Source organism: Gastrolobium bilobum, unplaced genomic scaffold, assembly GCF_033153095.1.
Source record: "Gastrolobium bilobum isolate Gb01-03AN ecotype WA unplaced genomic scaffold, APGP_CSIRO_Gbil_v1 utg15399, whole genome shotgun sequence".
In the NCBI taxonomy this organism is placed as follows: domain Eukaryota; kingdom Viridiplantae; phylum Streptophyta; class Magnoliopsida; order Fabales; family Fabaceae; genus Gastrolobium; species Gastrolobium bilobum.
In genome coordinates, this window is record NW_026897422.1 from 184100 (window position 1) to 250501 (window position 66402).

At 34.8% G+C, this 66402-nt stretch overlaps 4 protein-coding genes across 7 annotated transcripts in view; 2 read left to right on the forward strand and 2 right to left on the reverse strand.

Annotated features, from left to right (window-relative positions):
- LOC133306821 (mitogen-activated protein kinase 3-like) overlaps window positions 1-3079 on the forward strand; it is a 3228-nt gene extending 149 nt beyond the window's left edge. Inside the window, exons 1-6 of the mRNA XM_061507206.1 lie at window positions 1-221; window positions 483-612; window positions 1348-1485; window positions 1606-1938; window positions 2125-2308; window positions 2506-3079. The exon at window positions 1-221 is cut by the window's left edge and continues 149 nt beyond it. Of these exons, the coding sequence (XP_061363190.1) occupies window positions 61-221; window positions 483-612; window positions 1348-1485; window positions 1606-1938; window positions 2125-2308; window positions 2506-2675 (1116 nt within the window). The 5' untranslated portion in view covers window positions 1-60 and the 3' untranslated portion in view covers window positions 2676-3079. The remainder of the gene's footprint in view (window positions 222-482; window positions 613-1347; window positions 1486-1605; window positions 1939-2124; window positions 2309-2505) is intronic.
- An 8689-nt stretch (window positions 3080-11768) lies between these two features.
- LOC133306814 (V-type proton ATPase subunit a1-like) lies at window positions 11769-24390 on the reverse strand. 2 transcript variants are annotated; one of them, XM_061507197.1, is made up of 18 exons: window positions 24149-24390; window positions 22419-22463; window positions 21805-21924; window positions 21501-21608; window positions 21111-21208; window positions 20794-20974; window positions 20487-20624; window positions 19897-20004; window positions 19639-19746; window positions 19365-19513; window positions 18968-19121; window positions 18387-18547; window positions 17594-17800; window positions 17321-17504; window positions 17143-17226; window positions 13399-13592; window positions 13251-13310; window positions 11769-12372 (listed from the first exon to the last, which is right to left on the reverse strand). In XM_061507197.1, the coding sequence occupies exons 1-18, from the start codon at window positions 24290-24292 to the stop codon at window positions 12168-12170; spliced, it is 2448 nt and encodes an 815-aa protein (XP_061363181.1). In that variant the 5' UTR covers window positions 24293-24390; the 3' UTR covers window positions 11769-12167. The 2 variants fall into 2 exon arrangements, with proteins under 2 accessions (XP_061363181.1, XP_061363180.1); XM_061507196.1 differs by having other exon boundaries at window positions 20794-20967; window positions 21095-21208.
- A 14295-nt stretch (window positions 24391-38685) lies between these two features.
- Window positions 38686-40789, forward strand: LOC133306820 (NEDD8-specific protease 1). 2 transcript variants are annotated; one of them, XM_061507205.1, is made up of 2 exons: window positions 38686-38757; window positions 39684-40789. In XM_061507205.1, the coding sequence occupies exon 2, from the start codon at window positions 39715-39717 to the stop codon at window positions 40456-40458; it is 744 nt and encodes a 247-aa protein (XP_061363189.1). In that variant the 5' UTR covers window positions 38686-38757; window positions 39684-39714; the 3' UTR covers window positions 40459-40789. The 2 variants fall into 2 exon arrangements, with proteins under 2 accessions (XP_061363189.1, XP_061363188.1); XM_061507204.1 differs by having other exon boundaries at window positions 38691-38757; window positions 39681-40789.
- Window positions 40790-41023: 234 nt separating this feature from the next.
- LOC133306806 (arogenate dehydratase/prephenate dehydratase 2, chloroplastic-like) lies at window positions 41024-45096 on the reverse strand. Of its 2 annotated transcripts, none has more exons than XM_061507183.1 (12): window positions 44811-45096; window positions 44659-44726; window positions 44439-44531; window positions 43540-43740; window positions 43390-43470; window positions 42932-43027; window positions 42768-42845; window positions 42575-42664; window positions 42409-42467; window positions 42176-42257; window positions 42021-42096; window positions 41024-41397 (listed from the first exon to the last, which is right to left on the reverse strand). In XM_061507183.1, the coding sequence occupies exons 1-11, from the start codon at window positions 45052-45054 to the stop codon at window positions 42037-42039; spliced, it is 1152 nt and encodes a 383-aa protein (XP_061363167.1). In that variant the 5' UTR covers window positions 45055-45096; the 3' UTR covers window positions 41024-41397; window positions 42021-42036. The 2 variants fall into 2 exon arrangements, with proteins under 2 accessions (XP_061363167.1, XP_061363166.1); XM_061507182.1 differs by having other exon boundaries at window positions 42400-42467.
- Between the last annotated feature and the right edge of the window lie 21306 nt (window positions 45097-66402).

Genomic DNA, 66402 nt, shown 5'->3' on the forward strand with positions numbered 1-66402 from the left:
GAGAAAGTCTTCTTGAGAGAGAAAGTCCTGTTCAGTTCGCGAAGTGAGAGAGGAAAACTAATGGCCGGTGTTAATCCGAACGGCGTTGCTGATTTTCCGGCGGTTCAGACTCACGGTGGACAGTTCATTCAGTACAACGTGTTCGGTAACCTCTTCGAGGTTACGGCCAAGTATCACCCTCCGATCATGCCTATTGGTCGTGGCGCCTATGGAATCGTTTGGTACTTTTTCGCAATCTTGTTTTCTCTGTGGATTTGGATATATATATATTTTTTTTAACTTGATATTTTTTTCTACGCGATATTTAGTTAAAGATTTATGTATTTCTGATTCTGTTTTCGTTTTCGATAAATCGTGGTTAAATTGTTGGCGAGAGAGCGAGCTAGTGCTTAATTTTAACTGTATTTTTTTTTTTTTTTTTTTTTTTTTGGTTTTGAAAATTAAGAAATCTGAAAAGTTCGTTGTTGATGTGATTTTTGAAGTTCGGTGTTGAATACGGAGACGAATGAGATGGTGGCTGTTAAGAAGATAGCGAACGCTTTCGACAATCATATGGACGCTAAGCGTACGCTCCGTGAGATTAAGCTGCTTAGGCATTTGGATCATGAAAATGTGAGGATCTCTTTACCTAATTTAGATAAAATATCTTATCATATACTACAAATTTAATTCATGTTTGGTGTTGCTTGGTGCCAGGTTTTTCACAAATTGTTTTAATGATGTTATATAGTGTAACAAAATTTTACATGTGATAGTCAATTAAAATTAAATCCAAAATTGTTTGAGATTTCAAGTTTCTTTTTTGGTCCCTTTTTTCTGTGGTCATTGCAGGTGAGATTTTTTTTGCATGGGACACAGAAAAAATAGGATCCACTGATTTTTTTTTTTTTTAAAAAATAAAAAAAATCAGATCCATCTTTCTATGTGTTGCCGCAAATTTTTTTTTTTTTTTTTTTGCAACATCATAGCTATATTTCCCTTCTTTTTTATCTGAATGGTTGTAGCAACATAAAATGCCCGTGAAATACATGTGGTGTTTGGTGACATGTTTGTTGGGATTTAATAGAGTCAAGTCATCTACCAAGGTTGACAATGGTTGACCATGACTTCCTTATTTGCGGAACACATGAAGACATGTACTAGATTTAGTTATAAAATTTTGCTAATAGTAACATTTTACTTGCCTAAGAAGAGAAACTTGATTTATGCTATGCCTAAGTTGGTCGAGTTGGTGGTACTGTTTTAAAGTTTACAATATAGTTGAAGGTATTGAAGTCCCGATTAATATAAGAAGAGTTGATACAATAGTCTATTTCGTTATGGTTAAAATGTGTGTTTGTTAAACAGGTGATTGGTTTAAGAGATGTTATTCCCCCACCCTTGCGTAGAGAGTTTAATGATGTCTACATAGCCATGGAACTCATGGATACTGATCTTCACCATATCATTCGCTCCAATCAAAATCTTTCAGAGGAACACTGCCAGGTGAGTGCTGTCAAATTATTGTTTTTTAGTATCATAATATTGCTTTCTTTACAATCTTCTCCGTTTTAACTCTTGAACTTTTTTTCTCCCGATGTTGATTGGATGTTCTTGTACTTGCAGTACTTCTTGTATCAGATTCTTCGTGGACTAAAGTACATACATTCTGCAAACATAATCCATAGAGATTTGAAACCAAGCAACTTGTTACTGAATTCAAATTGCGACTTGAAGATTATTGATTTTGGTCTTGCACGGCCAACTTTAGAAAATGACTTCATGACAGAGTATGTAGTCACAAGATGGTATAGGGCTCCCGAATTGTTATTGAACTCCTCAGATTACACCTCTGCGATAGATGTGTGGTCTGTTGGTTGCATCTTTATGGAGCTTATGAATAAAAAGCCTCTGTTTCCGGGCAAAGACCATGTGCATCAGATGCGCCTATTGACAGAGGTGAGATAAAAAATAAGCAGATTGATGTAAACCATTGCATTAAATGTTTTCCGTGGTTGTTGATATAATTTGATAATCATATAATATTTCAAGTTATTTAATGTCATGAATATAATCGATACTTTAATTGTAAAAAGCAATAATTCTGGATTTATGCTTACGCTTGTTGCCTTGCTTTATATGCAGCTTCTTGGCACTCCAACTGAGGCTGACCTCGGGTTAGTGAAAAATGAAGATGCGAGAAGATATATCCGACAACTTCCTCAATATCCTCGCCAACCTTTAGCTAGGATCTTTCCCCATGTTCATCCCTTGGCCATTGATCTGATTGATAAAATGTTGACAATTGATCCCACCAGAAGAATTACAGGTATTTTTCTAATTCGTTTCATTCATTTATGTTCCTGTAACTAGATGTAGCAACATGTAGGCTCTCATTTTGAGCATGGTAGCTGCATTATCATCGGAATAAAGCTGGAGTAGACTCACTGAAGAGTAGCAACAGCAAAGCTACATATTGAATAAAGTTGTGCTAAATTTCATTTCTATTAATTTAAATATTGGCAGTTGAAGAAGCATTAGCCCACCCATACCTTGAAAAACTGCATGATGTAGCGGATGAACCAGTCTGCATGGAGCCATTCTCATTTGACTTTGAGCAACAGCAATTGGACGAAGAGCAAATAAAAGAGATGATCTATAGGGAGGCATTAGCACTCAATCCTGAGTTTGCTTAAAGCAAAGGACGCAAGGAACTTGAAGTTTAGAAGGAAAAGAAAAAAAAGAATTCATTTTCAATTTTTTCATTACTAAGTTCCCTGCAGCGCAAATTTACAAGCGGGAAAGGATCAAGCTGAATGCGAATTCAATCTTGTGGCCAACCAAACTCGCTGGGTAATCCTGTTCAATCTGTGTTCCTAGTTAGGTGCAACTACGGATTTTGAGCTAACGAGTACCCTTCTGTTGTAAAGTGCCATGTAATGATATTTATTCCACATATTTTTTTAACCCTGTTTTGTTGGTTTTTTTTTTTTTCCTTTTCTTTTGGCCCATGCCCTGTTTTATTTGTATTTTGCTTAGGCTATTTCCATTTTAACTTCTTGCTACCATGATTACTGCTTTTTTCTGCTATATTATCATTATAGTGGATTTGAATTCTGTGAGCAAACTTTTCAGAGAAGTACTTCTTCCTGTACGGTTCTGAAAATTGGATGCATAGACCTTCGTCGTACTTGTTACTGAATCTTATACCATATATTTGAAAATTAAAAAAAGCAAAACATATAGAAAGTAAAATATATTCAACATTATGATATCTTTTAAATTGTGATGAAAGAGCTATATTTTGTTTATCACGCCGAAGTGTAGATTAGTCGCACGCCTTAAAAAAATAAAAGAAAAACTTCAAAAAAAGTCCCGTAACTTTTTTCATAATTATTTATTCCATCTCCAAAATTTTGAATTATTGATTCCCCTGATTTAAATTTTTTTTATCATTTATCCCCCTAGATGAGAGGATAAGTGATAAAGAAATTTTAAATCAAGGGATAAATGATAAAAAAATTTAAATAAGAATGTGAATGATTCAGAAATTTTGTAAGGAGATAAATAATAATTGAGAAAACTCATTAGGAAAGAAAAAAAGTACACATATTTCATATACAATTTGAGAACAATCTGTTTAATGTTTATTTATTTCTTAAGCATCTTCAGAGTCTGGCATAATTGTGGTTGCCAATTGGGAACTCTATTTGCTTCGCGCTTTGCTCCATACAACGTGCTCTAACTTCTAAAACTGTTGAAGTATTGGTTCAAACAAAGGGAAAAAAATGGTTAGTGATCAATGATATAAGGATCAAATTCCGGTTTTGTCATTCTGAACTGGAATGCGGGATATTGGTGTGTTTGGTACAATCAAATGGTCCAATCTCTTGATTTTTCCGTCTCACCTGCCAACCAAAAAAAACAGAAATTAAAGTAATACTCACAATAATATATCATCAAAATACAAAGAGATTAAATTTTAAGAAGTGACCACGAACGAATTGAGGAAAGTTGCAGTAATAATATGCAAACTTTCTGATTAAGGTGTTCAACTAAAAAAAGATTATATTCAGCAAGAAAGAGGAATCAAATGAAACTGAGTTGGTTATCATGACATCGAAGGTATGCTATTGGGGAGATTTTGATGATCTGACAACAGATGGTGTAGAGCTAATGAAAAGGCATTTGTAAAGGATGTGAAATTCCACAAATTTTCTTGTCACCCTAGTTCTAATGGGTTACAGAATCACAAGAACACAAATAACAGATGCCTAGTTCTAATGCAAGTTACATGTTTTGATGTTAAGAAGTTCAAAGAAATGATACACGAACAGATAGAGATTGCAAAAATTCCCATTTTAATAGAGCAGATTCTGTCCACTGTCCCCATCCAAAAAGAAGAATCAAATGGAATATAGAGCAGATTCCTTCAGGTCCAGCGAACATTTGCAAGAAACGAATATTGTCCCCTGCTTCTTTTTCAAATTGTTTGAAACTACAAAGACCTGATCCTCTACCACTCGAAAATCACCAGCACCGTAGTAGCAGTAGAAGCGGATAGTTGTGTTATGCTGGGGGTTCGTATTATTTTTTTTTTTAAGTTCTTTTTTTGCTTGTTTGTAGTGCATGCAGGTAAGGTGTTATCTTTTGTACCCAATTAAAAAAAGCGCCAATGATTCACGCTAGAGCTTTACGCTTCGAACTTGAATAAAATTTAGATACTGAAGAATGAACCTACCGGGGACCATGGACCTGGTTCCTGCTGAGGCTTGTCAGGGGGAGAATTTTGTACAGCACCGCTTTTTATCGTCAAAATCTCCTGCAAAGATGAAGGGTAAGATGAATCAAACTAGAAAAAATTTACGGCATTTCAAAGAACTAATCGTCTAAATAATGTCGTGAGGCTTAACCTAAAACGAAAATTTGGTGGTTAAGAATTGAAAACGGAAAAAGAACACTAAGTAGCATGAAATCTGAGTCACCTCTCCAGCGGCTTCAATTGCAGCTAACCATTCATCAGAAAACGGAGCAACATTTGGTGGAGGCTTCAATTTAGGATTTGCCTGCTCGCTTTTGGTCGCAGATTCATTGCTACCATTCAAAAAATTGAGATTATATCACTCAATTTGCCAAGCATCAAAACTGAATCTTAGATGTAAAAATGGAAGGGTTGCCAAAGCATAGATGACCAAATTTTATCACAGAGATACTCACAGATGAATTATTTTACTGCTGTCTTCTGCAAAATAAATGCCGCCTTTTGTATGATGCTGCATGTCGGTATAAGAAAACTCATCTTTCTCAAATATGTTAGTTTCAGCTTCATATGAAGAACTTTTACTATTCAATGAACTAACTTCACTGCCCTCCCGTGAGATTCTCGCAGGCAATGTTAGCTTATCTGAAGCATGTAATTTTGAGTTTTCGCTTACAGAACAATGCTCGTCAGGTTTCCAAGCAACTACCTCTGTAAAGGGATCTTCACTCTCTTTTATAGAAGAATCAATTTCAGCAGAAATAACATTATCATTGAGTTGAACTTCAACTAATTGCAATATGTCAGAAGAACCTTCTATTGCATCATCCATCTGCAAAAGCTCTGCCCTTTCATCCACATCAAGATTTCCATCTTTGTTTTCAGGCATAGCATGAATATGATGATTGGAAGCATTGTGCTCACCTGAACAGATATTGCATCCGTCTAATGCACCCTCAAATAATATTTTTTTCTTGCTTTCTTCAGAACAAGCAATATTTGTGGGCAGCCAGTCACCATCCAAGTGCAGTATATTATTAACATGCTGGGAATGTATGCCGACAACAGCACTAGGCCTTTGAAACTCAGAAAGATGAAAATCTTCATTTATATTATTATCACCTACTACCAATGAAAATTGATCATTGGTAACAGAGAGGCAGTTTTCATTGTTGCAGTTATGTACAACTGGATTCTCATTAAAGGACTGCGCTTGTGCATCTTCTACGTGTGATTCCTCAATCCCTTTGTTAGTGTGATCAAATCGGACTGATTGTGCCAGCAGTGTGTGCTGTATATGGCCAGAGGAATTTTCAGCTCCAATTCCAATGAAATCTTTGATGTTTGAAATAAAATCTGCCGACGCTTCAGAAAACTCACTCTGATCAAGCAAGTGGTCATGATTCGGTACTAAACTCTCATCTTCACAAAGCATTTCATTAGAGTCAGAATATGTAAACATACTAGCTTGTTGCTCAAAGTTTCCAGGGACATCGCGCTGAGCATCACAGTGCATTGAAGTATCCCTAGAGGAAGCACCATCATTAAGCTGCGATTCAGAAATGTTACAGCGGTTATTAATCAACATATCTTTTCCCCTGAAACCACAATCAGCTTTCTCCATTGGACATGGTTGGGATGTAAAGTGGAGATTTTCTATATTATTCTCATTAAAAGGTCTGCTTTCAGGAGAAACATTGTTTACCTTAGTGAAGCAAGCAGTTGCAGAAACAGTTATGCAATCTTCACAAATCCTATCCAATTCAAATGCTTGACTTTTAGCATGCATTGCTTTTGAGTCAATAACCTGGTCATATCCTTCATCCACTGGTTTTCTCCAAATTAAACCTGATTGACCATCTACCGGAAGCTGGCAGTCTTCAATTTCAGCCTTTTTTGGTTCCCTTTCAGAAGCACGGTTGATTTCTAGAATAGACTTATCAGAAGAACCTTCGGAAGTTAAGGTTGTCACATGAACTAGCGGACAACTATTTACATGAGATTCATTTTCTTTTTTTGAACTAGTTTCTCCTACACTAATAGGATTTGGAGTCTTGTGTTGTTCCCCCTGTAACTGCTGATTAACTGCCTCTAAATTACTTTGGGCGGTGTCATTGCAATTGACCGAGAGATTCCCATTCAACAAATGCACTTGTGCATCTCCTCCACATTTACCAAAATCACCAGCTCCATCATTTACATGTTCAGTATTCTTACATGGAATTTCTTGTATAGATCCTCCCAAAGCAGTTTCACTAAAATCGCTAAGACTAGAATTTACAAACGAAGTCTTGACACTATTGTATTCCTTGAACTCTCCAGAATGTGTACTATCCTTCAAAGAAGTGCCATGCTTTTCCTGCAGCACCAAACTCTCATTACAAGTCAGACCATCACAAGCGAGCAGCTTGATTTGCTCATCTTGATCTTGTCCCCTGGAATTGTGCACAGACATTGATTCCGGAAATACAGACTGATTCCCATTTGACAAAACATCATATAATTTGTCATCCAAAGAGTGGTTAGCCTCTTTCTCCAACTGCTCATGGGTATGACTCTTTGAAAGAAGCTTCTTTTCATGTCTAGGGAATACCATGTCCTCCATGTTAGAAACATTCTTACTTTTATTTAGCTCTCCTTCTTCCTTAGTCTTTACTTTGACATGCTCGAGAATGTTTTCAACCTTTTCTTGATTACTTATTTTTTCAAAACCAAAAGAATCACATTCCACTTCTATGCTAGCCATCTGATTATTATCTACCATTTCTTGCTTACTTATTTTTTCAAAACCCGAAGAATCACATTCCAGTTCTACACCAGCTATGTGCTTATTATCGCCTTGCATGCTTTTTTCTGACTTAACATCTGAAACGCTTAATTTCATAGTGCAATTCTCTGCTGCTCCTTCCACAATTTCAGACCTTTTCTGAGGTACATGCGGGAGTCTTGCCTCATTAACCGAACTTGTTTCCAACCTCCTCAATTTAGGAATGTTACTCTCTGTAGGTTTGCAAGAAGTAGAGCTTTTCTGTAATTGGCTATGTGAATTGGAAGCTTTTGCCTGCAGAACAGTTTCAGGCACGAACATGAGATCATACAGATGATATGAACATTATGTTACTGATGCATGCACCTGAATGTGAAATAAGGAACCAAATAGAACAATCATACCTGAGAAAAGAATCCCAATGAGGGAGATGGCATCCTTAGGCCTGATGATTTTGTTGTTTGAAACTGTGTCTGTTGCTTTTTCTCACCAGCGTCAGAAAGACCTTGTGGGAGACAAGCCTCTGACACCCTTTTTGCTCCAGTTCCTGGTTGATACATTCTGGACGGTGGATGTGTTTCTGAAACTGAGTTATCCTGTGCAGGTCAAAAACGTTATAAGAGAAGGATCATGTGCTTAGTCGTTAAATAAAAGCAATTAAACAAGATGGAGCAAATGATGATAGTTTGAAAACTACAGCAGGTAGAAGATTAAGTTCTCACCAAATACTTTCCAGTCTGCTTGGTAAGATTTTTAGTAACTAGACATTTATCTGCCAAATCAAATTTTGGGTTACGTGGCACAGTTCTAGGATTTTTTGACAAGCCTTTTACTCCATACTTCTGAACACTAGTGGCTGTAGAAGAGACACAAAATTAACAAAACATCAGTAAGTTCATCTCATCTTAGGTTAGAATTTGATGTTTGGTAACACAAGAAATCTGTATTTGTGAAGTTCATTGAGATTACAAACCTCAATCAAAATTAAATTTGTTAGGAGATCCAGTTTCACATTATATTATACAATAACACCATAATGGTGCTTGAATATATCTCTCATATTCAGGGTTGTCAAAATTTCTTGGATAAAAAAGAAGAAACAAATGCAAATTGCAGAACTTACCAGGATGAGCATTCTGATTTTTCTTTGAGGAACCTGTGCTCAACGTTGCACTCCTAGCAGTTGATGTACTCACAGAAACATTGGTTTTCGGACCTGGTATCCTAGTGACTTTTGATTCTTTACTTGGTGCTTTTACCGTGTCAAGTTTTTTTAGATTTCAAAGGAGTTAAGGCAAACAATTCCATGATTACCATATATAGAAACAGAGACAACTCAATACTATCATACAGCCACAATATAAGACACCCCACTAAATATTTATTCTAAACAAGCAATGGCAAGGATATGAGGAAGAAGCTACCGGCCGAGGACAAGCACTGCGTTTAGCTCTGTTTCCAACCACATCATTGACTGCAAGCACCTTCCGCTTTGCCTAACAAGCATGTGTACAAAGTAATATATGAGAGAAATCAGAAAGAGTTTAACTATGTATTCAAAAAAAAAAAAAAGAGTTTAACTATGATGAACTTTCACTCACAGTTTAACTATGGCAAGGATAAAGAGCATAGCATTGAAATTATAAGTATTTAGGCAGGGAAGGAAGCAAAGAGAAAATAAAGACTGAAACAATATGAAATTGGTGATAATTTGATGTGTTATGATGTGATACAAGTTACAAAGCACCACTCTAAAATTTAAATCCTAATTAAATAAGGAAATAAATCATGAAAATATAAAGAAATAAAAAAACTATTCTTAATAGATCATATAAGATACTCTAAACTTATTACTGAGATATTTTTCATACACTCTAACATATAAACTAACCAAGGAAGCATGGATAGCTAGAGTATCTTTGGCTAATGCACCAGGCTTTGGAGATAAGCCAACTCTAGCACCAATCTTTCTGTCTTTAATGGGAACACCACCTGATGATTGCTTAAACAAATTTTCTTCAATTTCCTGCAACGCTAACGAAGTGCCATCGGGATCTTCCTCATGGATAACATCCAACTCTGCTTTAGTCCTACTAGGAGTGGCAGTGCCACTAATCATAGAAAGTTCCGTAGGGTTCAAAACACCTGAAAAGTAGGGTTCAGCATTAATTAATCAATTAAATAACTAATTAACGAATTAATTATGGATAACGAAGGAGGAAAAGAAGGAGAGAATGCCTTGTTCAGTAAAGAAAGCTCGATCCCATGCTAAGCTCTTGCGCAAATTGTAGCCACCCCCTTTCTTCTTCCTCTTCATCTGCTGAGGCTCCAGGCTAAGCTTCAGCGGTTCCTGTTTGCTCCGATTCAAGTTCTCTTTGTTCGCACCGTCTTTGGACGAGGAACTCGGATTTTCAGAATCCACAGCACCACCTACACTTCCATCTGTAGGTAGCGTAAATGAAATCACTATTTAATTAAGTGTTCATTACAAATCAAACAGAAATTCAAAAATAAAAGAAAACGAAAAAATAAAACCCTAACCGGTTTGAGGAGGGAGCGATCTGAAGGATTGGAGGGGAGAGCAGGGGAAAACGTTGGTGGATGCGGGAACGTCGAACAGCAGAGAATCGTCTTCGCCTGCGATGTCAAAGAGAGAGAGGTTGGAAGCGGAATCCATGATCTCTCTTCTCTTCTAGTTCAAAGTCTTCTATTCTCCGTCACTGTGAAATGGATTGGATTTGGCGTCGGTTACAGTGACTGTTTCTGCAAATGGATCTTAATTTGAAAAATGGCGAGCGGGAACAACCACCGTCGTTTTATTATGTTATTGGTTACGGATTTACCGATTTACAAAGACGAGGCATCTTATTCGTTACGAATCTCAAATGTGACTTCTTTTTTTTTTTTTTTTTTTTTGTAATAAACTTCTTTTTTTTTAGGATAAATGTCAAATGTGACTTTGGTTGTTAGTTAGTTATTCCCTTTTTTCTTAATGGGCCCATGATCCCTAGCCCAGAAAGGGGCCCGTTAGACTCTTTCTTCGTACCTTCTTCTCTGTTCGTTTTAATGTTGGTCTTTTTATTAGGGGAGGGTCAACTTTTATAATTCAACTCGTAACATAAAGATTTTAATTTATTATTTATGAAATATATTTTTTATTTAATCAAAATATTTAATTTTTTTAGTGTAAAATAAATTAATTTAAACAAATTTATAATCTTATAGACTATAAGAGAGATATTTATATTTAAAATTATTTACTATTAAGAGTAATTATTCATTTCTTTATTACAATCTGATTATTAAAAATTATTATGTAAGTATGTTTAAGTAAGATAGAAGCAAATTTTATTGCGTTAGAATTCAACTTGATAAATTATAAAATCCAATATGTATATAATTTTATGTCTGCGTGATAAGATGTAATGAATAAATAGTCAAATTAATCCTTAATATATATATATATATATATATATATATATATATAGGGTTTTATAATTCTCATTCAACATAAGAATTCAAATTTTTCTACACACCTTTCGATTTTCGTGCTGACATGGATCCTAAATATACTTTTTTCTAACACATGGGTCTCACATGCTTTTTATCTCTATAACATGAAAATTGAATTCTCATTCAACATGAGAAAATCAAACTATATATATATATATATATATATATATATATATATATATATATATATCGTATTAACCGGTGAATGATTGAAAGTTGAAACCGTGAGGTCCTTAAATATGTATAATTAAATTAAGGGATTAATGTTTGTTCTTTAAAAAATATAAAATTATATCATTTTAATCAAAATTATAATATTTTATAGTGAGAGAAATTGAAACTATAGTGGAAGAAAGTGAGAGATTTATTTTAATTTAAATATTAAATAAAAATAATATTTTTAATTAAAATAATTTTATTTTAAAAGGATAAATATTTTTCTCTCAAATTAATCCCCTCATCAAGAAACTCAAACTGATTTCACCAACAAACTACACATTCAACAACCATAAATGCGATTTCCTTCATTCAAAGACCAACATGACCGTATTTCTAGAGACGACGCGCACATAGATTGTTCAAATTGTTTTCCCAAGGTACTGCCAGCTTAATAGCTTATCATTACCCAAACTCAAACAGATTGCATGGTGTGACTTTTGTATTTTCTGATAAACCTCACAAAAATTAAAAAAATAATGGGATTATAACTTGTGATCAATCGTTACAAGAATATTTCAGAGTAAATGCCTACTTCCCAGGAAAACCCGCGCTACATTGTGTGTATATGTGTATCCCCAAGCAACCAAAAACCAATAGCTACACGACTTCTCTTTACAAAAATTAGTCTAACCATTCCCTTCCCTAATATCTTCTCGTTTTGCTTACTCTAAGATAGAAAATTAGAAAGTAAATGTTCTGTTACAGATGCCATCCATGATTGTTGATCGAAATCTGTCACACCAGCATAGCCACGGGAAACCGAGCCAGAATTCTGTTGCTAGGTCAAATATCAAGCAGCACAACATCGAGCAAACTCAACGTCTAGCCACCATATATTGGTTTCCACAAATTCTCATTTTGTGCTCCTTCTACTTATGTATATATCCTTTGTCTATATTTGCCAATAAACCAAAGACAAACAAGAATGGATTAATTTTCATCCTCTGTTAAGGAGGCAAAGGAAAAAGGTCTGAACTTGTAGCCATCACCATGGTAGAATTTATTTTGAAATTCTACCCAGTGAAGTCGCAGGGCGTGAAGAAAAGCGCTGAGAGTCTCCATCATAAGAAGTATAAAGGCAGTTGCAAAGGCAAAAACAGCTAGCCCCACTAACCGAATGACAAGATTGTCATACCTGTTATAATCGTACACAGCGATGACATCAATGATCAAAGATTAAAAAAATGATATTGAAAAAGATAAATTCCACAAAGGAATGCAAACATGATAGATTGATAAGTCACAGCCTAAAATATGATGCAGAAATGACAGGGTTTTTTCATGCAAAAATTTCTGCAATTTAACTCCATACACATACAAAATATTTATATTTATTACGAGTGGAGATTAGTTGCATGGTTGTATCTTCACAACTCCTAATCAGGGTCCGGTCAGAAGCCACAGTAACCTAAACTAGCAAGTGGGTCGTGCAAAACACATTAAAGGCTGCACCAGTATTGATTAAAATAATTTTGTCAGCCGAGTTAACGACAATAATACCAATAAAATAATGGAAAAACATTCGTCATTTTATAACTTTATGTCATTTTAGATGAAACGACTTCGTTTTGATGCATAATTAGTTATTTTTTACCTTCTCTCTACTCCGTTTTCTCTCTCTTCCTAATTTTACGGAGGAGAGAAAATGTAAAAAATACAAAATATACACTAAAACGATGTCGTTTCATCTAAAATGACAAAAAAATTTCCCATAAAATAAACCATAAACACATAACTGTTTGAAAACTACACTACACCATAAAAATATCTTTGTGACTTATACCTATATTTTACAAAGGAAAATAAAAAAGTTTCTTACTATCATCAACAACAATGCCATTCCTTGCTATGATCTTAAACTAGGGATAATAATCTATAAAGCTTACTTTCACTGTTAGAAAATGCATAAAAAATAAGGTATGCTATGCACAACTGATAAAGGAAACATAAACATCTCAATAGAGCTTGAAAAAAAAAGAGTATGGCATATGAAAGGTTATAAATTAAACTCACCCCCAAGCAAGTAGCAAGACTTTCTCGTAAAAAACAGTAGAAAGTTCTGAGTGAGCCAAGCTGGAAAGTGGTAACAAAAATCAATCAAGGGTCAGGAATTTGTAAAATAGGAATTCATGGCAATGAGGGAAAATCACAGATGACCAACCTTAATGCCCAAAGTCGAAGATAGGATGCTGTATTTGAAACTGAACCTAGAACAAACTCAATGGAGTGAATCATTTGGTGAACAAAGACCTCACTGAAATTGAATTCCTCATGATGATGCCTGGCAGAATCTGGTTCCACCTCAAGATCCACCTCAGCGGTATTAAGCACACCATAAGTGCGTCCTTGAAATCTCTATAATATCATGAGGATAAAGATTAGTAATCTTCACAAACTCCTTGGGCATTGCTTTGTTAATAACTAGCTGTCAACAAAAATATACAACAAAGGCAACTATAGCTGGAAAAAATGTCTGCATAGCCAATAAAAGTTGCAATTTAAACTAGCATATTTTATTCCAGAGAAAAATGATCTTAAAATGGATCTGAAGGAGAATTGAAGTTCGAAAACCTTAAGCAGAAATCCTGATAGGAATGACTCCTTATCTAGAGTCTGGGAGAATTTTATTTAATCAATAACAGAGAAATTACAAAAAAATTACAATCAAATGCTCCGTACAAAACAGCCTCAGCCGAACCAATACAGAAATACTCACACACCCAGACTATACCATAAACTACTCCTATATACAGAACACAAACTGCAGTTCCTGATGACAACTATTAGCAGTTAAAAAATTGATGACACCCACTTCTAAAAATAACTACTATAGTAACTGAACACTAATTTGATTTTAGCGGTTATTAGAAGTTACAAGTCTTGCATTCCTATCAATTCCACCCTCCCTAAAATCGGCATTGTCCTCAAGGCAGAATTCTAGAAATTGGTTCTTGATGTTATTTGCTTTTTTCCTATGTAGCTTCTTCCCACGTCCTCTTATACGTTTGATTCATCCACTGCAATGAGGTGCTTCTAGCAAACCTGTTTGCTCCTCTTCTTCCCAAATTAACAATCCTAATTGCTTGGCAAGCCATTGGTGTGTAGGTTTGTCCACACATGAAACATAGTCCTTTGGCTCTACGATCCATCAATCTTGGTAGGATAAATTGCGAACTCCACGGTGCGGCCCTCTTGTGGACTTATCCTCAGACTTCGTAGGTTTATCAGTACATCCAGACTGTTGCGACGCTGACTTGTTGGGATCAAATTGGGATCCTGATTCAAAATTTCTTCCCCCTGTCGTGTATAACCTTATATTCACAACATCTCTTTGATATCCACTTTGCTTGCGCCAACCATTTGCATGCTTTTGTGTTCTAGTAGTGCCTAACTTTCGTTCTGCCAACTTAGCCGCAAAAATGGTCTTATATTTCTCACTAACATAGTAACATCCATAGCAAGAACCTCCCTAAGAACAGCCCTTAGTATTGCTCTTCTAGCATTGGTGGAAATTGAGCGGCTAATATTTCAAATTCTTCCACATAATAATCAACTGATCTTCTGTGTCAAAAAGCTTAAGTTGTGAAAAATGATTCCCCAAATGATTTTCTCCATAACGATAAAAAAGGGTGCGCTTAAATTTCTGTCATCCCATTTGTGGAGCGGATCCTTTGACTACTTTAAAACAGTACCATATCGTTCCCTCCATACAAATTTGAGCAAATTGAACCCAAAGTTCTGGTGGTATTCCTTGTACATCAAAAAATGCTTCAGCGAGTGCCACCTATCCCACTAGATCAACTCCAAAAAATACTGGTAATTCACCCTTCTTGGCTGTCAGTCTATAATCCTCATTATGGGAATTATGCAGTTTTGTATAATCCGGCCCTATTTCACTATATTTATCATTTACCCCATACTTCACAAATGATAGACCCCCAGAATGTTGTTTGCAAAGCCTCTAGGGACTTCGTGATATCTCCGACACTAGGGATGAGTGAGGAGAGTTTGGTTGAATGTTCTTCTAATAGCAAAAATGCGTAAAAACAACCCTTGGTATTGCTCTTCTAGCATTGGTGAAACTTGTGTGGCTAATATTTCAAATTCTTCCACATAATCATCAATTGACTGTTTTTGTGTCAAAACCTTAAGTTGAGAAAAAGGATTCCCCAAGTGATCATCTCCATAACGATCAAAAAGGGCGCGCGTAAATTTCTCTCATCCCATTTTTGAATTAGATTCTTTGATTACTTTAAACCAGTACCATGTCATTCCCTCCATACAAATTTGAGCAAATTGAGCCCGAAGTTCCGATGGTGTTCCTTGTACATCAAAATATACTTCAGCGCGTGCCACCCATCGCACTCAATCAACTCTAGAAAATATTGGTAATTCAACCTTCTTAGCTGTCCTTCCATAATTCTCATTATGGGAATTATGCGGATCTATATAATCCGGTCTTGTTCCACTATATTTATCATTTACCCCATACTTCGCAAAGGATGGACAGCCAAAATGTTGTTTGCAAAAACCCTCTTGAAGTTCGGTGTGCAAAGCCTCTAGGGGCTTCGCGATATCTCCAACACTGGTGATGATTGAGGAGAGTTTGGTTGAATGTTCTTCTAACAATAGAAATGGGTAAAAACAGCCCTTGGTATTGCTTTTCTGGCATTGGTTAAACGTGTGCGGCTAACATTTCAAATTCTTCCACATAATCATCAACTGATCCTTTCTGTCTCAAAACCTTAAGTTGTGAAAAAGAATTCCCCCAAATGATTTTCTCCATAACAATCAAAAAGACACTTAAATTTCTCCCATCCCATTTGTGGATCGGATTCTTTAACTACTTTAAACTAGTACCATGTCGTTCCCTCCATACAGATTTGAGCAAATTGAACTCAAAGTTCCGGTGGTGTTCCATGTTCATCAAAATATGCTTCAGCGCTTGCCACCCGTCTTACTGGATCAACTCCAGAAAATACTGGTTATTTAACCTTCTTGGCTATCATTCTATAATCCTCATTATGGGAATTATGCAGTTTTATATAATTCGATCCTGTCCACTATATTATTTACCCCATCGCAAAAGATGGACCCCCAGAATGTTGTTTGTGAAAACCCTCTCAAAGTTTTGATGTGCAAAGCCTCTAGGGACTTCGTGATATCTCCAATACTAGTGATGAGTGAGGAGAGTTTGGTTGAATGTTCTTCTAACAGCAAGGAATGACTTTTCATTGTCGCATCATGATTCTGCAAAATAGCTTCTTGCGATTTGATTAATACTTCCACAGTTCCACTACAGCAATCCTTACATTCAATGCATTTACTCTTTCTGCAGCCATTCTTATAAACATAAATCAACAAAAACAGATCTCTCCCTTTGAAATCTCTCAAGGAAAGCACCAATTGATAGGAAAGACTCTATCTAGAGTATGGGAGAATTTTGTTTAATCAACAACAGAGAAATTACAAAAAAATTAAGAGTAAATGCTCCCTGCAAAGGAATAGATCCCCTTGTCCCAGCCTCAGCCAAACTAAAACAAAAATACTCACACACCCAAACTATACCATAAACTACTCCTATATACAGAACGCCAACTGCAGTTCCTAATGGAAGTTATTAGCAGTTAAAAAACTGATCACGCCTACTTCTAAAAATAACTACTATACATCCTAAAAAAACTTATCACACCTACTTCTAAAAATAACTACTAAAATAATTGAACACTAATTTGATTTTAGCGGTTATTAGCAATTATAAGTCTTGCATTTCCTATTGAATCCAGCCATAAAGGGGGAAACTCAAACCAGCAAGACATATTTACAATGTAATCAAGAGGTTTGGTGAATAAAATTATCAACTTTCAAGCAATAAAATCATACACAAGGGAGGCAAAAGTGGCACCTCATTATGAAGCTTCTTTAGTATAAAAGGTTTTGGAAGGAGCATCCATGGAACTGCAATTACAGCCAACAGCAATAGCAAAACCTACATATCATGAACAGTGATTCAGAACGATGAAAATCAGAAAATAGAAAAAGAATTTATTAAGCAGCGATGAGGGGAAGAACCAGAGTCATACTTGAAGTGGCCTTTGGCCCCAGAACAACTGATTCTCACCAAGATTGTCAAATGGGCTTAAAAACATGTAAATCATTACATGATAAAGGTCCGCCTGGGAGCCAGTACACCACTTGAGAACAATGAGAAGGGAAAGATACCCAAATAGACTGTTAAGGAAAATTATCTGTGGCACAAACTGGTACCTAAAAGGACCATGAAGAGTAAGTTAAAACATTCTACTCAAAGGGTAGTAAAATAATAGCTGCAGTTGGAATTTAGAAAAATGAGACACCTTATATCCAGTGAGTTGCCAAAGAAACGAGCATTGAAATAACTTAATATAATTCCCAAGTTCATATGCACCACACCAAGCAGAATGGACATCTTCATCTTGAGAGAGTTCAGAAAAGGCAATTCTGAACGACTTCCACGCCAGCTGGGATCCACACCAAATGGGTATGGTTCTCGGTATTTTACTAAGCCAACAGTATGTGCATCCCTGATAAGGAGTGGAGAATGATGAAAAATACACACCACTAAGTTAAAACCTGGCTAAAAAACAATTTTCCAATTTATACATGCTCTGACAATATAAAAAGCCAAAATTAGCACAATTTTGAAGGAGGAAAGGAACATAAACACAGAGCAAAACAGAAGAGCGCAACTGTGCAAGGGATGCCAATCTGATTATTCTTGATGACGAATATTTGAAGGAAATAATTTTTAAGTGAAATGTGAATCAAATCAAATCTAACGAATCTTGAATCATTACCACGACTTGAATGGTTGAACCTATGACCTCTACCCAAAACCCATCCATCCCAACCACCTGAGTGGATAATAATCTATCGCCCAGATGGCCTATTTTAGTGGATAATTAACCCCTTTATTTTATAAATATAAGAGTTCTCAACAATAGTCAGAAATAATCAAAGTACATGTCAACTCAAAAAACAGATAAATAAATAAATAAAGAGGGCCACTTAAAACAAAAACAAGTAATGTATTGTGTATCTAGGTAATCGAACAAAAAACATCCAACTAGCACAAAAGCTATAAGCTCCAAAGAGACAAATAGAAGACACCTGCATGAACTATCTCGGCATTTATAAGCAGAAGCACCAAATATGTGAAAAGGAACAGAGAAGAATTCGTTGTAGATTAACCCACAATAGATTGAAAATAGTGACATCAAAAGAAGCACATAGCGCCCACCAAATAGCATCTCCATAAAGCTTCCAAGTCGCTGGCAGAAATCAAATAGAAAAGTCAGATACTTTATTCCAATGCCAAGAGCAGAACAAAAGTAAAGGATATGTTGTGTCTCTGTTTGCACTTGTATGTAGTACAATAGATTTTTTATCAGGACACATTTCAATTTAAAGAAATTTAAGGACAGAAAATCATAATAGTTACCAAAAAATTGCCACCAAATTACTGAGGTGTTTAACAGCTAAATCATGGAAAACACTGGATGCTCAGACTTTGAACATCATTATGGTGATTGTATTAAACATCAGCAAAAGAAGGATGTTCGAATTTGATATATCTCAAATAACCTTTTTCTCAGAGAAAATTAACCATAACAGATGTCACACGCCCATTATGATTTTTTGGTATAATCCTTCCTTTGCTACTTTATTTATGTCAGTTAGAATGAAATTACCCGAGTGCTGAGCTTGCTTTCACGTGCAATAAGAACCAACGCTCCCAGCAACAGGCAAATTCCATGACCCCAGTCCCCAAACATCACCGCAAAAAGAAATGGGAATATAATAGTTGTGTAAACTGCAGGATTTGCTTCTTGATATCTTGCAACACTGCCAGTGCCAAGTAAAAGGGCTCGTTAGGAGTCTTTTCAGTTTTCATAGCAACACTGCAAAATTAGGGTGGCGTCCTAACTAACTTTCTGCAATGCTATGTATATTAATCAGACATTTATTTGTCTATTGATATAGGCATAGAACGTTGCCATGTATTTCTAACAGCATGAAAAGTGATTTATTTCAATACATTAACGTATTTGGGTTGCCGCTAATAAACACAGTAAATATTAGGCTCACCCATATGCATCAACAATTTCCTGATATGGACTTGTGAAATAGTTGGTCCTAAAATATGTTGGTGGTGATTCCAGTGCATCCATTGAATGAAAGATTATGCCAACTTGAGAATTGCTGTCAAAAGTTGCACGTTGCAATGCCTCCTGAATCTGGAAAATCAGTTGATGCAATCTCTTTACTAGAAAAATATAAAGATGTTTTCAACTCCTCAAAAACTAAAAGGTAAAGGGAGTTATTGAGGATCAAACAAATTTGAGGAAACTAAAAAAATTACCTGTACTTTTGCAAACATAGGACACCAGCCCTCTCCAACAAGACATTTTTTGGTGACATCAAAATTTAACATGTTCAGTGTATCATACACAGCCTTCTCTCTTCTTACCTAGAACAATATGATAAGGATGAGATCTATTGGTTTATTACAAATACCTATCACTTGCAAACAATGATCAGATACTAGGACTGCTTTGCAGCTACAGTACAAGGAACAAGAAAATATCAGACAAGAAAACATTCAGAAGCTAACTCTTACCATGTCCATCCATTTTGCTAAATGACCTCCTAAAGAAGCTAGAGCCTTATTCCGATGCCTGATCCCAGCATCCAAAGTTGCCTCTAAGTCATCAAGACGTGATGAAACCTGTAACCATAAAATATACTTTTCAACTATAAATCATACAGTTTCCAACTTCCCATTTTTTACAGTCACCAATGATGATATGTAGTGATATAAAGCAACATCAAGAACCTAGAGGACAAGGCAAAGTTGGATTCAATTTAATGAACACTACTTTTTAGTTTTTTCTTCCCTTGATAGATCCCCCCAATATATATATTATGGTATTGCATACTGAAATCTTAAAAAGCATGTAAAGAAATCCTCTTGGATTGAAAAACAAGTTCTCTGAATACTATGATAAACTTGGATATTAAAATATTGTAGTTCCCTAATATGGAACTTAGAGACAACAATCCCCCCCCCCCCCCCCCACAGAAACTGCAGCTGCAAAAAGCTCAATTTTATGTAGAGATTAGAACTTACTCGGCCCTATGCTATACTACAAGTGTATACATAATTGAAGAGGAAAAAATATAGCATCTTCTTAAGCTGACCATACTTACCTCCCTAGTTATTTGCCTCTGTTTACTTATATCTTCAGGAACAGGGTAACAATTTGCACCAAATGCCTCACAAATTTTCAGAATCTTTGTTCTTGCTTGCTCCCCAGAGAAAAACACAACGAACACTGTTTTCTCAACCTGAAAAGTAGAGTTCAGGAGTCTGAGTCACAGGATGACAGAGTATAAATTGATGGGAAAATAAACTGACTGGGCATAGTATTGGTTGAATTAATAACAGTTAAATACAGATTAAAAAAACTAGAGCCAAATTATCAATCTTTTTTAAATTGATAAGAAAGAAGAAAACCATCTCGGTTGAAATAGGATCCATGATTTGTTCATCAGCCGGTGCCTGATTGAAAAGCATATTTCCTCTTGTAGCACGAAACAACATCCTTTCAAACCTAAGAACTTTGGATTTACAAATTATCCCACTGATAAATCTTAAACCAGATTGATTTGATGGTCCAGGCCTTGTTTCCTGTAGAGTAAGCAATTTATTATAGCACACTTACAAGATAAAAGAAAATTGAAAAAAAACTAGTAGCAGAATTTACGCTTTTCACAGAAGAAAAATATCAATGGTGATAGGGGATGTTACGAGGAACCTGTTCAAACAAAAATGGTGTCTCGACGTAGTCTCCATTTGAGTATACATTCTCCTCCAGTTCTCTCTCTTCTGAAACAGCATGGCCAGGACTTGAAACAAGAAAACCACATGCCTGAAATATACCCACAAAAGTATATCTATGTATGTGAAAGAAAGTATATAGCAAGTATTTTATATTAAAAAACAGGATTGCATTTATAATTATAAATAAAATATCATTATTATTTGACAGAGTACATTAAAATCAGAACTACTGTAGAACAACAGGTTGAACAAAAAACTACAATAACTAACGCCAATTATGACCAGAAAGACCATTATTTGCTAATATGAGCATATGGAATCCGCGAGTACTTTAAAAGTGACAAGAGAATATGCTCACCACAAATAGCCAGGGAAAATACCTTTTGCAATACAATCTTGAACTCCAAGAGTTCATTATATGATTGCTGAAGTTTCTCACTGTTAGAATTCATTTCAATTAGCTCATGTTCATGCTCAGCAAGTTGTGTCTGGTTTAAGAGAAATTCAACAGAATTTATAATGTCAGATCCAAGAGAGAAAATTCCCACATAAACTGGTAAAACTGCAGACAACCAACTATAGTTACAACATCATATTATTGCTAGCAGCCTGACAACTATCTTGAATGCAAGCCCCAGGACAGTGATCATATCAGATGGGTATGAAAAGAAAATAGAGAAGGACCTCTAAATCCTCCAAGTAAATATCTGGTTGCAAGACAGAAAGCGAAGACATTAAACTGGCTTTATTGATTTGATCCTTGAAGAACCGTAGCTTTCTTGACATTTCTGCACATCGCTTTACCTGTATAAAGCAAAATGCAATTAATATTGATAATTAAAAAAATATAAAATATTATCACAATCATGACTTCTGAAGATAGATAACAATACATCCAGTTCAAAAATAAACTACAGAGAAGTTAATATGTCAATATTTTATACACTAAATTCAGTTAGCATTAATTCTAGAAAAACAGAGGAACGACATAAAAACAAGCTCTTTCACTAAGTTTGAACTGATTTCTTCCATGCTTTAGTATCAAATCAGGAGGATTTGGATAGCTATAATCTGATCCACTAGTAATTGATTATAACTTTTCATTTTATTTTTTTAACTGGTAAATCGAGAACATAATGTCATAACAACCGGCCCATAGAAAAACCTCAAATCCCACCTACAGACAAGGCCTTATCATAAAACAACTAAACTAATGAGTTACCATTCCAAAAAAGTGACAAAATTGAGGACGTTCAAAAAGCAACTTGATTTCAAATAATTAGTGCAGTGTAGATTACCTGGTTAACAAACGTTCTCTGGAAGGGGCTTTTTTCGGCATTTAACTACAGATGAGAAAATAAGGTCCATAAGAAATGTGGTGATCAAAGATCATAGAACAATTTTACACCACCAACATCCAAACCAGAAATTTTAGAAGGGCAAAAAGTACTTCTTGAAGCTCCCTATGGCAGCAATGGAAAAAGTTAGAAACAAAATTTTAATATTTCCTGACAGACCTGCAAGTTGCCACCCAAAATACCATTGATAGCGGGAGACAGCATTGTATATGATATTGCAAAAGGATATCATTGAAAATTTAAATAACATCCCCACTTTTAGTCTTCTCTCCCAGTGAAAATGTATGAGAGAATAGACCAGAATCAGAAAATTAACATCAAAGTTTTTGCACATCCAATATAAGCTGAAATATTCAGATCCAGATACACCCAGGACTCTAGACTGAAAAGAGCTACAAATCTCCAGATATACAGCCATTCTCCCATCTTATATGTATGGTTCTCCACCAATTTTTACTCATATGGTCACACATAAAGAAGCCAATAATAAGGAGAGTCCTCTAATATAAAAAAGGATTAAATCTTCGGTATTACTGCAACACGTGCCTCCTTTACTAGAATTAGAAATAAGTGAGACTCATGCTATCAAAAAAGAAGTCGATGAAATAAATGCAGTTAGGTCAGTATATTTTGGGTTTGTTGTAGGGAGCTTTACATTGCATTTGCAAGAGGCAGATTACATGAACCGAATCTATGACATTCAAGTCACATGGCGACAACATCAACAGTTGTGCCAAGTTTCTCTTTCGATAAATAATTATAATAATAACGAATACTAATTTTCAACCAATATAGCACTCTAACACGTGACTGCTGTAGGCATAGTGAACTATCATCATTTTGTCCTTAATTACCAATGGAATTTACCGTTACCAACAGTAGCAACATAAGCATTTCCACACAATCTAACTTAAAAGGAAACCGACTAATCAAGTTTCTAAAATTAGCCTTCTGAACCTAGGAGAAAGCATATGCAACAAAGCAAAATGCAAGACAGTAAACAAAGATAGGCTATCTTAGTTGGAAGACTGGAACCCAAACTGAAGCCTTCATCTCTGAACCAATGACACAAGGTATATAACCCACCACCTTAAAAAAGGATAGGAAATACCAGTAACATGAGAAACTAATTATAAAACATAGATTAGTTATCTACATTTTACACACAACATTAAACTTAAGCAACCCATAATGCAACCAAATCGTGCACCTCTCAACCAGCACTCAAACCATAATTGGATTCAACATGTAAAGAAGTTTCACATACAAAAAGTACACTTATGTTGGATCACGTTTTGCATAAACAGCGGGAGAAGCTGTTGAGATATATATAAAATTAAAAATTACAGAAGCACCAAACATCCGAATCAAACATGCAACAAACAACAAGAGAACCACAGTTATGAATAAATCCGCACACTGCCACCAGATTCATAAATTCAACAAACGAATTCAACAATGCTGCATTTTAATCATTTCTTGAGTGAAACGCAAACACTTTTCACACTCAACTCGAACATTACCACGAACTCCAAAACTAATATCATTCAACAAACATTCTTCCGCATTCAAGGAATAAGGAATCGAAAACGAAGAACAAAAGGCGGCAAAAAATAAAAAAAGATGACATAATGTGAAGGAAGGAAGCTCGGATCTGAGAGGGAAGTTACGTCTCGGAATTGAAGGAGACCGAGTTCGCCCAAATAGGAGATGGCTCGTTGAGCGGACTCGGCTGGGATAATGAGTTGAACGAAGGTCATCTTCTCGGAGCGCATCAGATCCATTGACGGCAAGTTTTCTATGAACTGTTTCATTTTCCCGGGAAACAAACAGGGAATGGATCTTTGGCTGTAGATCTGAAAAACCGTTTTTCTGTCTGAGTGTAAGGCTTTGTATTTGAAGAGTGCCTTTTGGTGTGGAGAAGACCTTGCACTTTAACACTCTCTGCTTACGGTTTCCCCTTCGCAACTGCCATTGCATATTAGAATTGGAAAATTTTCACATTGTTCTCACAGAATCTGATGCCAACGTACACAAAAATAAAAAAAGCATCGCTATTGTTATTATTCTCCGTAAATTCTGTGCATTATTTATTGGGTTTTATATGAATCATGTGGCTTGTCATTCCTCTAACCATTTTTTAAGTAGGTAACTTTAGGAGTATATAGTTAAAAATAATAATTTTAAATATTTCCAATAATATATAATTTTAAATAACCATTTTTTAACAGGACATCTGACGCATACTTATTTATTTGGAATTAATATTTTTCATGAAAATAATTTTATCTTTTATACATATAAAAATATTTGAGGTTCATATTTTTTTTTTCTCTTATAATAAACCCCACATACTTTTACGTATGTATAGGAGATACAACATCAAAAATATTATTCCCTATTTAGTTTTTATTATTATAATTTAACTATTAACTTCCATTTATTTCTTTTTATTATTCAAATTATTTTTATGAATTGAAAAAGGTTTAAAAAACATTTTTTAAAAATATTAATGTGAGTGAACCTTTGTTGAATTTATTAAAAAATAATAAGTTTAATCATAAAATTTTATAAAATATCATTATTAAAATATAATCATATATCATAAAATAAACTATTCAATACATATGCAATCAAGTTACATTTCATTTTAAAGGAAAATAACATTTTCATTTTCTTGGTTGTAATGAATATGCAATACATTTTCATTTTAAAGGAAAAGAAACTATTCAATACATATGCAATCAATGTTAGAAGAAACTTATTGTACGTACTGAATAAGGTCCAAAAACAACTACCTTAACTGTGTACTTTTAAAAAAGATAATATTATTATTTATCATAATTTTGTCTTATGCCTGCCTCATTAGTCTTGGTTGCTTTCATTCCAGTGGCATGAGTGGTGCTTCCACCACCTCACTTCGACAAATACAATAATTGTTTAGTTACATCCACCTACGCAAAATGTTTATGAAAATTGTTAAATAGTTAAAAATAGTTTTCAATTTACAGATAAAACAATTATTTTCTTGTCAAATGTTTTTTTTTTTTTTTAAATGTCTCTTTAATCATGATAGATCATCAAGCATTTGTAAGAATTTTTTTACAAAACTTCCGTATTAAATTGCAATATTTATTAATCATTAAAAAAATTGTCAAGCATACACCCTCAAATAATTTAATATAACAACGTAACGAACGTATAAAGGAAAAAATATTATTTAACTTAACTTCAAGAAAAGATGATTTGCGAATATCAATGAAAAGAATTAATCATTTGCGATTAAATTATTCATGAACTCTGTAATATCAAGTATAAATGCTGAAGTGGCAACACCAACGTTAACATTGATTGGATGCAGAGTAAGAAATTACTTTATCGTGCTGGTGCTTTGTGGCCACTTTGGTCCCGCTAGAATTTCAATAAGCGATTTAATTAATGACTATACTTCAATGGCACGAGAAGATGGCAGCATTCGTTTTCTTCATATTTTAATGAACTGGTCAACGCTTTGCTCTGGCGAAAGTTCATGGAATTTTCCCACAAACCATGTCCACGTGAATTTTCCTTTTCATTTTCCTTTTGTTTTAAATGGAAGTAAGACCCATAAACCTTAAATTTATTGGAGTAGTGACCTTGTCAGCAGCACCTTTGTAATAGGATTGTTATGACAACTTTTGTAATGCTTATGTTTATATATACTATATAGTAGCACCGTGATGTGATTCAAATTCACTAATACAACACTATTCTTAAACCACTTCATGTTTTTATATCTAAATCTAATGCGTTTTTTTTTTGTAAGAGTTTTTTAAAACTTAAATGTAAATATTATATCTTGTACTAAGATTATACTTTTTAATAAAAGAAATAGAAATAACAAATTGTTGGAAACTCGGTTCCCTCAACTCAGCTCAGAAGCCTTTTGCGGAAGTCAATCAACAAGATTCTGGATCTCGGATCTCAACAATCTTACCTCGACCTAAACTTCATCAGGTCGGGCAGTGCAGCGGAAAAATGAAAAATATAAAGGGGAGAGAGAGAAAGAGAACACAAGCAGATTTTAACGTGGGAAAACATTCTCTAATGAAGAGGTAAAAATCCACGAGATCTAGTCCAGTTCAAACGTCCACTATAATAATAATGGGTACAAAGAATCAAAATTCACCAAAGTGGTGATTAACACAACCTCTCCAACAATTGTGATAATCAAACTTCCCTAGAGGTGTTTCACTCAAATTCTCTCTAGAGGTCTCTTAAATGCAAAACTCAAAGCTTTGCTCAATAATCTTCTCTCATTCTAACCTAGCCTCCACCCACAACTAATGAATATATAGAAGAGGTGAGATCTAGGGTTTAGGGTTTTTAGGAAACCCCGCAATGGGCTTGGGCTTAGCATTGAAAGAGGAAGCCCAACAAATCTCCCCCTCCGACTTCAATGCGTCGGCTTCAGCATCAACACGGCTCCTTCACAGCAGTCTTCAAATTTTCTAGTTGGAACCGACTTCATCATCATGTCGGACCAATTTTGGTCAGCGTGCACTTTGACGAGTTCGAGCTCTCCACCTTCCATCACATCCCGGATCTAGTGATACCTCACATCAATGTGCTTAGTGCGGGAGTGATAGGTCGAATTCTTCACAAGATGGATTGCGCTTTGATTGTCAGAATCCAGCTCATACTTGTCTTGATCATGGCCGAGTTCCATGAGGAACTTCTTCATCCACAACATCTTTTTGCTTACCTCAGTAGCGGCAATGTACTCAGCCTCGGTCGTAGAAAGTGTCACACATTTCTATAGTTTTGATTGCTAAGAGATAGCTCTTCCGACAAATCTCATCATGTATCCTGTCGTCGACTTCCTCGAGTCGGAATCTCCCCCTAAATCAGCATCCGAGTAGCCTTGCAACTCGGCTGTGCCTTCTCTAAATCGAAGGCATAAGTTGGTCGTACCTCAGAGGTACTTGAAAATTCAATTCACAGCTTCCCAGTGCTCTTTGTCGGGGTTTGACAAATACCGGCTTACCATTCTAACAGCATAGGCTAAGTCGGGTCTAGTGCAAACCATTGCATGCATCAAGCTTCCGACAGCGGATTGGTAAGGGATCTTCAACATCTCGTCTTTGTATTCATCAAATCTCAGACATTGCTTCTGGTTCAGCTTTATATGTCCGGCTAGGGGGTGCTTGTAAGAACCTGCACCGTTAATTAAGGAAGTTAATTAATTAATTATGTGAAATTAGGAAATAATTCCATAATTGACCCTAATAATTATTATGAGACTTAAATAATTATGCTAAGTGGGTAATAATGCTGAAAGTCGCTTTTTTGACGAAAAGTGCAGATACCGGTTCTGCTACTCGGTATAAATGCGTACTGATGAAGTATCCCGGAAAATTAATATAACTGCATAAATATTCCTAGAATAATATGTAGGACTGTGATTTCAAGTTTCAAGTTAAAATAATGAGAACTGGTGCCAGAACTGATACTGGCTATGGAAAAGCACGTACCAGAAAGGTGTTGCGAAAAATAATATAAAAATATGATAAATCTTAAAAAAATGAGTAGGTTCAGAATCCTAAGTTTGGGATTAAATTGCTAAACGTAGCAATTAGCGATAATACAGTGCGATTAAAGCTTAAGTGGCCTATATAAGACCATGACACGTGATCCTAGGTCATCTTTGTGCCTCCTACGTGAATATTTCTTGAGCTCCAGCTGCTGCCTCCCCATGTCAACCCCTCCTCTCTTCATTTTGAGAGCCAAGAGCCACCTTTCTTCATGAAACCTTCACCTATACACCATTGTTGAGTGAGAGTTGGTCTTGTGAGGGTGTGGGGTGCTCCATAGTTGAGCTTGAACTTATGAGTTTGAGGAGGGTGGGCTGACTTGTTGGTTGGAGTGTTGGGAATCATATTCTTGGTTGTTGAAGCTTCAAGGTGTGACCTTTGAAGAGCAAGGACCATTGTGGTGTGCCATTTTCGTGCACCTTCAAAGTATGAACCTTTGGAGCTGCTTGGTGAGCTCCAAGAGCCATTGTTGCTCTGTTTTAAGCTTGGGTAAGTGTCACCAACCTTGAACATGAGTTCTTTTTTGTTAAAAATGAAGTCTTGATACATGTAACAAGCTAAAGATCATAACTTAAGATTGGGTAAGCTTAAACACACCTAGAAATGTATGTGTTAGTTTCTGTAATCGGTAAAAATGGATCCTTGGGAATGATATCTCGCAAAAATGCAGAATCTGGGTTCTGCCGCGAAATATCCGGATATTGGGTTGGAAATATCCGGATATTGATATCCGGATATGGATATCCGGATATGGGGTTCTGAATATCCGGATATTGATATTTGGATATTGCCAGACAGATATCCGAATATTGATATCCGGATATGCCCTCGACAAATATCCGGATATTCTGGATTTTCGAGGACAGTGAGGGTACTGTTCATGCAGAATGCTATTTTGGATTTGTGGACCCATGATTAGTCAGTGTGGGCTTCTGTATTAATTAATCTAAGTCTGCATCAAAGTGATTTAGGGCTTGTGGCTTTGTGAGAAGCCTTAAGATATGAAACGTAAAGGAAATGCATTGTCTTTATGTCAAATGCTTGTAGAGTATGAATATTGATATTATGATTGGTCCAAACAGATTGTGATTGTACTGTTTGTGGACTTTGAGCTTGGTTGGACTCTTGGCTTGGATAGTTAGCTTGCAAGGTAAGCTTTCGTGTCCTCGGTTTAGCCATTGTTGGTTCCACCATGTCCCATGGGGGGATGGTTTATATGCATGATGTGTTTTCATGTATTGTTTTATTGAAATGCTATTGAGTTGTTAAGTGCAAATGCCTTATGATATGTATGTGGTGTTCGCCTAGACGGGCTGTAACCCTGTGGGCAGGTACGGCTTGGGGCGCGTACTGTGTGGGTAATAGACGTATTCCTGCACTTCTCTGATCAGTAGAATAGCTATAACACACATGACATGATTATCTGCTGCATTGCACTGGTTTGTAACTTATATTGAATGACTGCTTTTAGAATTTATATTGCACATGTAAGTGAGCTTGGGGTGGAAGATCCGTGAGGACCCCTTGTCTTACTGAGATTTCTGTTTAGAGATCTCGCCCCATGTTTGGGGCAGATATTTCAAGTTCAGGTAATGCGAGGGTTGAGACCTCTAGCGGCAGGAGGCCGGAGCTTAGTTGATATTGCTGTTTATATGATGATTATGCTTGGATGCTGGATTAAGCCTGTTGCTATTTGCTGTTAGCTTTATGATTTTATTGTTGTTGTTGAGACCTGGTTTGACTTTGTTGTCTTATTTGGTGAGCATGGGGATTATCCATGCCACACTGTTTGACTATGTCTTACTTTAGCTTCGAGTTGTAATAATGTATCAGGATTATGTTCGGACTACGTGTTGTAGTTCCGTGATTTTAGATACTCACAGTTATTTATTAATGAGGTATTTCAGTTAGCTGTCTTTTGCAATTTACATACAGGCGATGTTTTTATGAAATTGATTAAGTAATCAACTTGGCTAAGTTTAACAACGTCGTAATTGAAAAGAAAAAGATATTTCGCATATTTTATTAAGCGTGGCTTAATACGATGACATGTTAACAAACCTGGTATACACGGGATGTTACAGTGCTCACTATTTTGGCTTTATCCATGCTGAATCTCTTCAGAATCTTCTCAATATACTTCTCTTGACTTAGCCACAGTAGCTTCTTTTGTCTATCTCGGATAATCTTAATTCTGAGAATCTTCTTTGCAGGGCCGAGGTCCTTCATTGCGAAAGACGAGCTCAACGCCTTCTTCAAGGTCGCTATCCTCGATTTGTCTTTTCCAACAATAAGCATGTCGTCAACATATAACAACAAAATCAAAAAATCTTCGGCCTTATACCTCTTCACAAATACGCAGTGGTTGGCCTCCGTCTTCTCAAACTTGTGATCAGTCATGAATGATTCAAATTTCTTGTATCACTGTCGAGGTGCTTGCTTCAAGCCATATAGACTCTTCTTTAATCGGCATACCAAGTCTTCTTGTTCTGGAGCTCGGAACCCCTCAGGTTGCTCCATATATATCTCTTCTTCTAAATCACTGTGAAGAAATGCCATCTTCACGTCCATTTGTTCTACCTCGAGGTCCATCGAAGCTGCCATGGCTAACACGATCATTGTATCTCGGCTTCTTCTGATTGCAGCCTTTCACTACAGGAGAAAAAATCTCCTCAAAATCTACTCCCTTCTTCTATTTGCAGCCTTTCACTACAATTCGGGTTTTGTATCTCGACTTCTGCACGTTCTCTACATTCTTAATCTTGTAGACCCATTTATTTTTCAGAGCTCGTCTTCCTTTAGGCAACTCGGTCAGCTCATAAGTCTGATTTTCATGCAGAGACTTCATCTCGTCTTGCATTGCCTTTTTCCATTTTTCTTTCTTTGATCTCGTCACAGCCTCATCATAACTCTGAGGCTCATCATCTACAGCTACAACGGTGTATTCATCAGATGGGTATCTTATAGCGGGTCTTCTTTCTCGAGTTGGATATCTCGGCAGTTCTTCAGCTTGAGAACCCGATTCATCATTCTCATCTCGGATCTCATCATCAACTCGGACCTCAGTATCTTGGTCATTATCAACTTGTTGTTGGTCATCATTTTCTTCATTCTCTTAATTTTCTCCCCCTACTTCAGCTCAGACAGGAAGGATGAGTTCTTCACGTCTGACAGTAACCGGACTTTGGGCTTCGAGATGTCAAGAATGGTCTCATATTCATGAAAGATAACATCTCGGCTTCTCACTATTTTCTTATTGATTGGATCAAAGTCGAAACCCGAACTAACATCTCAGGGAACCAAGATAAATCCATTCCTTAGTCTTCGCATCAAGTTTATCCCTCTCATCTTTAGGGATATGCATGAAATCACGGCATCCAAATACTTTCAATTGATCATAGGCCACTTTCCGACCAGTCCAGACTTCTTCTGGAATTTCTCCTTCAAGTGGTCGTGATGGCGAGAGGTTGATCAAGTCAACAGCAGTTCTGACGGTTTCTCCCCAGAATGATTTTGGCAATTCGGCATTGGATAGCATGCTTCAGACCTTCTTTTCAATAGTTCGGTTCATCCTCTCAGCCAGTCCATTCAACTGTGGAGTCTTGGGGAGGCGTCTTCTCAAGTCGAATCCCGGCCGCTCTGCAGCATGCATCAAAAGGGCCGCAGTACTCACCACCATTGTCAGATCTGACCATCTTCAATTTCTTGTCAGTCTCCATTTCAACCATTGCATGGAATTTTTTAAAGGATTGGAGTATCTGGTCTTTAGACTTCAACAAATAAATCCACACTTTGCGGGAGTGGTCATCAATGAATGAAACAAAGTGCTGAGCTCCTCCAAGGGATCTCTCCGACAAGGAGCAAACATCAGTATAGACGAGGTCAAGAATATACCTGCGTCTTCTGGGTTGATCCAGTCTCACAAAAGAAACCTGGTGCTGCTTTCCAGCTAGGCAATGCGTGCAACTCTCCAACACTTGGCCTTTCAACCCGATCAGTAATCCTTTTTTGTTCAGGATCTTGAGCCCTTTTTCGCTTATGTGGCCGAGGCGCTTGTGCCATAGCTCCAAGCTAGGTCCATCTCGGACAGAATTGGCTTCTCCGCCATTGATCTTTCCTTTCATCACGTACAAGGAGCCTTCCTTCTTACCTCGGGCAACAACCAAGTTTCCCTTGGTCAGTTTCCATCTAACACTACCAAAGTAGTTCACTAACCTGGCATCATCAAGTTTGCCTACCGAGATTAGGTTCAAACGCATGTCAGTACATGCATCACATCCTTCAACACAAGTCGGCACCCAACATCTGTGGTCATGGTCACATCACCGACACCAACAATCTTGCTGGTCACCTAATTTCCCATCTTCATGACTCCAAAATCACCACCTCGGTAAGAAGAGAAAAAACCTCTGTATGGAGTAACGTGGAAGAAGGCACATGAGTCAACAATCCAGGTGCAGTCATCATATACAACATTCAAATAATTATCCTCACCAAGGAGGAATATCTCGACATCCGAGTTGACAGCCACCGCAGTGGTACTCTTGTCTTCCCTCTTCTTGGGAATAATCTGATTCGGCTTCACAGAATCGTTCTTCTCATCATTCTGCAGAGTCCAGTAGTCTGGCTTCTTATGCCCTGTCTTCCCATAATAGAAGCACTTCAACTCATATTTCGGCTTCGACCGGCCTCTGGACTTTCCTCGTTTGTCACGATCTCGACCCCGGCTCTTGCTTCTACCCAGGGAGTCAGATTTCCCTCTGTTCTCAGCAACATTGGCCTCAGACGTGCTGGAAACACCTCATTCTCTTCTCCTAGCTTCTTCATGCAGGAGGCTATTTGTCACGGCATTCATCTTCAACTTTCCTTCTAAAGTCGAATTACTCAAAGTCACCACTATAGTATCCCAGCTTTCTGGCAGCGAGCACAACAGCAACAAAACCTGCATCTCGACATCAATTTTCATCTCGGCTTTTGACAGCTGATTCACACTACCTTTGTAGGTGTTGAGGTGTTCAATCATGCTCATGTTGTCCTTGTATTCGAGTTTCACAAGTCGGCGAACCAGGTGTGCTTTGTTCCTGAGTGTCTTCTTTTGAATCATGGACTCCAACTTCGTCCACAACTCGTACGTGTTTGTGAACTCGGACACGTGCTCAAAGAGGCTTTTATCTATGTATTTTCTGATTGTAGCTATCGCCTTATAACTCAGGATCTCCCACTCCAGTCTAAACACATGTTTCCATCTCTTCAAACATGCTGGAAGGAAACTTGCCAGTCCTTGTCCCGCCACTGGTGAATACTTTGCACAAAAGCATTGTTCTCAGTGTTCCTGGGATCATTAGAGATGGCTTGGATAGCAAGAAGGGAGTCACTCTCCACATTTAAGTCTTTCCCTTGAAGGTTCCAAGCTAGGTGAAGACCTTTAATTATGACCCAGAATTCAGCTATTAAAGGAGAACATATACCAATATTATAGGTAAAACCAGCTATCCAGTTCCCTCTATCGCACCTGATTAGGCCCCCACAATAAGCAATGTTAGACGTCTTCTTAACCGCAGCATCAACATTAAGCTTCCACTTACATTGCGGCGAAGTTGTCCATCTCACAAGTCGGGGATCAAGGAACCTATTATGGGTATGAACGTGACTTGGAACCGCCTAGTAGATGTCATTAATATAGGAGCAAATAGTGATGATGAAGCAAGAAAAGGTGGAGAAGAATATATCACGCATGTCCAAAACTTGAGAATGATTCCAAACATTATTAATGTTCTTCCTAAGTCACTCCTCCAAAGGCATGGAAAGAAAGTTACGGTGTAGGTTGCCCGCAAACCAAGTAGTCCCATATAGCCTTAGCCTTATTTCAACACCGAAGCACATGGGAAAGATACTCAATTGTTTGAGGACAATTGTGGCAACAGATGGATCCACCCCACTTAGAGGTAATATCTCTGGTGAGCAAATGACCATGGAGGACCATCCACACAAAAGTTTTGAGCCTAATGGGCCTTTCCACTTCCAAATAGTCTTCCATATGGTGTCAGGGGTTTCTAAATCAAACTTTATGATTCTTTGATAGGCAAACCTGACCACCCCTCTTGGTTTCACTTTATTCTTCCAAATTAAACGGTCTGGGCCCCTCTCAACACAAGGAGGAATAATAGTACGAATATGTTGCACCACTTTTGAGGGAAAATGACCAAGGAGGAGATCTAGACGCCAGCTTCCTGTAAGGTTATCCACGAGATCCACAACTTTAGTTTGTAGGTCATTGTGACTAATGGGACACAAGGCTAGGTCTTTGAGGGGACTATCCAGATTAGTCCAATTGTCAATCCAAAAGAGAGTATCATTACCACTTTCAACTTCCCATTTAAGGCTATCTAAGAACTTCTCCCAGACTCTGCAGAGGCTTTTCCACAGATTGGAATCATAGCTTTGGAATTTTATTTGCCTCCTAATATCCATGTTCCTCACATATTTTCCGATAAGGACTTGTACCTAGAGGGACTCACTATTATTAAGGATTTGTCACGCTACCTTGAAGAGAAAGGCTTCATTATGAGCTCTAAGATTCATGATCCTCAATCCACCTGCGGACTTAGGCTTACAAAGCTTCTCCCAGGAGATAAGATGGGCTTTCTTTTTCTCCTTGTTGTCTCCCCAGATGAATCCACGCTGAATCTGATCAATCTCTTTGCAGATAGAAACAGGAAGGGAGTCATGTTGCATCTGGTAGGTAGGGATGGTACTAATCACAGACTTGACAAGAGTTGATCTCCCCGCAAATGAAAGAAGGTTACTCTTCCAGCTAGAGAGACATAGCTTTACACGATTAAGAATCATGGCAAAATTTTTCCTTTTGCCCTGACCATGAAATAACATAAAGCCAATGTATATGCTCAGCGAATCAGCAGGTTTAAACCCACTAGCTTGGATGATATTATCCTTTAACACCTGATCAGTGTTCCTAGAAAAATAAATCAATGACTTCTCAAACTAACAAGCTGACCCGATATGTCATAGAACTTTTTAAGGCAGCCTAGCATGGTGTCCAGCTGCTCAAGCGTAGCTTCCCCAAAGAATACCAGATCTTTTGCGAACATCATATGGGAGATAGAAGGGCCAGATCTCCCAACCTTCATAGGCTTCCAGATGTTGTTTCTAATAGCTTCCGAAATCATATGGGAAATCATTTACTTGCACGTATTGTTTATTTTTCAACAACACCAAAGCGTCAATGTGGGACAAAACAACAACTAAAATAAAAAATAAGAGCTTGGAAATAAATAACTTACTAAAATGAAATGATGTACTTAATTAATACAATAATGAAAAGCCAAAGAATGACAAAAGTTGAAAACAAAGGCACTGAAAAATAAAATACACTACGGAAACTCTTTTTTGATTATGAGAGTGTCAAGCAGAAACTAAGTAACTGTTTGAAATCTGTTTTGAAAAATAATTTTTTAATTTTCATAATAAAAAAATAAAATAAAAATATATTTGATAAGTCATAAAAAATGTTTTAAAAATTGTAACTTTTTTTTTTGTTTTTATAATCAAATTTAGAAAATGTGTCTAAGTTGTTTTTATTTTGTACTTTGACGGTTTGACTTTAAATTTTCAAAATATAAAAAATATAAAAAACACATATTTCATTAATTATTGGACAAAATAGTTTTAAGAACAAAAAATAGAACACAATTAAAGAGACCCTACACCCCCTTATATTCTATTTATAGATGTTGAGATTACTCTCATAAAATTAAATGTGAAAGGTGTAATTACCCTTTTTTTCTCTATAATTATTCAACGATTAATTATTTTTATATCAATGTAATTTAATTATATCTCTTAAAAATAGAATATTAAATATAAAATAAAATTCATATATTATTTAGAATATTAAATCTTCCGCTCGTTCTAACACGTTTATTAAATATTATCTTAGTTATTTACATTTTTTTTCTTAAAAATTGATACTTTCCATTGTTAACATTATTCAAAATTGAAAATTTATTGTTTTAAGTATGCATGTCTTTCTTTAAACTTTTAATATATTCTCTTTTAATACATACTTATTTAAATACTCATTAAATTTAAAAAACATGTACTTTGCATAAAATATCCACTAATTATTTCTATTTAAGTTCATTGGAACCTCTTAAATTATGATCCATTCCCATATAGTCATTTGAAATTATAAAATTTTCGTAATTAATCAAATATAACAATTATATCGTTTCATCTTAACTTCATTAAATTGCAAGGATGTGAAAGTAATGTGACTTGAACATGATTATTTATGGGCGTGACAAAATATGCACATGTCATCTATTTTATTTTTAGTTATTTATTATATTTTTATTTTTTACCTATTTTTTTTTTTTAGAAATATAAATTAGAGAAATAATAAATAAAAATAAGATTATCAATGTAGCTCGATTCAGGTGGATCTAGTGATTATAAAAAAGATTTCATATGAGCTTACCAAAAAAAAAAAAAAAGATTTCACATGATATGACAATGGTAGATCTATTTTTATTTAAAATAAATATATTAAATTAAAATAAAATTGATTTAATATGCTTGTTTAAGATTGCAATAAGATAAAGAGCCACATTTCAACCACATTACGCCGTTCGTTCCTCATAAACGTTAACATAAAATTGATAAAAGGACCTTATCGTAATAGGGAATGAGTTCAGGGAGAAATCATTTTCCTCCTGCATTGACATAAAAAATCCCTCTCTTTTTTTAATTCGTGGATCCCATATTTATTTATTTATTTTTTTGGTTTTTGCTGGATCTGATAAATTTTCTCCGGGAAAAACTCATAAAATTATATTAGTTTAAGAATCAAACTAGGGAGCGTTTGGTAACCGGTATTTTTCAGAATTTTCGGGGAAATTAAATTTTTCTACATTTTTAATTTTCAGATATTATCATAAACTAAATATTTTTATCATATTTCTGAAAATCAAGATTTCCGGATAAAAAAAAATGTCTCCTCTACCAAACATCCTCTAGAAGAATTTATAATTGCCATGTCGTTAAGGAAAGGCATTCTGCATTTCCACATTTGTAAATTGAAAAGTGACGAGGAAACAAAAATAAAGAGGTAAAATATTGTTACTATCAATTAGTGTTATTAATATCAATGTCACTATCATTTTGTTTTATCATTAGATTGATTATGTTGATTCAATGATTATGATTTAATTTTTTTTAAATCTTTTTTTTTATATTTAATACTTTATATTTATTTTTATCTTTATAGGGTTATAATTTTTCATATTTAATGTATAACCATATGAAAGTGGAAATAAATATAGTCATTGGATCAACATAATCGGTGATAGTGACATTGATAGTAACATTAATTGGTAGTAAAATATCTTATTTGAAATAAAAAATAAAAAATAATATAAATTTGGAAAGTGTCCAAACGCTGTGTCGTTCAGGGTTTTTTAAAGTGATCCGTGACTATTTTCTTAGGTAGCGTTTGGTTGGGGACAACTTAAGATTTTCCTGGCGAAGTGGATGTGGGCATCATCCTTGTCCACGTTTGGTTCAGGTATTTCATCTTTGTTGCCCATCAATGAGGGTTGCCTAGCATTCCATGAAAACAAATAAAAGTCAGCAATAATCACTGTTGATGAATCCGGCTGTGAAGGTGGTTTTGTTGTGAAAAAGCGGGTAAGTGAAAATGGGATGAAATGGAAGACAACTTTACCCCTCCGTCGTAGAAGTTGGTCATTTCCAGATTGTACACTTTTGGTCAGGTACAGACAACGGTGAAACAAGGGTTCTTGTTATATTGTGACTGTCTTCGTAACACGCTTTCGGTAAGATGATTCTTTGTCGTTGGGCTCATTCTCTGTTTCTATGTTCTGTTCATTGTTGCAAACACAATTTTTGGATGTGGCCACACTCCATCGTTTTGTTCTGCTTGTGGTAGTGATTATGAAATGTAGAATGGAGATGAAATGATGAGATGTTCATCCGATTTGTGACTGTGCTTGATCTGGTCTTAATATTGTAGGAATGTATTGTCTTGATTCATGCATTGAGCTATGTTTATTTATAATGCAATCTACTACATATTTACCTAATGGGACACTTATCCATTTTGTTTTGCAAATGGCGCTATTATAACCAGACTTTTCTCATGATGCAGTTTCGAAAAGCCACCTATCTAATACTGCAACTACACACGGTTTCTTCAGCGTTTTGTATATCTTGAACCGCTTCTTTGGTAGCATGTTTTTATAAGGATATTTTTGTAATTTCGTTAAGTTTTTTCATTAATATTTTATCTTCAATCAAACACACATTTAGAAATTTCATTCAATTTTCCTGGTAAAATTTTGTCCAACCAAACAACTTTTTTAAAATTTTCCTATCTAACTCACTTTTCCTCCGGATCCCTAATATTTACATTTCCCTACTATTATAAAATTTCTCCAAACAAACACTACCTTAAGGTGATCCTTTTTTATTTTTGAAAAAACGTGCTTCCCTTTTTGTCCCTTACTTCTTTAAAAATTCCCTCTCACTCCCTTGTCCTTTGCTACTTTTGGAATGGAAGCATGTGTATCGGGCCCGCTAAAACAAAGCGCGTGTCGTTCACTTTCTCCTAGGTTCTTGAACTGGAACTTTCTGAATGCGTAGCAGTTTTTCGACTTCACTCAATATATGTAAGTCTTTTTTTCTTTAATTTTCGATATCTTGTTATTCTTTCTCTATTTATTCTCATGATACTAATGTATTCAACCTTAAATTCCAACATTACTATATAAAATTAGGTTTTTTTTTTTTTTTTAAATTAAGTTTTGGGTTTAAGGTTTTCCCTCCTTCGTTGAAGTTGGAGATTAATCATTTATCCTCAAAGAAAGGGAATGGTGATTTACTCTTCTGTGAAAGAATTTCAGATGAAGAATTAAGATAGTTTTCAAGTTGGAAACGAGATTGCATATGGCTTCGATTCAATCAATCAAATGTTGATGATAAAAGCTAGTAGAACTATTCCTCTCTTATCCAATACCAACACATCGATCTGTTGTGAACTCCTTATGCAGCACATGGTTGTTTGATGATTTATGTTAAGAATTTTTTCATAGAAAAATGAGTTTTTTCTTCTTCTTTTTTCTGTAGTTGCAGATTCAAGGTAGTTAATTGGTAATACCATTAGAAATTTAGGGATAAGGCTTCTGTAAACTGTGCATTGTGATTGAAAATTCAAGGGTAATATACCCTGATTTCCCTCTTCAGAGGAGTTTTCTTTCCACCCAAAATTTAGATGTCTTAAGAGAGCATCTCCCAACTTTGAACTGAAAAAGTTTATAGCTAGGCTATTTATGCTATAGTATATATTCATTTTTTATGCATAATAAAGTATATGGGAATGTGCAGAAAAAACCCCAAGTGACATAATGGTCTTTTGAACAATATGTTTATTCCCTTATCTCATATTTTCCCTCCATTTGTAAGACTTACCTTGCGTAAGCGCTTGGAAAGGGGTATTATATGTTGTTTTTGTTTTACCTAAACTAGAGCATGGAATAGCAAAATACTGATTCTGTGTATGTGCATGCCTTTTCTTTTTTTGGTTTTTTTAAAGTAGTAGGTGATCATCTAACCAAGACGTATACGGGATGGAGAAATCACAAGCAGATGAGAAGATTCTCAGTTACAATGATGTGGTGCTTAGACGATCGGATTTAGACATCCTTAGTGGTCCATATTATTTGAATGATAGAATTATTGAGTTTTATTTCAGTTATCTTTCTTCATGCCATCCCTCTCAGGATATTATTCTCTTGGTTCCACCATCCATCGCATTTTGGATAATACAATGCCCTGCCACTGAGGCTCTGAAAGATTTCTTAGAGCCCCTTCATTTTTCTGATAAGACACTGGTTATGTTTCCCATCAATGACAATGATGATGTTAACAGAGCTGAAGGTGGATCTCATTGGAGCTTACTTGCATACTACCGCAATGCTAATCTATTTGTTCACCATGATAGCTGTAGAGGAATGAATACAGGACCTGCTAAGCAACTCTATAAAGCTGTTGTTGGATACATGGGATTCTCTGGATCAGCAACTGAGGCCAGCTTTCTGGAATGCACTGATTCACCCAAGCAAGAGAATGGTCATGATTGTGGCTTATATGTCACAGCCATAGCAAGAGTGATATGCAGCTGGCATGTGAATAGTAAAAATACCGATACAAATCATATGTGGTTCTCTGCTATGAAGGAACGGGTTACTCCATCTGCTGTTGCTGGGATGCGAAGTGAGATCCTGGCCTTGATCAGAGATTTAATGGCAAGACATCAAGACATCAAGACCAGAGAGCTCCAGCTCCAGAATAAAAACTGTGTTCCTACTTGAAGTCATGAATTTAATTGGAGCTTCCTCTAACTTGATTGAGAACACATATGATCTAATAATGCAAAGTCTATTTGGACCTTTGCTTACAGTCACTCATGAAAGCAAATTTGATCTTAGCATATTGATGGTGGTTAGGCAGTATATGAAAAAATGGGAATATATCTTGGCAAGTTATCTGGAAACTGCATAAATTGGCATTGCCATCACACCTTAACGTAGTTATAGGCTTTTTCTCTGTTACAATGTGATTGAAGAGTCTGGTGTGCCTTTCTTTATTATATGCTAAAAGAACAAATACCATCTTAATCGCTATCCGCTGTCCTAGTTTGCTAGTATGCATTTCCTAAGTTTTTCTTTGACAAAGTTCATTGTTCGATATCAATTTGAACTCAAATGCTTGCATTACTGATATTAACCTGACTCTAATTCCTTCACTAGAAAGTTTATTCAAATATCATGTCTCTATGTGGGTGTCATGTGTGCCAACAACCATGCAAGATTATTACGCATTGATATACACCAATTAAAATAGTCCATCACGAGCACTTGAGAAATAGTTAATGGTAATGGGTATGCAGGCTCTTTTTAAGGTACGATTGTGTTTCGTTTTGTTTTAAAGATACAATCTGAATACTGAGTCCTCATAGAAGGATCATTCACTTCGGTATGGACATCAAACATCTGAGAGAGAATTGGTAGAGAGGACAACAACCAGAAAAAAATATTTGAACGGACATGTGGATTCAAAGTGTTAAATACTAGCTGCGAGAACAGACATTAAGGGCAGGGGAGACCCATCAAAATTTTAAGGAGCTTGTACATCGGATACGGTTTTCTGTTATCTCTATATTGAAGTAATGTAAACTCTGTATATCCATTAATATGATTTGACAGCTGGAAGAACTATGCCGCACACAACAGTAACTATATCCGCGAGTCCTGCATCAGCAACAGCATACAGCAAAAGGGTCAGAAAAATATAAGCTCCAAAATAAAAAGGCTAGCATAAGCGATGCATCAGATTTCACATATACATGCTAACCTATCTAAATACCTCGATTACGTTGCCAACTAGAGCAACGATATTGCAACCCTTTTATGCTAGTTAGTCCAATAGCAACATCATGTCACTTCAACAAATTCGGCAATGACATATAAACATCTAGCAGGGAAGCAAAGCCGTTATTATTTACATTGGATATCTTTCTTCTCTTCGTTACTTAGAATCATTTTCTAAATGGTCACCATGTAGTATGGTCTCGGAAAACTCATACACAAAAAAACCAATCTAGGAGAGTTGATAAAGTTCATTGTGACACTTTGAAAATGGTCAAGGATTAGCTGTTCCTCCAAATTTAGATTATTTGACACGGTATTCAAAAAAGGCTTGGATCAAATGTATGCCAGCTATCTCATTCATTAGTGCATGATGGATAAAGCTCCATGCAATCTACAATAACAATCAATGTATAGTTACAAAGTTCTACAATTGGAGGTAATTCACATTCAGTAAACTTGCTAAACTAATCTCCAGGAAAATTATTCAGATAAAAGGTGCTCACCTCTTTTGGAGATTATTTACGCCATGCTAGTGTCCACAGGATAACTTCCTAGCACTCGCAAGAATGTAGCAAACTCCTGTAAAGTGTATTGGTTTTAGAGTGTCTACGCATAGATAATCCTTTCAATATGCTTCACAAGATTAAATTAAAGAAACCTTTAGATGCCTTAGGGCATTTTGTGCATTCTGATCAGCCATTGAGGCTTCAAAATCAACATAGAAAAGATAATCAAAGCACCTGTATATAAGATATGAATTGTGATCAGCACAATTATTAACAATCCAACCTTTTTGTAAATACAATAATAAGGATGAATTGAACTAATTAAGTTAAACAAGCTCAGAAAAAAAACGGTAGCCATGGCCTTCAGTAGTTATACTTGGAATACCCATTGTTGTTATCATCAGATGCTCGTAGAGGTTGCTTCCTCAAAGGACGACTTTCAATCTGTGGGAAAAACAAATCAATTGTACAATAAGGAACACCTAGTAAGCATACCTGCAAATGTAACTTCCACAAATGATATAATAGCTGATGCCAAGAAGACAACGAACCTTGTTAAGGTTAATTTGACGCAAAGCAAAAACTGCAAGGGCCTTGAAAAGGATCCCAGGACCCTCTTCTAAAGAAAAAACTATGCTTGTCTGAGAATTCAGCACCACAATCAACAGCAATATTCAATATTGATATGTAAGTAGGCATAAAACCAACCGAGTAATTTCAGCTATTTATTCTAGTCAAGGGTACCTTAAATGGCCTATCTGTGCCTGGAATTATAGGTTCCCGCGCTAACATTAAAAATCGGGTGACATTATCGCTATCATCCTGCCAACGCAAATCCATTAGTGATCAAATCTATCATGAACATGAACTGTCAACCATGTAAAGTTAACGCTGATGCCATGGAAAACCTGAATGTCTCGAGCAAGTATATTCAAGCCATAGATAATTGCAGCAGTAGAACTAGCAACTGCTCCTGCATCTTGTAGTTTGTGGAAGGCAACATGCTATAATTTGTAACTGTGTTAGGATAAGCGATATTGAAAAACAAGTCACAGTAGCAGTCAAAATTGAATTTCAATCCTTTACCCCAAGGTGCAATATCTAATCATGTCTTCAGGAGATGATAAGATTTTTCTAGTTTTCCAAGCGGATCAGAATTTGACTTAGGTTGACCAATTTATATAAATTAACTACATAAGCTGCTCTAAAATCTCAAGGAGAGAAGCATACTTCTTAACCACAAAAAGTGGGTATGGTTCCAACGATGCCATGATCATTGTACCTCAAAAATTTAAGTGTGACCATTAATCAACGGAAACACCTGAAATGATATCAGAAAAACAACCTCCAATGATTCTACACTTACCTTTGCGGCACCAGCTGTATCATCAACTGCTTCTCTGACCAATCCTAACTTTGTCAGCGTGTTCTCACATTGTGCAAGAGCCTAAAACATGACCAGTCTTGGATGAGTTTGTGATTAGGAAAAAGTAGGTATAAGATGTTAGAATCACACCTGTTGATGACTAAGAACCCGCTTCAAATCCTCAAGTTTAACACCATGGTTGGCCATCAAACAATGATGGACCGCATATTTAACTTCTCCTACTATATGCAACCTGTGCCGGAGTAAAAGGTCATAATTTCTGTGGATGCTTCCTCCTAAAGAATTCTCAATTGGCAAAACTGCCCTGTCCACAATCCACCTTTCAACAGACTAGCGTGGCAAATCAAGATCAAGAGAAATAAAGAGATCAGAGACAGTTAGAATTAAACCTCTTGTAAACCATTATCTTAAAAAGGTAACCATGATAAGAAAACAATAATCAAAAAGTAAGAACTAAGAACTAGAATGTGTAATTTTGAATTTTAAGTTTGTAGAACTGTAAACACAAAACAATCAGAGTAACAGAGTTAGAGCCAATACAACATAAACTAATCAAGCTTACTAGAGGACATGCCACTTATCCTAGCGAAACACTAAAACTGACATCAAAGTAACATGAATGTTAGAAAATAATATAAACTATTAAAAAGGCCCTCACCCAACACCTTAAGATTTTAGGTTGAAGTGGTTCTTTACATGGTATCAGAGCCTCAGTGACCATAAGGTCACGAGTTCGATCCTCACCGCCTCCCACTTTCTAGTGGAATTAAAATGGCTCTTGCGTGAGGAGGTGTGTTAGAGAATAATATAAACCATTAAAAAGGTCATCAACTAACACCTTAAGGATCTGGGTTGAAGTGGTTCTTTACAATGAAAAATCCATTAAGTAAAACGGTGTAGATCTAATTTAGAAGTGTAAACAATATAAATCACCAAAGTAACAAACAATAACAAGGGAAATTGATAAAGAAACTTAGAAAGAGGTAACATAGTACTAGAAAAGAACAAAAGGGCAACTAAAATTTTACTTCAAAAGCAGCGTCAAATTGTTCACAAGGCACAGCTTCACAATTTGGATATGCCTTTTGTGCAGCTGACTCACTGTAAGCACCACGAACCCCCTGAAAATGAAAAAATTTCAGCTATGTGAAATCATGAACAACATAAACAAAGAGGGTTTTTTATTCCACGAAGCCAAAACAAAAGAGACAAATACAAAATTGTTAAAAATGCCACGCATGCAAGTACCTGATATGCAACACGAAGGCGAGAACCATCGGAAACTGAACCAGAGAAATGAGTCGATGACAAAGGCCCTAACATGAATAGCAAGAAAAAGCTCTATATCAAAATCTAACCGCGAGAAAAAAGAGGTGAAGCGAAAAGCGTGGAATACATACGCGGAAGAACGAACGGATCTTTCGAAACGGCGTCGTCGGGGCTGGTTCGCAATTCGACAGAGCGAGCTTTGTCGTCGAGATCGTTCTCCTTGTGGCCCCGAAGGGAAGCGCGAATGCCGAGGTTACGGTACCGTTTTGGGTGAAATTTGAGGTTGAAGGAAGCTAGCGAATTAACGGCGTCTGACGGCGGAGATTGACGGTGGATATGAGGTGGAGGATGGGCTATGATTCGTGACGCCGCCATCGTAACTAAAAAGCCTTTGCTTCGGTTAGAGTTACTGTTTGTTTGGTTTTGAAGAGTACAGAATCTGTTTAGTTTGTTAACCCAATTCGCGATTTTACGTAGTTAGCTTTGCCGGTATCGGGACCCGCATTTTAACACTGCGTGTGGGGTTATCTTTTCGGTTGATTTTTACCTACCCAAACAAACAAAACTCAAAACCATTATTTGGATCCATGCGTATATATATAACTTTGTTGTCTAAATATTCAAGAATTAAACAATTCGCGGCACGATTTATTACAGTTGAATACTCAAGCAAGTCGCAAGAGTTTGATTCTTCCAAACTAGATGAGTGGGTACTTGGCTTAACAAAGATACGTAAATCTTATATGCCCTTTTCGTGTCATGCATAAACTGAACCAACAATGAACAATCTGACCCATTTTTCTTGTTGTTTGTTATTTAATGTTTTTATTTTTTATTTTTTATTTTTTATACCGTGACTTTCGTTATTCCTAATAGGAGTTTGAAGTGAGTCAGGTTATTAGGTTCTATTAGACTTTGACTTAAATAAACTAAGTTTTTGTAAAAATTGTTGTATCTGGCCTGACCTATTAGTCTGTGTAAGCCTCAAATTACAAGTATCACATGACCTATATTTAAAATATAAAAGCTTTGGTCTAGGTTGTTAGTCTGTTTAAGCTTATTAAACATTCAACAATTAAGAGAATAACTAAAATAATATTATTTTGGAAAAAGTTCACCAATGCCCTTGTGGTTTGCTTCAGAATCACCTATGCCCTGTGATTTTTTTCTATCACATATGCCCCTGTGGTTTGCAAAAGGGTATATTTTTTATCACATATGCCTCTGTGGTTTTTTAATTTTTACAAAGCACAATGGCATATGTGATAAAAAAAAACACAGGGGCATAGGTGATTCTGAAGCAAACCACAGGGGCGTTGGTGAACTTTTCCCTATTATTTTATTATTGAAAATTATTAAAATAATAATTTTATTTAAATAAATAATATGATATAGGCCGGCCTGTAGGCTTATAAACCCGATATGTACAAAAAAAGTCTATAGCTTATTTTCTAAATAAATTTTTTTTAAAATCTAGGCCTTTTTCTGTTTTACTATTTGTAATAAGTCAAGTCTGATCTAATATTGGCTGGATCATAAGTCCCTGTAGATCAACCTAATCCATTTACACCCTACTTAGGTCATACCATAACAGTTTATTGTCATATCGCCGCTTAATGTAGTCGAACTAATAGTCTTGGTTATAAGATGGAGATGGGCCACACTACTTATGTCGAGTTGAGCCCAAATAAAGTAATTATAATATCAACAATTGTTGACGATCGTTGAATAACAATTGTCTCAACTAGGATTTATATAGCTCAAGAGAGATGTTATATTTATTATTAACTAAGTTTATTATTTTTTATTATTTTTTTGTCAGATAAAATCAAATCAATAGTTATCATTTGATATAAATTGTTTTCTCTTTCTTCCATAATATCCTTCACTCTCTCATTTAACTTCCTCTTTTCATAATGTTTTAGATATCACTGTCTAATGGTTATAAAAAAAGTAATAAACAAGTATAACCTTTTTATAAATTCAATTATATCTATTCTGAACATTGGCCGGTTGTCATTACAGCGGATTTTCTTTATTCTCTTATTGGATGGGTTTTTGCATTCCTTCTCCTCCTCTACTTAATTTGGACATGATTTCTCTTTTTCTCCTGCTTAATCTGTTTGTTCTTCTAGAAAGTTAAGACTTCTTTTTTTGAATTTGTTTTTCAAAAGTTACATCCAACTACATATATAAAGTAAAAAAATATTTTTATTTAAAAAAAAAAAATCGTCCAAATGGGCTCAATATTTCCTAAGTAGCATGAGAGCCATTAGTTGAATATTTTAATTTATAAGAAACTAAAATTCGGAAAGTCTAGTCTTGAAGACGAGAAAAAGCACTTGTCACATCTCCTAATATTGTCATTTGCATGTAGTCTAATAGTGCTTATTAACGTTATCGACATATTCATTAAAAGTAAAGGTCGAACTATGTGTTTCTATAAATTTAATACATTCAACTAAAGTAGTGGTTCAAGTGGTACATGTTTGATTTCATTTAAATAAAATTTTGAATTCAAGTCTTGGTGAATGAAAAAAAGAGAAAATTCTGCGCAAAGGAAAACAGAAAGTCTTGAAGGCCTATATTGATATAAGTTATGTTTTGATGATAACAAAGATAAAACAATAAAGAGATTAGGACTTTGGTAAAAAGAAAAAAGCATCAACTATATGTAAAGATGAAAGATATATAATGGAGTTGTACAAGAAGAATAATGAGATAACAAAATGGCAACAACATGGATAAGTTTTGAATATAGCAAAGAAGAATTAGAAGAGCAAAATAAATACCAAAGGCAACACACCATGACAACTTTCAAGAGAGACTTAATGTCACAAGCCATAGTTAAAGAGTGTATATATCGAGTATAACAAAGCATCAAGGTATTGTCAAATTCAACAAATCAAACATTAAGTTCAAAAGAAGATTCAATATCTAGATATCAATTTATAAAGCTAAGTAGTTGTCCACTTATCCCTATTAGATTATATTTTTAGGACTTGGATTTAATTGAAAGGGTATATGTTGAATTGTGTTGTATGTATTGAAAGTATTTTTCTAATGACATATTTTTAAAATGTAGGAAATATTTGGATAAATATTTCAAAAATAGATGGAAAGTATATTAAAATGTTTTGAACTTATAAACATATTTTCAATAGTCAATTACATGTAAAAAAAATATTAAAAAGGTTTTAATGGAAAGGAAAACATTTTCGAAGTAAAATATGCTTGTTGTTATGAAATATTCAAATACATAAAGCCACATATCCAGATGTATGAAGGCATATATCCTGATACTTGAACACAAATCCTGATATTTGGACATGTATATCCTAATATGTGGAGGGTCGTATCCTCATATATGGCCGATAGATTTTTTTTATATGCTTTTTCCAAAAGTGTTTCAGCGACTATAAGTGACTATTTTGTTGTGAGCTTACAAATCCCTACGAACCTAAACAATCTTGAGACATTTATTAAGACATTATTGAGCAGTTTTATTACATTCAACAGAGTATTACTCACTCATAATCATTTAAAGTCTTTGAACTCATTTTTTTGCGAAAGATCATATGCTCATAGAGCTTTAATTTCTATTATCCGCACTTTCAGAGCATATTTATTTTCAAATACTTTTTCGATTAATTTTTCAAATTGAGGGTATTTTGATCCAGCAATGTGAGGTTTTAAAACACTAAGAAATTTTGGAGATAGTTGTAAGGTTCCCAATGACCCACAAAAGTTTGGGGATTATAGCAATTTGTTCAACAACCCATTGAAGCTTGACAAATAGTAAAAAAAATTTGAGTGACTTGCTTATAACTTGGATGTATGTCTCAAGTGGTGGTTGAACCAAGATAGATAGAGTTTGTAATCTTATAAACTCTTAACTATATTTAATAGCAAGTGATATACTCATTTGATATCTTATATAAGCGACGTAGGTTGTTTATTTGTAAAAGTTTTATATAATGAAGGAAAATGCAATTATAATGTTGCATGAAACAATAGTCATCCTGCTATTGACCCGTAGAAAAACGTGCAAGTTTTTTCTATTTTCTTTTTTTATTAAAATGGTGGGTCCCACAAAATTTTGTGTCTGCAGAACCGCATCTCTCCTTTAGCAACATGACCGATCGAATCTCCTATAATGAATTGTTGAATATATTATTATGTTTTTCATATATCAAAGTGAGCATCAAAAAGTAATTTGGAAACAAGAATGAAGCATTTGCAAAAAAAATTATAATGCTCAATTTATCTCTCTTGAATATGAAAGCCATATTCCTAATGAATGTTATTAGAGTTTAATCATCTATTTAAAACTTTACCGCTTAGAAAAAATTTCAAAATATTCTTGTTGTAGCCACATTCCTAAACAACATGACCGAGTTAAATATTCTTGTTGTAGCTACCTTTAGAAAAAATTTCAAAACAGAAAGTTTTAAAAAAAAAAATTGAATATACCGCAAATATCTTCTAGGAGAAACAATTCTATTTGAGGAACCCAATACCTTGTTTAAGCGGAATAAAACATGTACTGCTTGAACCAATCCCCAAAAAGTTTTAAATATGATAAGCCCCCATTCTTTAATAGTGAAGATCTAAATTATTGAAAGTGCAAAATGAAAATTTATATACATTTATTTAATTTGTTTTTATAAATTGTTCTCCTTAAAGACTTTTCTTCCAAATCAATTCAATGTTTAAATGTTCATGATAAGAAATAATTTTCCTTAAATCTTAGAACAATGCAAATTTTAATAAATTATTTAAATGATGATATATATGATAGAATTAAATATTGTTTTTGTGCTAAAGACATATGTAATACTCTTAATGTCATTTATCTTGTGAATAATAATTTTGTATTTAAAGATACATATATCTAGAGAGAGAGAGACCAAATAAAACAAATTTCATTGAAGGATGTGCTTAATTTATGAAACAAGACTATCCCAGGGTTACGTTAGCGATAAGGCCCATTACTTCGCATGAGGGAAACTACGAATCGAAACAGGGCTAGCTGCAGGCCCATAATAATGTATCAATAACATGAGCTGCCACAATGGACACCTGGAGTCCACGAAATAAAAAACATTAATAAGTTCTGATTAACCACTTTAACCGTATATTGGCCCTTTCGAAAAAGAAAGAGAAGTCAATTTCTTTAAAGTTTCTAAGTTTGTATTTTTTATATTTTTAAATTATATATCTAATGAATTTTAGTTTCATATTTGATCTATCTATAATATATAAATTTTGATCTTTAAAACAAGAAGTTAATTTCAAAAAATAAATCAAGTAATATAACTATCAGATATTTATATAGTATATATTTTATATTTTAAATATTTACTTTGAAAAAATGTGCATGTCGAAATGTTAATATCTTGATATGTAAAAAAAATATTAATAGTGTACTACTATAATTAATATTTAACTTCTCATATACATCAATCAATTGGGAAATCCAATATAAGACAAAAGATACATATGTTTATTCAAGTTATTGCTCACAAGTCGCTTTTTTTTTTTGGAATTAAATAAAGTTAAATATAAATGCCTTTAATTAAATCATAAAAATACTTAATATCCGAAAACGACTCGACTGCATACGTCAATGAGTAACAGCCCAAAAATTGATCTTAATTAGAACATAATATAATATATGAAAACATTTTATGTTTCAAATTGATAGAATAAAACAAAGTGGAGCATTCAAAAAAAAATCTGAAACAAGATTCTGAAAACGAGTTGATAAAGATACGTGTATGTTATGTACGCATTTCACTAGACATTCCCTAAACCTTTTTCAAAATTTTCTTATAAACTATTACCAAATGAACAACACGCGCATGCTTATTCACACAATATTTGAACTGTGGCGCAAACATACCAACGCAATTAGAAACCAAAACACCGGACAACAACTTGGACCGACAGACATACAATATATTAACATTTTTATAAAGAGCATTCAGCTATAATTTATTGGTATCAACAACCCATTTCTGCATCATGCACTTATAGTGAAACTATTGGTGCATGTAATTGTTGGATTTGCGGCACTAATCACGACCATATGGATTGGGAAACGAATACTTAATGATGAAGAGTTGTCCTTTTTGGGCTTCTTTCCTTATCCCTCTCCACTTCAGCTTTGCATAGTGGCTAGTGTGCTATGGGGTAGAGACGCCACCAATACCCAAGTAGAAATAATATATATAAGTTATTCGAGTAGTTCTGACCAAAGATGAGATTAAGATGCACACTAGCTAGCTACATGCCGATTATCATTAGATTTTTTTAGCTGATACGGGATCGGCAGAAGATTTTTATTTCGGTAAACACACCTTTTTTTTTTAATTATATAATGTAATATTTTTAAAATTTTAATCGATTAATTTGTTGGAAATATCATAGAAAATTTTGTAGGAGAATTTGGAGTCTCATTATAATAATAAAGGCTGGGAAGTGTCAGGTACAAAACTAATTTTAGATATCCAAATAGATATGGAAGTAAAGTCTCTCATATGTCAGAGCTTACTGGCCAATTAAATACAAATCAAGGGTGATGGAAGATTAGTTATAGGAAAAAGTTTAAAAATCTCACTATAATTTGCTTCAAAATTATTTAACACACGGTACTTTTTTTCTATCACGCATTATAACTTTTTATTATTATTTTACCTCCCTTATGATTTTTTTCATCAAAATCCACCCTTAAGACCATTAAATATTGGGTTAGTTTGTTAATTTTGTCTTTGCGAACACTAAAAAAATATAGGGGAGATAAGTGATTAAAAAATAAGAATACAAGTGAATAAGTTACAAAATATTAAATTATATGGGGTTTTTAAACTTTTTTCCTGAAATAAATAAAAAAGAGAGGAAGAAAATCATGGGTCCGCCCTCAAAACAAGTTAATGAGGCATATGACCATTGCAAATAAAGGGTATTCTGTTGAAATATCATTCATGTGTGTCTTCTATGGTCATTTAATTTATATGTATCTTTTATGTTTGTTGATCGTTGTATTTGAATATATCACTATTATATATGTGGATGGTGGCTAAAGAAAATTTTATTATTATCCTATTAATTTATTTATTTTTATTTTGATACTATTTATTTATTAAATTAAAAATTATTATCTAAAAAATAAAATATTAAAATAAAAAAAAGAGCACACCGATGACAAATATGTTTATATTTTAAAAAAATTAAGAACTTGATACCATTAAATTCTATTTAAGTAAATTGAGAAAATATCAGTGGGACTCACTCATTTTGTTGAGTGTGATAGATAAAACTTTTTTTTTCCGTAAAAACAAAAATATTAAACCCATAAACTATAGTGGAGATTAAACAAAACATTATTTATTTACACGGGTTATATACATTTGTCCGGTTACATATTATTCCTGGTCATTCTCCTAGTCCCACTCTAGATCTTAGTCATTAATTAAAGTTTTTACTGTCAAAATGTTCTCCACGTAGTTTTAATTTTAATTTTTTTCAAGGCTTTAGCCTCTTCACTTCAAAAATTAAAAAAAAAACAAAAAAAAATATTTTGAAGCAATAACTACAAGCTTGATATTCAAACATTCAGATACCTCAAGGAAGCATTGATTCTTCGATAAAATTAAACACGCTTTAAGTGCTCCGTATTATTAGGGTTTGTCATTTTGAATGACATAAGTTATGTTATTTTAGGAGAGAGATAGACACAAAAAATAAAAAATCATGAGAGAGAGAAAGTGGATGATTTTTTTTAATTTAAATTTTAAATAATTTTTTTTTGTATCTATCTCTTAAAATGACATAACTTTATGTCATTTAAAATGACAAACACTTTTTCCACGTTACAAAACCCTTAATCATCCCACATCATTTCTTATGTTAGATATAGTTCTTTCTGCCCTGAATCACGCAATGTTTAACGTGAAACGTAATTTTTTTTTTTAATTTATATTTCGAATTTAAAAATATTAGAATGAAAGATTGTTAACTTGAATCTATTATATTTTCTATCTTAAAATTCTTAAAATTAATATAAAACTTATGACGTAATTTTAAAATGCATGTCAAACATCAAGTTTAGATTGTAGAAGGTTTAATGCTAATTTTAAAATCGGATTAGAAGTTCATTTTGAGTGGCCAAACGAAGTCTTAAATTGACTGAATTATAGGCTTAAGATTAATGTAAAAAAAAAATATAAAAAAAAACAAGAAATGGAAAATACAGTTGAAATTAAAGAGATTGCAATGTCAGCATTTTGTCTATCGTTTATATTTGCCATTTATCACGTTGGGAATCCATGTTACGTTGGCAAAACGGAACTCGTCTTTTAGTTTGGAAGTTTCCAAAAAATAACGGATGGCATCATAACACCGTTCAGTTTTGATGACGTACCCTGAACTGTTTTCATTCGTTCCCTTTCATCATTTCATTCCCCACTTCAGAGTTTGGATCCGAGTCAAATAATGATAATTTAATTGGCACATGAAAGTTAAGTAGATAAGGATAAAAATATGTCATTTATCTTTTTTAATTTTACTTTTAGAAGGAGTTTAAAATTCCGAACAAAATTATTTTCTATAAAAAACACTCCTGATTTATAAAAAAAAAAAGGTTTGGATCGGACAAAGTCCAATCCGTTACCAAACTCTACCATTGAAACTTCTTCATTGGTGCCTCACGTGACCTTCATCATTTTGTCCACGTGACATTTCATCCCCCCTCACGCATTTTCAATTTTACGGCTTCAAAAGTTCAAAATAACGAGATAATATTTATTTTAAAAACAATTCTTCTTGACATTTATCTGAAAAAAAGATGTTTGGGTTGTACACTTTTGTATATATTTTTTCAAAGAAATTTTTTTTCTATGTTGTAGAAACTCATGTGAGGTGATCTCAATCAGTGTTTTAAAAATCTGCTCGGACTGGCCGGGTCGACCCGAGTCTCAGTGATCCGGTGGATTCTTCGGTCCGAGCTGTCCTTTTGATTGGATTGATTCTGCAGTCAATTTGGTTTGGACCGATTGACTCGGTCGAAACCCGACGATTTGGTGACTCGGGTTAGACCGGTTGACCATCTTTTTTTGTAAAACTTTTTTCTTTGTTGTTATGAACTCTTGAATTAAATCATGTTCATATTTTGTGATAAATATGATTAAAAAATAAGGTAAAAATAAGAAGGTATTTTGGATTAGTGCAGTTCATTTATGTAATTTAGTTGTATTTTATAATGAACTAAAGAAGTTAAGTGAGGATAAACTCTGACGGTCTCATCTGGTAGAAACTTTCTCCTTAGTGTATATTTCATGCCTATTATTTGTTATCATGATTTAATTTATCTGTGTTATGTCAAGGCACAAAAGGCACATTTAGCTTACGTTGCAATTTTAATCCAATGTTAAGATATGTTCTAAAACTAGAAGCCTAAAAGTATATAATATTTGCTATCATTGAGAACCAATTTATTTTTTGAAGGTCATTGGTAATTTTCTTATGTGAATTTTTAATATAAGTAATATATTTATATTTTTTTAATATGTGAAGAGTAAATTTGGTTGAACTATTGACCCAGTACCTCGATCGAGTCGACGACCGGTCTGAGTTTTAAAATATTGATCTCAATATTCCATAAACAAAAATAATTAAAAAAAAGTATTCAGATAGAAAGAGAAAATAATAACGACTAATTTGGGGAATAAATTATCTGATATGTGATTTAACAAAACCAAATCATATAAGAGTGAACATATATTAGGATAGAAATTTATTATAAGATAACTGTTAATTTATGTGTAAATAATTAAGAACCTTTCACATAATTTGATCATGTTAAATCTCACAAGAGTATATGTGAATTTATTTATTAAAGGAATATAAAATTATTAATATAATCTCATTCTTAAATTTTTGAGTTGAATAGTTATTTTATATCATATTAAAACTTCGATATTACGAATTCAATTTTTATCGTCTATCATTTAATTAATAAATAAATAAATTTTATAAAATTCCTTAATACAAATATATGAATCTATGTATTATCCATCTTAAGCTAATGATATGTTGCACGAGAAAGGGAAGTTCATTTAGTTTGGATAAGAACGACCACACACAATATTGTTCTCTAATTTAATGTTGTTGGAATTGGATAATGAATTTGAGATGCTTTGCTTCACAAGGGAGGAGAAGTTAGTGAGGGCCCACTCACAGTCCACTAAGTATAAGGATCCAAGATTTGACAGTGCTAATGTGTCTACTGTTGAATGTCTCTTTCTCTCTCTGTCTAATGCCTATTGCATTTGATCTAGTCACTGCACTACCATACCATTCCTTATTTCTTTCTTTATTTTTCTTCCTTCCTCGTAAACTACAATATTCGTCTTATAAGCCGCATTTCTCATGCCACGTCTTCGACCAGACACCTGGTATCATCTTCGGGGCCCACCTTACACCGACCAAATCACTCCTCCTCGCCGATGTTTGTTTTGTTTTTTTTTTTGCTTGCCTCCCCGTGGTCCTCGCCGCGCTCTTTCATTTTGTCCCGCGTTTTTGCTTTCAAACACAGTATTCTGAAATCCGATACATCGTCACTCACTCCAATGACTCGCTTGATAAATATACAAACGCGTTTTTGCATTTGTTTTTTCTTTTTTATCTGAGAAATATTTGAAATAAAAAAAAATATATCTTGCTATTTTATGTTATTGTATTAGCTTATCATATAATCATTCATAAATTATATAATTTGATTCAGCTTTTGTCAATATTTTTTAGAGATGAATTTTCATTTATCATAATCTGATTGTTCATTTTGTTTAGATGTTTATTTCTGAAATATTTACAGCAGTAAATTTAATGATCTTAGTCACACAAAGACGGGTTTGTTAGACAGTAAATATAAGAAAAAAACAATGTGTTAACGGGCGAGGTGGGCCGGCCTTCTAGGCCGAGCCCATTTTGTCACTTCTTCATGAATGAGGGAATTTATACACAAAGATGACCAACAAACTTCCTAACAAATTTACAAAATATTCTACCGTAAGATATGGACCAGCCAAACAATATTATATACATAACAAACTAAATAAACATTTAAACTTGAACCAATTCTGTTTTATCAGAACTAACAGTAATTCAAATATCAGAAGCTTCCTTTCAACACTCCCTCAAGTTGGTGCATGAATATCAACCATGCCCAACTTGCTAATTATTTCCTCAAAGACTTTTCCGGAAACAGCTTTAGTTAACACATCCGCAAGCTGATCTTTGGATTTAACAAAAGGCAGTTGTATTATCTGTTGATCCAACTTTTCTTTAATAAAATGTCTATCTACTTCCACATGTTTTGTCCTATCATGTTGCACAGGATTATGAGCTATTTCAATGGCTGCCTTGTTATCACAAAAAAGTTTCATTGGCTCATTGCAGTGAATTCCAATATCTTGAAGGACATTTCTTATCCATAGTAGTTCACAAATTCCATGAGACATTCCTCTGAACTCTGCCTCAGCACTAGACCTTGCCACTACATTCTATTTTTTACTTCTCCAAGTAACTAAGTTGTCTCCCACAAAAGTAAAGTATCTGGAGGTTGACTGCCTTGTAGTTTTGTCTCCGGCCCAATCAGAATCGATATATCCCTTGATTGATAAGTTTTGGCTTCTTGTACATAGTAGTCCTTTCCCAGGAGCTCCCTTCAGATATCTGAGTATCCTATACACTGCGTTCATATGCTCATCACTTGGGGAATGCATAAATCTACTCACAACACTTACTGCATATGAGATGTCAGGTCTAGTGTGTGCTAGATAAATTAATTTTCCAACGAGTCTTTGATACTTCCCAATATCAGCCTGTAATTGATTAGGATAAACTGCAAGGGTATGATTCATCTCTATAGGAGTGTCTACTGGTTTACAGGCTAGCATTTCAGTTTCATTCAACAAATCAAGTACATATTTTTTTTGAGATAAGCAAATACCTTGATCAGATCTAGCTACTTCAATTCCTAGAAAATACTTGAGTTGACCCAAATTCTTCATTTCAAATTCAGTTGCTAGCTGAGCTTCTAATGCTTGCATTTCATCTGTGTCATCACCAGTCAATATCATATCATCAACATACACTATAAGCACTGTTACCTTGCTGTTTTTCTGCTTGACAAACAGAGTGTGATCAGAGTTACTCTGTTTGTATCCAAACTTCTTCATAGCAACAGAGAATCGACCAAACCAGGCCCGTGGGGACTGTTTTAGTCCATACAAGGCTTTCTTCAACTTACATACTGCATTTTTTCTGAGGAACCGAGATCCACACCTGGGGGAATGTCCATATAAACTTTTTCTTCCAAATCTCCGTTTAGGAAGGCATTCTTCACGTCAAATTGCTTCAATGGCCAATTCTTTTGGGCTGCTATGGATATCAAGATTCGGATAGTATTTAGTTTGGCTACGGGTGCAAATGTTTCTTGATAATCAATCCCAAACTTTTGTGTGTACCCCTTTGCTACTAACCTTGCTTTGTACCGATCCAAGCTCCCATCCGGTTTGAGTTTTAGAGTGAATACCCATTTGCATCCTACACTCCGTTTTCCACTAGGCAGAGGAACTATATCCCATGTAGAGTTCCTTTTTAGAGCTTCCATTTCCACTTCCATAGCCTCTTTCCATTTGGGGTCAGCCACTGCATCCTGCACATTTGTAGGAATACCAATACTGGATAATTGATTAGTGGCTACTGCATATGATTCAGATAACCTTTTTGTTGACACATAATTTCCAATTGGGTACTTAACAGAGGTATATAGGTTAGGTTCATATAATCTTTTTGGAATTCCCTTTGTAACTCTTTCTGATCTTCTTACTATAGGGATATGTTGAGTGGGAATAGAGGGGTCAATTATAGAGGAGTTAGGATCAGATATTACCTCATTTTCCATGCGGTTTGTAGAGTTCAGGACATCCCGAGAAGATGACTCAGTTATGGGAGTTAAAAATTGATGATCTTGTGTGTCATTTTGAGAATCATTTTCTGTTTCTTGGAGAGGGAACCCAAGGGCAGAGGTATGAGTCTGATGATCATTTGCTGCTTCCTGGAGAGGGGACCCGAGGGCAGAGGCATGGTTTTGTAGGTTTGTTGAAATTTCAAAAGAAGCTTCTCCTCCATAATCAATCTCCCCCTGAGGAGAAGTTGCTAAGGCTCCCCCTGAGTAGAATGGTTCTGATTCCCTGAAAGAGACATCTAAAGTAACATGCATTTTTTTCAGGGAAGGATCATAACATCTATAGCCTTTTTGAACTTCGGAATAACCTACAAAGATACATTTTGTTGCACATGGATCCAGTTTATTTCAAAGGGCCTTAGGAACATGAACATAGGCTACACAACCAAAGACACGAGGTTCAAGGTTTGGGCAGTGGGAAATGGAAAAATATGAGTGGAGTTTTTGTTGTGGAGTGAGGAAATTGAGTGCACGAGAGGGGGTACGGTTAATTAAGTAAGTGGCAGAGACTACTGCTTCACCCCAATAATATTTAGGAACATCCATCCCAAATAAAGAAGCCCGAACAACCTCTAGGATATGTCTATTTTTTCGCTCAGCAAGGCCATTTTGTTGGGGTGTGTATGAGGAGGACGTTTGGTGTTTGATGCCATGATTTGTGAGGTATTCAGTGAAATAGGAGTTGAGGTATTCAGTTCCGTTATCTGTTTGAAGAGTTCGGACAGAGGTCTGAAATTGGGTATGAACCATATTACAAAAAATTTTGAACGCAGAAAAAGAACCATTTTTATGAGATAAAAGAGAAATCCATGTCATACGTGTGCATTCATCAATAAAGGTAATATAATAGAATTTTTTTGAGAGAGAAGGGATTTTTGCAGGTCCCCAAACATCTGAGTGAACCACTTCAAAAGGAATGGAACTTTTATTTAAACTTGGAAAATATGGAACTTTATGGCTCTTAGCCAATTCACATGTAGTACATTGAAATTGAGACACTTTATTTGAAGAAAACAAATGGGGAAATAACTTAAACAGGTAACTAAATGAAGGGTGTCCTAGTCTACGGTGCCATAGCCAGATTTGAGAAGAGGCCTTGGAGTCAGGAAGAGTCAAGCAGGTCCGAGAAGTAGGAAGAAAAAACTTGCAGTCGAGTTCCAAATAGTACAGATCACCAATTTTAATTCCATAACCAAGCGTCTTCTGCTGGAGGAGGTCCTGAAAAATACAGTATGATGGAAAAAACGTAACACAACAGGTGGTATCAGAAGTTAAACGACTCACAGACAGAAGATTATATTCCAGAGAAGGGACACATAAGACAGTGGATAGAGTCAATTCAGGGGTTAAGGAAACAGAACCTTGACCAGAAATAATAGAGGTACCTCCATTGGCAGTAGATATAAATGGTTTGGAGCATGATTGGAAATTAGATAACAAAGAGGAGTCTCGAACCATATGGTCAGAGGCACCAGTGTCAATAATCCATACAATATTCATAGAATGTGCAGTAAGTGCGAGGTGCTTACCTAAGATGCTGCTGTGGACCACGTTTTCCTGGGGTGTTGGAGAGACAGCATCAATGAGAGTGATATTAGCTTTAGGTGCAATTTTCCTTCGGGGACGTTTAGCAAAGTCCCACCAATCTGGATACCCGATTAACTCATAGCAGCGTTGCTTGGAGTGGCCAGAATCCCCACAATGAGAACACACAAAAGTAGATGGTTTGTGTGGAGGAGCATTATCCCGACGGGGCCTAGGCTGAGTAGAGGAACCAAGGCGAGGTGGATGAGCAAGAAAGTCTGATGCATCAGAAGAAGATTTGTGCGAATTCATAATATGACGTTGCTGATAATCACGCCTGACAAAAGCATATGAGTTCTCAAGGTCAGGTTTCGGGTCCTTGCGAAGAATCTCACTGCGTACCTGGTCAAACTCGGTGTCTAACCCAGCAAGGAAAATATGAACCCTCAACCGTGAGAGAGCTGAGTGGTGGTGGATGACTTCAGTCACCAAATCAGAGGAGGAGGTCCGATGATCTATTTCTTGAAAAATCGCTTGGAGTTCGTTGTAGTAGACCGCAAGAGGACGACCAAACTGCTTTGTGTTGAACGAACGTTGGTTCAGGTCGAAGAGACAGGATTCATCGGAACCGTCATAGAAGGTTTTTGAAGCCGCATCCCAAATTTCGCATGCGGTCTCCAAGCGAATAAATCGTTGCATGAGGCTAGGAGACATGGAGTCAATCAACCAGCTTTTCACCCGTTTGTTGTCGGTGATCCAAGAATCAAGAGTGGGATCACCAGGTTTCGGTTTGGGAGTGGCACCGGTGAGGAAACCGGACTTGCTACGAGCTCCAATTCGCATATCCATGAGTTGCGACCAAAGGGGGTAATTCGATTCGTCCAAAATCACAGTGAAAGGAAGAGCGGAGTGATCTTGTTGGATAACAATGTTTTGTGGCAGCGGTGATGGGTTAAGAGGCGGTGTGATAACGGGCTCAGAGTCAGACGACATGGTGGTAGTGGAAGAAATTTAGGAAAAAAGGAATGATGGGTAGGAAACGATTTGGGGAAAAAATCGATTTGGGAAAAAAAGGTTCAGATCTGTATGGGTAGGGAACAATGTGGGAAAAGTCGATTTGGGAAAGGGAGAAGAGAAATAAGGTTCGGGTCTGGGTTTGGGTCGGGTGGGAAAAATATGGGTGGGTAATAAAAGAAAAAATAACGATACAGAGTAAAAAAAATGGCCTAGGATCAGTATGCTCGTGATACCATGTCAGAATTTCAATACAGAAGGGAATAATATTTTCTCCATTGATTACTTCCTCATGAATGAGGGAATTTATACACAAAGATGACCAACAAACTTCCTAACAAATTTACAAAATATTCTACCGTAAGATATGGACCAGCCAAACAATATTATATACATAACAAACTAAATAAACATTTAAACTTGAACCAATTCTGTTTTATCAGAACTAACAGTAATTCAAATATCAGAAGCTTCCTTTCAACAATTTTTTATAGATGAATTTCCATTTATCATAATCTGATTGTTCATTTTGTTTAGATATTTATTTCTGAAATATTTACAGCAGTAAATTTAATGATCTTAGTCACACAAAGACGGGTTTGTTAGACAATAAATATAAGAAAAAAACAATGTGTTAACGGGCGAGGTGGGCCGGCCTTCTAGGCCGAGCCCATTTTGTCACTTCTAACTATCAACAGTAAATCAAATAATCTTAGCTACACAAAGATGAGCTTGTCAGACAGTAAAATATAAGGAGAAAAAAAAAACATATTGGCAAGCAGGGGGCTGCCCCTCCGAACCTAGCACATTTTTCCACATCTAACTGTTAACATTTTATATTAATAGTAAATCCAATAATCGTAGCCATGCAAAGACGAATTTGTTACACAATAAATATAAGAAAAAAATGTGTTGATGGGATAATCTGCACGTTTGGCGGGAGGGGTGGGTTGGCCTTCCAAGCCGAGCCCATTTTGCCACAACTATATGTTAGCATTTTATATCAGCGGTAAAATCAATTATCTTATCTACACAAAGACTGATTTGTTAGATAGTAAATATAAAAAACGTGTTAGCGGGCGGGATGGGCCAGCTCGAAGGGCCGAACTCATTTTGCCACTTCTAATTGTCAACATTTTATATCAGCATGTACTTCCAATTAAAAAATTTATATTTTTTATATTAAAACTTCTTATTCTCCCGAAATCTTAATTGATTATACTTTCAATTAAAAAAATTATATTTTCCTGTCTCCAAATCTTAATTGCTTATACATTCAAAAAATTTTATTCTATTGTTCATTGAAGAATGAACTATATTATTCTTAACTTTTTTAAATTGTAAATTCAAATATTTTGTATTAATTAAGAATTTTTTTATGATTTCTAATATTCATCTCTTTTAATTTACTTCTTATTTTTTTAAAATTTATTATGCATATTTATTTTATAATTTTTAATATACTTTCTCCTAAATATTTTTTACTTATATTTGTGTATTTAAAATAAAAATAAAAATATACATATAATACATGATATATTTGTTAGTATACATAACTTGCATTTAATATTTTTACTTGAATAATTTTTTAATAAGAATAACATAATTTTATTAGTTAAATTGAACTGAAATATATGTCGTTTAAAAGTATTGATAACAACATCATTTTGTTGATATCAAAATAAAGATATTTAGGTCACTTTTACACTTATTTTACTTTCTATTGTTAGTATATCAAAGTAAATTCTTCATGATAGAGCTATTTATCATATATGAATTTATTTATTTTTTAAAAAAGAAATTTTATAAATTTTAAAAAATTAATTATGATTTTTTTATGTATTTTGTAGTATTTATCATCTATTAGAAGTAAACAAACAAAAAACACACAACCAACAAATGTCATAATTTCATTAGACTCGTGAAACATGTCACACAACAATATATATGCAATTGGGATCTAATACGAAAGGCAATACTGTATTCATTGATACTCTTGTCGGTTGGGTGGATATGAGTATGATATTCTTTTTAAAAGGAGTTCTTCTTTGACACATGGTTCATTTATTCAAATCTCTATTAAGTACACATGATTTATTAAATATGACAAAAATTTGATTAAATATGTTTTGTATTCAAATACTATTGCAATTGCAATTTGTGAAATAGTGGTTTTATTAATCCTAATAATCATTGATTTGTTTATAGACCCAAAAAATTAATTAATCCTAATAGACATAATAATAAATATTATTAATAGACTTAACAATTTGCGATACAGAAAGAAGTGGCATCATTAATAGGTTTAACAACTTTTGATGCAGAAAACAGTGGTATTATTAATAGGCTTAACAATTACCAATGTAGAAAGTAGTGCGATATTAATACAATTATTTGCCACTAAAGAATGCTGAACTTTTTTTTCCACCTATCAAGTTTAAATTTTGAATTTTAAAAGTTACTAAAAGAGGAAACATTTTAAAGTGGTTTCAAGTGTGAACAAAAAGTGAATATTGAAGGAGAAGCGATACATCAGCAAACTTTCCAAACAATGGTTAGAGATTTTATATGTGGATAAGATAATATTTCTTAATACCAAACTGAGAAATGTTAAGGGGCAATATGTGTATACAACTAAAACGACTTGCCACAGTAACCCTCATTTTAAACACAAAATTTGCATACATTCTGACATCATATTCGAAGTACAACATCATATTTCTACATTTTTCAAAAGTGAAAAATTAATCAAACAACAAAAAAAGTGAAATCCGCACACGATACGAATATGCAAGATGATACATGCACAAGATATATATTAAGCTAATTTTATCCAGCACAATATTATTAAATGTTTAGAAAAACCATTAATGTAGCCTCACTCTATGAAGCACGGATACGTCTAAAAAAATTACATATCTAATACGCATTTTATACGGGTATGCGTCCCAGACGGAATTTTGCGTATCAGCAGAGTCAACAAATTTGTTTCGGTCAAATGACAAGTTTGTAAAATTTAAAAAATTGAAGGATGAAGATTTTGGCCAAAAAAAATCCTAAATCCAAATCTAACTCACTTTTGTACTCACCTGAATGTCTTCCTCCCAAATCGAAACGAAATGTGCCTCCAAAATCAAAAATTGAAATTGCTGAGAGCTCTGTAAACTGCCGTCTCCGTCTTTGGTGTCTACCTCTCCCCTGCCGTCTGCCATCTTCCTCTCCTCTGTTATCTCTGCCGTCTTTTGACTCACTTCTGACGACTTACGTCCGTCGTCTTCCTCTCATTGTCGTCTGTCGTCTTTGCCGACTCGCGTTATCCTCTCCTGGATGAGGCAATTCTCCTTCTTTCATCTTCTAGACGCATTTATCTCTCTCAGACTCTCACTCGGTTTGTTTTTTATCTCTCGCTCGGTCTCTCTTTCATTTTTATGTGTCTGTCTATCCATTTTTGTTGTTGTTTTGTTTTATTGGTTAATTAATTTTGCTTTTATTATATGATTCTGTATTTATGTGCCTGTCTAGCCATTTATGTGTTTTTGTTATTCAACAAGCCATTTTTTTGCCGTTTCATTTTTTTTATATATTTGCTTCTTTTAATTTTTATTTTTAACATGATTTTGAATTTTCTTTATATGATTTTATTTTTAATTTGTTATGTAAATTCTGCTTTTAATTTTATTTTTAACATAATTATGTATTTTTTATTATTAAATATGATTCTATTTTTTTAATATGATTATGTTTGTAAATTCTATTTTTTGATTTTAATTGAACATTTTTTAATATGTTGTTTATGCTGTTTTTAATTTGTTTGTAAATTATGTTTTTTTTTTAATTTATTTGTAAATTCTATTTTTTCTAATATGATTTGGTTTTGTATTGATTAGGGCGTTTTGAATTTGATAGAATGGAGTCAAACATAAATCAAAGCAATAGTTCAATACAACCCAACGTACAAATTATGAACACTGAATTTGAAAACTTGAACAGAACATTGTGGAGTTATGTTACTAGAGTTGAGGATGGAACAAATGGAGGATGGAATGTGAGTTGAAATTGCAAGTTTTGCGAACTTGAATACAGAAGTTCATACACAAGAGTAAAGGCTCATTTGTTAAAGATTAAATGTAAAGAGATTGGAGTGTGTAAGAAGGTTAAGTAGGCATCTTTTATGGAAATGGGAAAACTGGAAGAGGAATATTCTGAAAGGATGAGGAATAATGCATCGAGACATGTTCTTTTACCACCCACTAGCTTTTCAGCTACACCTAGTACATCTGCTAAAAGAAAAAGAAGTGATGAAGGAACTGCAAATATGAGTCTTATTGAGAGGGCTTTCAGTATGGGGGAGCGGGAAGAATAAATCATATTATTGCTCGGATGTTTTATTTTGCTGGATTGTCATTACATTTGGCAATGAACTCGTACTTTCAACAAGCATTCACTTATGCCGCAAGTCATAAAATTGGAGGTATTTGATGTTATGATTTTTTTACCTCATTTATTTCCATTGTTTTTAACTGTTTTCTATTGTGACTTCAGGTTATCGGCCCTTGGCTATAACTAGTTGTGAACTACTCTTTTGAATCAGGAGAAGGATAATAATAGGTTATGTATCCCTGCCCGATCTCTTTGGATATCAAACGGTGTGAGTATTGTCAGTGATGGATGGAGTGATTCTTAAAGGAGGCCAATAATTAATTTAATGGCAGTATGTGATGGTGCAACCATATTTTTGAAAAATGTTGATTGTTCTGGTGATACCAAGGATAAATATTTTATCTTCAACTTGCTAAAGGAAGTAATTCAAAAGGTTGGGGTGGAGAAGGTGGTTCAGGTAATAACAGATAATGCTGCTAATTGTAAAGGTGCAGGGCAGCTTATTGAGTAAGAATATCTGACTATCAGTTGGACACCATGTGTTGTTCACACGTTGAATTTGGCTTTGAAGAACATTTATGCAGCCAAAAATGTGGAGAATAATAAGATTACTTATGGAGAATGTAGTTGGATATATGAAATTATTGGCCATGTTTCAACAATCAAGACTTTCATCATGACTCATTATATGAGATTGTCCATGTTTAATGAGTTTGTTCCATTGAAGTTGTTTTCTATTGCTGACACCTGATTTGCTTCTATGATTGTGATGTTAAAGAGGTTCAAGTTGATAAAGGGTGGCCTCCAAAACATGGTCATTTGTGAAAAATTGGTTATTTATAAAGATGATCAGCAAGGAAGGGAAAGACAAGTGAAAGAGAACATATTGGATGATGAGTTCTGGGCAGACATTGATTACATCCTTGCTTTCACTGCTCCTATTTACGATATAATCAGGTTTTGTGACACTGATAAACTTTGTCTTCATTTGGTTTATGATATGTGGGATGCGATGATTGAGAAGGTAAAGAATGTAATATACTTGAAAGAAGGGAGGATGAATGGTGAGTCATCAACGTTTTATTATATGGTGTATAATATTCTTGTGGATCATTGGACCAAAAGTTCAACTCCCCTTCATTTTTTGGCACATGCTTTGCATCCCAAGTAAGTTTTTTATAATTGTAACTTAGTTTAATAATTCTATTAATTGAAACCATTTTGGCACTTGTAATTTTTTTACTCTTTGGTAGATACTACAGTGATCAATGGCTTGTTGAAGATCCAAATCGAGTTTCTCCAGACAATGATGTGGAGATTAATTTATAAGTAGAAAAGTTCTCAGGAGACATTTTTCTAGTATGGAGGAAAGGGCTACAGTAAATTTGTAGTATGTCAACTTTGTTCAAATGAAGGGAGATTTTAGAGAGTTTGAGGCTATTGAAAATCAATATACAATGAATCTCAATGATTGGTGGGGAGTTCACGGTTGTAGTGCACCTTTGCTTAAAAAGCTAGCTTTGAAACTCACTGCACAACCCTCTTCTTCATCATATGTTGAACGCAATTGGAGTACTTACTCTTTTGTGCATTCCATGAAGAGGAATAAAATGGATCCCAAATGAGCTGAAGACTTAGTTTACATACATAGCAACCTTCAGCTCTTATCAAGAAAGAGTCCAAAATACAATGAAGGAGAAAGTCAATATTGGGACATTAGTGGAGAAGCAATTGATACCTTTAATGATGTTGGAGCTTTAGATGGTGCTGCA

Bases quoted from the DNA above. Each gene is read 5' to 3' on its own strand.
- LOC133306814 (XM_061507196.1), bottom strand. From the start codon at position 24,292: ATGAAACAGTTCATAGAAAACTTGCCGTCAATGGATCTGATGCGCTCC. The intron at 21,609-21,804 runs GTCCTTCTCTAT...CTCTTAAACCAG, and splicing joins TTTACTTGGAGGATTTAGAG to ACACAACTTGCTGAGCATGA. The intron at 17,227-17,320 runs GTATGACTCTGG...CATGATATGTAG, and splicing joins GGGGCCAAAGGCCACTTCAA to GTTTTGCTATTGCTGTTGGC.
- LOC133306806 (XM_061507182.1), bottom strand. From the start codon at position 45,054: ATGGCGGCGTCACGAATCATAGCCCATCCTCCACCTCATATCCACCGT. The intron at 44,532-44,658 runs GTACTTGCATGC...TTTCATTTTCAG, and splicing joins GCCTTCGTGTTGCATATCAG to GGGGTTCGTGGTGCTTACAG. The intron at 42,097-42,175 runs GTTTCTTTAATT...TACACTTTACAG, and splicing joins ATGCCCTAAGGCATCTAAAG to GAGTTTGCTACATTCTTGCG.
- LOC133306820 (XM_061507205.1), top strand. From the start codon at position 39,715: ATGGAGAAATCACAAGCAGATGAGAAGATTCTCAGTTACAATGATGTG.